Genomic DNA, 72,089 nt, shown 5'->3' on the forward strand with positions numbered 1-72,089 from the left:
ACTTTGATTATGCCATAGTCGCCGGCACTATTTCTGCTTTTCTGGTAATGAGTATGAGGTAACGCAGCTCTGTTTATCATATAACACATTTGAGTGAGTTTTAAATTATGTTATGACGTTACTCTGTGCGTTCACTCAGCGGCTGCTGTGACACTTGTTAACACTACAGTCGGAGTAAAGCGCATCAGCAGAATAAAACCAGAAACCGAGGGTTAAGAGATATGATGACATCGTTAGGCGACGCCCTCACACGTCCCGGTTCCTTGGTTAAAATAGCAATTTTCTCACGATTTACAAATAGTTGGAAACATTTGGGATATTGAAGGTTCTCAACTGAACAAAATATGTAGTATTGGCCTAGTGGTTTTGGGATATCTTACTGCAAATGTTACATAATGCTATTTTACAAATCTAGACGCACCCTAGCGGCAGCAAATCTAATTTGCCATGAGTTTAGTCTAGCAACTCTAAATACACTTCTGAGCTGTAAAAACCAAACTCTGGTCAGGCCAAACACATTGTGTGTAGAGCCAGTGGGCGGGGCTTAACATAATGACGGCAGAGAAGGCTCCGAGAAGGTTGGTTGTAGCGCTATCCTATCGCGTGCAGAGGTAGTTTGAAAGACAACCGTTTATCCCGCCCCTCGGATTGAGCCCTGTCAATGGTGAGTTCCCAGAGCTAACTTCCTGATGTGGCTCTGGCTTGTCAGGCTAACTTAATGCAGTTTTAAGTGAACATTTGGGGAGCAGTTGGGGAAATGATGTCTAACAATATATTAGATCTGTGAATTAGGTCTTTATATTTATGTTAATGAAACAATAAAAGAAAAAAGGTAATCACTCACTGTTCTTAACTGAACTACATTTGTAGCTTTAATAATGATCAATTCATTTGTAACAAACACACTAAAGACTAAACATTAGGGGTGTAACGGTTCACAAAATTCACGGTTCGGTTCGATACGATACACTTGTGTCACGGTTCGGTTCGGTATGTTTTAGATACAGCAAAAAGAAAAAATTGGCAGAAATTACCTTTTTTTATTATTATTTTATTAAAACTAACAAAGTATGATTTTTTGATGTTGTATGATTTTATCCATCTTCTATGTAGTTACAGGAATAAGACATTAGCTCTTTACATTAGCGTGTGCGGTGCGTGTTGCGTGTGCATTGCAGGAGCCCCACACCCTGTAGTGCTTTCACATATGCTGCGTTTGCAGTCCGCAACTGATCCGCTGTTGCATACCACAAACACAGCATTTATTCATTATTTTTTATTTAAAATCCAAAAGTTTTTACTGAACATGCCTGGTCAGAATTCCAATTTTCTTTGTTTACTCTTTAATAGAAGTCAGGTTACGTAGCCTACTACATTTAAACAACATTTTATTAAATTCATTTATTCATATTTATATACTTTAGATTTAGCTCACAAAAGTGGCAAAACATTTAAACATAGTTTATAGCCTTAAATCACAAACATTTTAAATTAGAAACTTACAATAGTATATTCAAAAACAGCCGACTCTAGTCTTTACTTTCGTTTTTACACCCTTTTAAAATAAATCCTGCAGGTCAAAAAGAACTTGCTTTTCACCTCCAAGAAAGTACGAGTGCTCTCCATTATGGCACTTTTTTTTTAACCTAAATGCCAGGTAAGGTGTCGTTTTGTTGCTTTACTTGAGAAAAAAAAAAAAAGCCATGTGTTGACTTTGAAACAAGAGTAAATTTTAAATGAGATGCATCTGTGGTGAAATTACTAGATTTTCGCGTCAGTACATGTTTATTTTAATGCGAACAATGTTCTACCACTTTAATGCAGCAACGCAGCGCAGCAAAAAATAGACTCGGTACGAAAACGATCCGTGCACTGCTGCAGACGGAGTATGTGTGAAAAGGGCGTTAGGTCTCATATCCGCGGCTATAAATGGACCACTCGCCGCGGTGATGTCTTTTGCCATTTGAATAAGTTGGAAATGTCTGTCTAAATGCTGCGGGGATAGTTTGTGGGATAGTTTTCTCCTTTTTATCGTCTTGTTGTCGGCGTAAAGACAACAAGATCGTCTTGTTGTCGGCATTCATTGACATGACATGAATTATTCCTGCTGCTGTACCATCAGCAAATGCGACATACCGTTGTTTTTTAATCCATCAATCTTGCCAACACCATCATAGCTTACCAAGAATCCAAAGTTCACCCAAACACCAGACCTGTTGGTTATTGGAGGATCTTCTATTTCTGGTTTGTTAAACGCAATAGCCATTTTGCCACAAGCATTCAGCGCGTAGCCTACTGAGTAAGCGAGCGCCTGACTGAGCAGCCTAAAACATATTTGGTGTTTTTTTTTCCTTTCACTTCGGCGGTGTCAGGGGCATTGCCTGTTATGTCGTTTTGGTTATTGGGCTACCTTGTTGAACGCATATTATTATATTTCACACACTTTTTTATTTTCCAAATCTAATTAATTAGTCCAAGAACCGTTCGGTACATAATGCGTACCGCGTACCGAACCGAAAGCCTCGTACCGAACGGTTCAATACGAATACGCGTATCGTTACACCCCTACTAAACATTGATTTTTATTTTATTTGATTATTTGTTTTTCTTCCCTAAAAAGTTTAGATAAGTAAAACACTACAATATCTATACAGCTCTGGGAGAGAAAAAAAAAATAAGAGACCACTGCAATTTTTTTCTTAAATCAGCATCTCTACAAGTATGGAAGCCTACAAGTATATTCTGGCTTTACTGGCATAGGGATACAGTGAGCGTCGGGTTGCTTCCATCCTTAAAATTTTAAAGACGGCGGTTCATAAGAACAAGGTCAAGCAGCAGACATTGGGGACAACAAAGTTACAGACTGGCAGAGGGCGAAAATAACTCTACACTGACTGGAATGACCACCAACTCATTCGAATGTCACTCAACAACCATAGGATGACCTCAGGTGACCTACAAAAAGAATGGCAAAAGGCAGCTGGGGTGAAGTTCACGGCGAGGACAGTTCGAAACAGGCTCCCAGTGGACAGGGCTGAAGTTGTGGAAAGCTAGAAAAAAGCCCTTCATCAATGAGAAGCAAAGAAGAGCCAGGCTGAGGTTTGCAAGAGACCATAAGGATTGGACTGTAGAGGACTGGAGTATGGTCATCTTCTCTGATGAGTCCAATTTTCAGCTTTGTCCAACACATGGTCTTCTGATGGTTAGACGGAGACCTGGAGAGGCCTACAAGCCACAGTGTCTCACACCCACTGTGAAACTTGGTGGAGGACCGGTGATGATCTGGGAGTGCTTCAGCAATGCTTGAATTGGGCAGACTTGTCTTTGTGAAGGACGGATGAATTAAACCACGTACAAGGTTGTCCTACAGTCTAAAAAATGCTGGGTTAATAACAACCCAAGTTGGGTTGAAATGGACAAACCCACACATTGAGTTGTTTGAAAAGGTCCATTCACTGGGTTCAAACAACCCAATTTCTGGGTTTGTCCATTTTCAACCCAACTTGGGTTGTTATTAACCCAGCGTGTTCAGAGTGTAGAAGAAAACATGCTTCCTTCTGCTCTGACAATGTTCCCCAACTCTGAGGACTAGTTTTTTTGCAGTGGTCTCTTAAATTTTTTCAGAGCTGTATATATATTAGGGATGCCACAATACTCAATATAATATTGAACCGTTAGGTACGCATTCATGGTTCAATATGCGCTGGTGAATTGTGTTTTTTTTCGGTTTTGCATTTAATTATTTATTTCCATTTCCCCCCGTTTGAAATATTCCCATAGACAGTAAAAGAAATGGACAGAGCTATCCCATTGACTTCAACGGCGGAAAAATGAGGCCAATCAGAGGCACTCACTTCCTGATGGCTGAGCGAACTGCGCAGACTCAGACTGAGCTTGAGGACGTAGATGTGACGTGAGCCTCCTGTCTGACTTCAACTGTAGGTCTTCTAGTAGTTGTGGAAAGTGAAAGCTGAATCACATTGTTTAAATATTTTCTCCCATTGCTTTTGGTTCTCTATGGGCTTCTCCCCATTCTTCTCCCTTGACTTTATCAGACTTTATGTCTCCACGTCCCCCCGACTGCCTCATATACAGTAAAGATTGCCTGCGAGCGTCTCCTCAGGTCTATACTGTAATTTCTCAACTGTGCGACAGAGTCGCGTTGGTTATGACGCAACCGTTAGCCTATTTTTACAAAAACAGCTTCTGCGGGGCGATAGTGTAAGATACAAGGTAATGGAGCCTTTTATGCATTGTCGAGTTTCTTTAGAAATAAACAATGGACAAATGGAGTCTTTAAACGCCTCTGATGTAAAGTTATTCACTGTCAAAGACGCAAAAATGAATGGGAGTCAATGGGACGCTAACAGCAGGTGATGGCTTGGTTAGCAATGGTCTGATCAAGTCAAGGGAGAAGAATGGGGAGAAGCCCATAGTGAGCCAAAAGCAACGGGAGAAAGTATTTAAACACCCTATGGGTGGAACGCTTTCCGAGCGCTAGATTCCCCCCTTGAATATTCCTCTTTATTTATTCTGCTCTTTTTTTAATGGTTTGCCTGAGTCTATGCGCTGATTTGAGCAAATATCCAATCATATGCACTAAAGTTAAGGGTGTTTACCCGCATTTACGTTTATACTCTACATTTATTCATTCAATTTCATACTTAAATGTAACTGTACATCTCTGAGCTGCCACTGTAAATCTTTATATTTATTTTATTTAATACAATACACTGGGAATGTGTATACATTTTTTTATGTAAAGTTTCAAGTTTAAGTAAGGGTTTTCAAGTCTTTTAAGTAAAATAAAGAAAGAGCATTGCAATAAAAACCATTTTCTCCTTTACTCTCCTTTATTACCTTTTTCTGTTCCTGTCACCTAAGAATAGAAGAGCACAAAAAAAAAACCCGAACCGAACTGGAAAACCGTGGTTAAAAACCAAAGTAAGGTTATGTATTGAACCATGGACTAACTGTATTGTTGCATCCCTAAAATATATATATATATATATACAGTTTCTATTACTGTTTTTAATTGCATATTTCTTCTAATTTTTATTAACAAAGATGAAATAGATGAAATAGACCTAACAAGTGAAGTGAAGTGTAGTCCCGGATTTACTCCAAATGATTACAAACAATTAGTAAAATAGACCGTGTAAATTACTTGCGTGTCCATTTTCGTTACTCCTTTTCTCTTCTCCCTCTGTCTCACTTGCAATTTGAAGCCATCTGTTGATGTGGGATTCTACAGCTTACTCGCTTGCTCTGTGATCCTGTTGTTTCTGTAATACAAGTAATACAACTAGTTAGTGCAGTTTAATGTCAAATTTATACATAGATGAATTTCAAATTATACATTATAATTATAACATTATAATTGGGAAAATACGTTGACCATACAGAACTGACTGCAGGTTGGTATACAGTGAATGAAAGTGAAATCATGCTGGTCTATGCTTTTTTTTCAGCAGAAGACAATGTGATTTTCAGTTCGAAGGACTTCTTTGTAACGTTAGTGATGGGAAGATCAGACCATTTTACTGACTTGGATCTTTAAATCATTTAGCAATCACCTCAAGTAGCGCAAACTTTGATAACAACTTCATATTTAAAATAAATAATAAAATAATGATAATAAAAACTATAACGTTACATATTGCAGGCAAAATAACAAATTATGAGAAACAGATGATTAATTTAGGTTATTCTGGTAACGTTAGGCCTTGTTCATACTTTTGTCACGTGAGAGCCGCATAGACTAACGTTAGTACAGCAATGAAACAGACAGATATTAATATTTTATCACCATTTATTTAGCAGTTAGTAATTATCAAAAATCACGTGACAAATGTATGAAAGAGAGGTGAACTAACGATAATCAACTTGAATTGCTATGTCACTTACAAAATCCTTCAGGCAATGGCAAAAGTTTTGAATTGACAAAATAACTAATGTTTGATAGCTAACAATTGTAGCTTTCATTAGCTAACGTTTTAATATCACATAACATGCAGTAAGTTACTCCAACTGAATATAACGAAGCAATCCCCAAAACGAAGCAATATTTTTTTTATTAAATCTATCTTACCTTAACTTTCTTTGCCGTTTTCCACCGTCAAATCTCCAAACAATAATCCTCCTCTGCAGACTGCAGCTCCGTCTTTTGGGCGCCTTTTCCGCGGCTATTTTTTAAATTTAAAGGGCCGGAAATAGGAACTCGAACCAGTTGATTTTATATATATATATATATATATATATATATATATATATATATATATATATATATATATATATATATATATATATATATATATATATATATATATATATATATATATATATATATATATATATATAAAATCAACTGGTTCGAGTTCCTATATATATATATATATTCTAGCAAGGGATGAAAAATGTTTTTTGTAATGAAAGCATAACAAAAAAAAAGGGTTGAAAAAAGTTGGTTTCAAAATAACAATAAAATGTTCTCATAGCAGGTTTTGCTGATTTGTCATTCATTTAGCCTACTCTTAAATGCATATCTCAATTAATATACTGACAGGTTATAGGACAGGACATATATGATACAGATAATATTCAATATTTAAGTCAATATTTAGCAAAAATGAAAGACAAATTGAGTATTTTATTTATAATAATTTAGAATATCAGGGTCACTTGAAGCGGTTTATAAGATGACACTGCCTTGCAGTTCCATACATTTACAGGTGAATGTGATTTCAACAAGACTGTTTCTGGATATTTATAACATTGTTAATCCTGCATTCCAATCAACAAATCATATTTCAGTGACAAGCTTAAAGTTTATGTCAAGTTTATGTTTAAATGCAGGGTTTGGTGCTAGTTATTTACCTATCATTTCCCTCTTTGGTAGGGTTAGGTTAGGGTTAGGGGGTTAGGACTATGTTTCATGACAGGAATTGTGTTCCAGGATAAATATATACATATGTTGACCCAGGAATATGTCCTACTTAAAATCATGACAAAGATTTTCACATACAGCAACTCAAAATGTATCTCAGCCAAATATTCAAGTCAGGACCATTAAAAACAGTTCACAAATTTGACCTGTTGCAAACAATTCATAATCAGACACACACACACACACGCACGCACGCACGCACGCACGCACACACACACACACACACACACACACACACACACACACACACACACACACACACACATATTTTCAACATACTGTAGCTGTCTGTGTGTACACAGTATACACACAAACATGATTTTTATACTGTAAAAACTGTATATTGTATCACCCTACACTAAACCTACCCCTAAAACGTCTACCCTTCACAGAGAAATCTAAACTTTTTTTTTAAATTTCAAAAAGCATAATTTTTAATTTAGTTTTCTTCATAGAGACCAAAAACATCCCCACATGGACAAGGATTTCAAATATTGCCATTTTTGTGTCCCCATAACATAGGGTTTACCTAGACCACACACACACACACACACACTGTTTTTTGTGTGAATTGTGGGGACTTTCCATAAGCGTAATGGATTTTACACTGTACATTATATCCCCCTACACTGCCCCTACCACTAATCACAGGAAACATGCTGCAGTTTTACATTTTTAAAAAACATAGTATGTTTATGAATCCGTTTACATTGTGGGGACCAATGGCTGGTGATCTCAGGTTTATATTACATTGTTTGGTCCCTACAATATAATATAAACAAGTACACACACACACACACACACACACACACACACACACACACACACACACACACACACACACACTGCCCCTAAACCTACCCATCACAGGAAACATTCTGCATTTTTATTTTCTCAACAAAAGAAAACTCATCCTGTATGATTTATAAGCATTTTGAAAAATGGGGTCATGAGTAATGTCCTCATATTTCACCCTCTCCCACATGTGTCATACCCATGTCATAATACACATTTAATCAGTGTCCTGATATTTAACAAAAACATGCCCACACAGACACACCTCACACACACACACACACACACACACACACAAAATTAAAGTTATGTACTTTTTTTATCACAAGGCAGGCCAATCCACAACTGATATAGTCTTTTTGTCCAGATTAAACTGTACAATTAAGAGTTGCATCCTATCAAACATAGCCCAATTTCGTTACAAAGTATTATGCCATATTTTCAAATGTGGGCATTTTTAGCTATACATCTAAATTAACTGTAATTATATTTATGGCATATTTTCCATGTCAGCTAGCCTAAAAATCTAGACACACCCTAGCGGCAGCAAATCTAATCTGCCACGAGTGTCGTCTAGCAACTCTCAATACCCTTCTGAGCTGTAAACGCCAAACTCTGGTCAGGCCAATCACATCGTGTATAGAGTTGGTGGTCGGGGCTTAAAATAATGACGCCAGAGTTGCGCTTGCGTGCTTCTAGTAAACACAGAAGCTGGCGAACGGCGGTCTTTCGAATCAGCTTTGACCGCGACTCTGGAAGACTTGGAGTTAAGCTTTTCTCTGAGAAAAGAACAAAGAACGGCACTGAAGTCATTCTTAAGAAGGGAAGATGTGTTCTGAGTTTAGCCGATCGGATACAGCGAATGTTTAATCTATCAACGAGCTCTGCTTCACCTTCGTTGCTCTGGTTGGTTGTAGCGCTATCCTATCGCGTGCAGAGGGAGTTTGACAGACAGCCATTTATCTGCCCCTCTGATTGAGCCGTCAATGATGAGTTTCCAGACCAAACATCTTGATGTGGGTCTGGCTTGTCAGGCTAAATGTCAACTGTACTGTATATTTGGCAAACATGGCTGTAAATGTTATTAACTATTAACAGGCTTACACCCTGGTTAGCCAGTGCTGACTTTGCTGTACATTTACCAAATGTGGCCCAAATTTGGTGTAATGTATTCGGGCCATATTTGCTATGCCATGTCTGGGCCACTTTAGGTTCACATTCAGATTTGCCAGTGATTACTGTCCCTCACCTTTGCCAAAACTGCCCCAGATATGTTTTAACATAATTGGGCCTCATTTGCTGCACTATTTATGGGCCAGTTTAGGTTTACAGCCTGGTTAGCCAGTGCTGACTTTGCCATATATTTGCCAAATGTGGCCTAAATTTGGTGTTATGTATTCGGGCCATATTTGCTATGCCATGTCTGGGCCACCATAGGTTCAAATTCAGATTCACCATTAATTACTGTCCCTCACCTTTGCCAAAACTGGCCCAGTTATGTTTTAACATAATTGGGCCACATTTGCAGCACTTAATGTGGGCCAGTTTAGGCTCACATCCTGGTTAGCCAGTGCTGATATTGCTGTACTTTTGCCAAATGTGGCCCAAATTTGGTGTAATGTATTCGGCCCATATTTGCTATGCCATGTCTGGGCCACCATAGGTTCACATTCAGATTTGTTAGTGATTACTGTCCCTTACCTTCTCCAAAACTGGCCCAGATATGTTTATAAGAAAACTGGGCCACATTTGCTGCATTATATGTGGGCCAGTTTAGGCTCACATCCTGGTTAGCCAGTGCTGATATTGCTGTACTTTTGCCAAATGTGGCCCAAATTTGGTGTAATATATTCAGGCCATATTTGCTATGCCATGTGTGGCCCACTTTAGGTTCATATTCAGATTTGCGAGTGATTTCTATCCCTCACCTTTGCCAAAACTGGCCCAGATATTTTTTTAATAAAAATGGACCACATTGCTGCATTATATGTGGGCCAGTTTAGGCTCACATCCTGGTTAGCCAGTGCTGACTTTGCTGTACTTTTGCCAAATGTGGCCCAAATTTGGTGTAATGTATTCGGGCCATATTTGCTATGCCATGTGTGGCCCACTTTAGGTTCATATTCAGATTTGCGAGTGATTTCTATCCCTCACCTTTGCCAAAACTGGCCCAGATATTTTTTTAAGAAAACTGGGCCACATTTGCTGCATTATATGTGGGCCAGTTTAGGCTCACATCCTGGTTAGCCAGTGCTGACTTTGCTGTACTTTTGCCAAATGTGGCCCAAATTTGGTGTAATGTATTCAGGCCATATTTGCTATGCCATGTGTGGCCCACTTTAGGTTCATATTCAGATTTGCGAGGGATTTCTATCCCTCACCTTTACCAAAACTGGCCCAGATATGTTTTAACATAATTGGGCCACCTTTGCAGCACTTAATGTGGGCCAGTTTAGGCTCACATCCTGGTTTGCCAGTGCTGACTTTGCTGTACTTTTGCCAAATGTGGCCCAAATTTGGTGTAATGTATTCAGGCCATATTTGCTATGCCATGTGTGGCCCACTTTAGGTTCATATTCAGATTTGCGAGTGATTACTATCCCTCACCTTTGCCAAAACTGGCCCAGATATGTTTTAACATAATTGGGCCACATTTGCAGCACTTAATGTGGGCCAGTTTAGGTTCAAGCCCTGGTTGGCCAGTGTTGACTTTGCCATATATTTTCCAAATGTGGCCCAAATTGGGTGTAATGTATTCGGGCCATATTTGCTATGCCATGTCTGGGCCACTTTAGGTTCATATTCAGATTTGCGAGTGATTTCTATCCCTCACCTTTGCCAAAACTGGCCCAGATATGTTTTAACATAATTGGGCCACATTTGCAGCACTTAATGTGGGCCAGTTTAGGTTCAAGCCCTGGTTGGCCAGTGTTGACTTTGCCATATATTTTCCAAATGTGGCCCAAATTTGGTGTAATGTATTCGGGCCATATTTGCTATGCCATGTCTGGGCCACTTTAGGTTCAAATTCAGATTCACCAGTAATTACTGTCCCTCACCTTTGCCAAAATTGGCCCAGATATGTTTTAACATAATTGGGCCACATTTGCAGCACTTAATGTGGGCCAGTTTAGGTTTACACCCTGGTTAGCCAGTGTTGACTTTGCCATATATTTTCCAAATCTGGCCCAAATTTGGTGTAATGTATTCGGCCCATATTTGCTATGCCATGTCTGGGCCACCATAGGTTCACATTCAGATTTGTTAGTGATTACTGTCCCTCACCTTCTCCAAAACTGGCCCAGATATGTTTTTAAGAAAACTGGGCCACATTTGCTGCATTATATGTGGGCCAGTTTAGGCTCACATCCTGGTTAGCCAGTGCTGACTTTGCTGTACTTTTGCCAAATGTGGCCCAAATTTGGTGTAATGTATTCGGCCCATATTTGCTATGCCATGTGTGGCCCACTTTAGGTTCATATTCAGATTTGCGAGTGATTTCTATCCCTCACCTTTGCCAAAACTGGCCTAGATATGTTTTTAAGAAAACTGGGCCACATTTGCTGCATTATATGTGGGCCAGTTTAGGCTCACATTCTGGTTAGCCAGTGTTGACTTTGCCATATATTTGCCAAATGTGGCCCAAATTTGATGTAATGTATTCAGGCCATATTTGCTATGCCATGTGTGGGCCACTGTAGGTTCACATTCAGATTGGTTAGTGATTACTGTCCCTCATCTTTGCCAAAACTGGCCCAGATATTTTTTAAGAAAACTGGTCCACATTTGTTGCATTATATGTGGGCCAGTTTAGGTTCACACCCTGGTTGGCCAGTGCTGACTTTGCCATAAATTTGCCAAATGTGGCCCAAATTTGGTGTAATGTGTTCGAGCCATATTTGCTATGCCATATGTGGCCCACTTTAGGTTCACATTCAGATTTGAAAGTGATTACTATCCCTCACCTTTGCCAAAACTGGCCCAGATAGGTTTTACCATAATCGGGCCTCATCTGCTGCACTCAATGTGGGCCAGTTACGGTGTACACCCTGGTTAGCCAGTGCTGGCTTTGCCATATATTTGCCAAATGTGGCCCAAATTTGATGTAATGTATTCGGGCCATATTTGCTATACCATGTGTGGGCCACCTTAGGTTCACATTCAGATTTGTTCATGATTACTGTCCCTCACCTTTGCCAAAACTGGCCCAGATATGTTTTAACATAATTGGGCCTCATTTGCTGCACTTAATGTGGGCCAGTTTAGGTTCACTCCCTGGTTAGCCAGTGCTGACTTTGCCATATATTTTCCAAATGTGGCCCAAATTTGCTGTGATGTATTCGGCCCATATTTGCTCTGCCATGTGTGGGCCACAATAGGTTCACATTCAGATTCGTCAGTGATCAATGTCCCTCATCTTTGCCAAAACTGGGCCAGGTGTTTTTTTACTTAATTGGGCCGCATTTGCTGCATTATATGTGGGCCAGTTTAGGTTTACACCCTGGTTAGCCAGTGCTGACTTTGCCATACATTTGCCAAATGTGGCCCAAATTTTGTATAATGTATCCAGGCCATATTTGCAAATTCCATGTGTGGCCCACTTTAGGTTCATATTCAGATTCGCCAGTGATTACTGTCCCTCACCTTTGCCAAAAATGGCCCAGATATGTTTTAACATAATTGGGCCTTATTTGCTGCACTATGTGTGGGCCAGTTTAGGCTCAAACCCTGGTTAGCCAGTGCTGACTTTTCCATATATTTGCCAAATGTGGCCCAAATTTGATGTAAAGTATTCGGGCCTTATTTTCTTTGCCAAGTGTGGGCCACTTTAGGTTCACATTCAGATTTGCCAGTGATTACTGTCCCTCATATGTGCCAAAACTGGCCCAGATATGTTATAACATAACTGGGCCACATTTGCTGCAACATATGCGGGCCATATTTGGTTTACACCCAGATTAGTCATTGTCGGTTTTGCCAGATTTTTCCCATAGGTGGCCCACATTTGGTTTGTGATATTTGGGCCATATTCATTAATTATCATATGGGCCACTTTAGGCTCATATTCAGATTACACATTGCCATGAGTGCCGCATCTTTGCCTAAAAAGGCCCACATGTGATTTAAAATATTTGGGCCATATTTGCCATTTTACTTGTGGGCCACATCAGGCTCACATACATTTTATCCGGGCCATAAGAAGGCCTGCAGTGCCGCATCATTGCCTGAAGTGGCCCACATCCGCTTGCTATCTGGGTTCTCTCTGGTCAAATGATTAAGCTATCAGATCAAGAGGATTTACCATATCCAATTTATATAATAATACTTATTATTATTATTAGTATTATTGTTGTTGTTATTATTGTTGTTGTTGTTGTTGCTGCTGTTGTTAGGTTATGCCTACTTTTATTGAACTGATAAACTGATGCCCGCAACAATTTTATAATGCATCAATGGATAACTGACACGCTGCATAAAAGATTAGATTAGTTTTCTCCTCATTAAAATTAAAATATTTAAAAACATTAAGGCAGATTAAATAATGAATTATAGGTCTACAATTAAAATAATTAGCAGTCTTTAATATGTCACAACATTGCAATAACAACTGTCTCAAATTGAAAGAGCAGCTTTATTTCAAAAACAACATGTTTAACACGAAATAGGGCTACTTCTCTTCTCGTTTTTTTACTATATAGCCTATGATTTATGGACCACGAGAAATATTTAGAAAATAATCTAAAACCTTTATATGTTTTCTGAATAGATGTTGAAGTTTATTTTTCATTGTCTCTGTGCAGCAAAAGCTTGTTAGATTTTTTTTTTTTTTTTTTTCACTTTCTGTAGTGAATAATAGACTGGTTTGAGACTTCACCGACATAATTCTGGCAGAAACTTCATGACTTAAAACGGAAAAATTATTTCCAATAGCCTATTGCGGTGTGACATTTTTCTTTATCACCAATTGTCAAATGATGGAGAACGTTTCACATTTCCTGTGATAATAAAATGAAGTAACTTATTAAATCATTTAGTAAACAAAGTGAAAAGTGAAACAAGTAAATGAATGATCAAGTAACTGAATTAAAAGAGGTGCTAGGCTACACGGTGGTTTAGAAGACCATTATCCACGTTACTACACAAACTGGAGGCTTGCAACAGTTCGCTAAATTTCTACTGTTGATAGCTGCCTACAGAAAGATCTCCACTTTTCGTTTTCTTTTCTTGCTCCATTAAAGATGAGATGACTTGAATTTTGCTTTGATGCATGCGCAAGGGAGGTAAAATAGAGCAATCAGTTCATGGCTCTGCTACAGCTGTGCGATAACCTCACAAGGGGCGAGCAGAATAACTGACACGCTAGAAATTCATCCGACCATCCGATTACCGTTCGTGAAAGGTTTATCGCCTCTCACTTCCCTCTGTACACTGCACGAACACCTCACGACAAATGATGCACGACAAAGCTGAAAATCGTCCCGACCCAAAACAGGAGTCAGAATTTGGCTTGAAATCGGACGAAAATCGCACAATGTATGTCCAGCTTTAGCTGTGGTCATGTGCTCAAATGAATAGGGTTGAAATGTAAAATGTTAATTCAGTATTAAAGGTCATGTGACCAAAGATAAAATAAGATACAATATGTGTCTCCCAAAAATAGATATAAATACACAAATGTGGGGAAAACAAGCCAAATCCATAATTTTTTTTAAAGAGTTGCTTGTGTCTAATGCTGCAAAATACTAAAGCTGTATTTGAATCTGCAACCCTTCTGTCTCGGAGCGGTTCGTTACACTTTGGGACGCCACCTTTTTGTTCGTCACAGAAGGGAAAGCACAGAATTGTGGGACATCAAAGGCGGGGAAGGATACATCGATGCTGCCTTCAAAAATCCATCAGATGAAGGTATCTCAGGAGACAGGAAGTGAAGCTAACATTAGATTTGGACATGCCTTGATGCCTTCCTACTTTGCAATGTGTCCTCCGGAGGCAGTATTTTCCATGTTTTGGATGCAGTCAACGAGTGACGGAGAAAGTACAACTTTATAGGAAGTCAAACAAGGTCAAACACAGATGAAAAGAACAAACTCATGACTCATGATGTGACTATGGTAACAGAGGAGTGGTGAGAAAATCAAACAAAGGAAGACACGACGAATGAAAACAAACTGAACAGACCTGTGCCAAATGTGTCTTTTATTTCCAAATAAAATGACATGAATGTGATGTTTGCATGTTTCATATAAATGAATGAATATGTTAATGTACCAGACATTTTTCTTTGAAGTTTGTCAACTGGATTCTACATCTTCTCTGGCCTTCTTTCTCTGGCTGAAGGGAATCAAACAAACTGAAAGTACAGGCAGGAAAATGAGCAGTGTGATCACGTGACTGTGCTATTCAAATGAGCCATGTCCCTACATTATTCAAATAAAGCAAGACATGCACACAAACACGCAGGTCCTATTATTTCTCTTTTAGTCGTTGTGGTGGATGAACTATGAATTGATTTCCCTTTAACTGTCACCCTTTTGAGAATAGACATGGAAATGCACTATCCAAACTTTGGAATATAGAGTTACATAATCTAGAGGAAGATATAAGTTTAGTCTTAGGCGGACTCGCCTCCAGACGCGCGTCAACGCGCCTTTCATTGACTTAACATGGAAATAATTCGCTCCAGACGCTCTATTCGCGTTTGGTGTGAACGTACCTTAACATTCATATTCCTGGGTCTATATATCACATAATCTAGGTCGCTTCAACCTGTGGACATGGAAAACAACCCGCAGAAAAAAGCAGACTTGGCAACACAGTGCAGTTGAGTTCTGTTGACATTTGACAACTAACGTAATGCGTCGCTTAGTTGCTCTGATTGGTTGTTGGTCTATCCAATTGAGGTCTTTCCTGGTTCGGTTGAAACACGCCCCATAATCACAGCCCAATGGAGCAGTTTCAGACTCATATTCTGACTAGAATTGAGCATGACCACGTCAGGCTAGGACTTTCCACCTCTGTTCACATTTCAAAGTCTCTGCTGCCCTGTGGTGGACAACTTGAGACACTGACAATCACAAGATCACATCAGAGGATTAAATGGGTTTGACCTGGGCTGTCTAACTGGGGCCCAGTCAGTTTTGTCCTCAGTTTTCATTGAGATCCCACATGGGTTAGCCCAGATTAAATAAAAACAAAGTATGCACACTACAAGCTGTTAAATTTAACACTGAAGCAGTGTTGGAGTTAATGAGATAATTAAGTGATTAATTGATGATTTAGCATTTGTGATGAACACCTGATGTTAAGAAGCAGAATCACAGAAGGAATGAGAAACACAAGAACTACAAATGACTTCAGCCACAACTATAGATGAAATCAACTGAAGATAAAAGAAGACATTTGAAGGGGGGAGTGGGCCGACACGCTTGCCTCTTCATCATATGCATCTTATCCTTTTGAATGATTTTTTAAAAAACCTCATGAATTAAATAATCAGTTATTATCCTTTCAAAATAATGAATTTTATGTGATCATAAATACATTTAACTATTATTTAATATGATTTTGACTCTGTCTACTGTATTGTGTTTCTAATTTGCTTTCCAGAGACAGTCTGACAAAGACAGTCTGACCCCTATCAATGTGCCCTGACATAGATAGCCTGACCTCTATCTCTGGGTCCTGACCAACAGGGCCTTGGAGAGAAGGTTAGAACTTCCAAGAGGTGAATCCTGCCTGTTGTTAGGAACCCCAGGACAGGAAGGGGTGGGACGATTTGAGTCTCCCAATTGTGATTTCTTCCCATTTTGATAGTGTGATTTTTCCCATTGATAGAAGTACATTTTTGTCTTTATATTTCTTTATAGAATGAGGTAGATGATATAAGTCATACTTTTCTTTCTGGAGATTCGTTTGTCATGTGGTGTTGATATCTTGTCCTGTTGATAAGCTCACAGGACGCACTAACCTTGGAGGAGAGATGCGCCCTAGAGTCTTGTGTGTGTGTGTTACATGTTCTGTGCAGGTCTTCCAACTGGATTGGACCGCTTTTCTCACACTTCTTGGCGTCTTTCTAGGGCTCCCCTGAAGTCAACACTACCCCAATCTTGGGATTGTCTGATGTATACATCCTGATTAACAACAACAACAACATCTCCTATCTATTCTCGTGTGACACATTGTTTAGACTTTATGCCAATCAGTAATATTCCACGTGTTTGTAATGATGTAAATCATGCCCTTGAAATTGGTATAACTGGTGTGGTAATTTTGTGTAGAGTAGAGTCTGGCCTGACACCGCCCTGAGAGACTCTAAAGCTGACTCTACTGATGAAACTGCAAACTATTCTTCAGTAAAATTCTCTCCGATGATTGAACATCCTGACTCCTGGTCTTCATTTCGCATATCTGGTCTATGGGTCAAAACTGTCAACACCTAACACATTAAATCTCTGAAGATCTCATCAGAGGATTAAACAACTCCACAAACAGCATTACCAGCTTCACACATTACTAACCAGACTGACTTTATTTCTGTCAGACGACTACAGAAGCTCTTATTGAGAATTAACAGAGGTTTAGATGCTGATGATTTATTGAAAATAATGAAGTCACCATTATGGTGATCAGTGTTTGCTTTAGTTAGGCTCTTGACCCTTGACTTTTTGCCATTATTTTTTGTCTGGCTGTTTGTTATGGCGTGAAAAGCAAGATAAAATGTGATCAGTTAATGTTGGCTCATTGATGATAAGAATATAGTCATTGTGTTGTGGTTTACTTCACTGAACTTATGCCTGACTTTTATATGGGTGACAGGCTATCATCATAAAATATCTTAAAACACTTTATATTGCGACAGGTCACCTTTTGTCATTTTATAATGACAAAGTTGGCAACCCTCACTATAGTCATGGATCTGCTCGTGAATAGTCTCACTTGACTCCAAACTGCCACCTACTGTTTTGGTGTGAACAGAAAAACATATTTGTGTGTCTATGAGTTGCCTTCTAATGAATGCACAGTATATGTATTTGTGGTGGTGTGTATGTTTGCATGACTGTGTCTCTTGTGTATATGTGTGTGTAGGCGCTTGCATAAGTGCGTGCCGTATTTATGTGTGTGTTAATGATGAGATGATATTGTCCGTCTCTCAGATGCTGATTTACTCCCACATGTGAGAACAAAGAGAGTGTTTCTACACACACAGATGAGAGTCCGACAACATCAGCGCGACACACAGACGCTCCTCAGACACTGTAAGTACTGAAGATACTCCACTTCATCTGATGAAATCGTTCAATATCATTTATTTGAATAGATACTTCTGACTGTTTTTTTGTACTTATGTTGCTTTTGATTTAGTAATGGAGTTCAAACCAAATAATTTAGTTTTTAAAAGGTGAAGAGATTTTAGTATCAATGAAAAATACTTCTAACAAATGTATTAATCTTAGTTCATGTCAATTTCAACATATACTAATGCACTATTCAATTCAGTTATGAATGTTAGCATACATTAATATATACTGCAGCAAATGTGCTGCTCATTGTTAGTTAATGCATTAACTAAAATTAACTAATGGACCTAACTGTTACTGAGATTAGATCATCTACTAGTCATAGTGAAATTAAGTGTAATAATGTTATGATCTTTGTCATTTTTAGAAATAATGTTTGTAGAATTAACCTTAATTGGAATCTATTTATAAAAAAGTATTTTTAATAAATATTTAGTAATGTCAAATCATGTTTATTATTAAATATAGTTTATGTAGACTTTTAAGTACAGTACAATGCGGTTTATACATATCTTTGTAGATCATTACATTATATATAACCGCTCCTACTTGACCCGTATGAATGTAAATATAACAAATGTAACCAATTCTACTACACTGTAAAAAAATTCAGGTCTCCAACTGAAAATTGCAACTGATCACATCTAAATTTTTCATTTGCAGGAATTGAATTTCTGTAAATTAAAATGCATCAATTCTGAAAAATTTAGATGTGATCAGTCGCTAGAAAATTTGTAATTGGAGACTTTTTTTTTTTTTTTTTTTACAGTGTAGACCCGCTCCGAGCTGGTTTCGAACCAGGGTCTCTGGCGTGGGAGGCGGGTGTACTAACAAAGGTGCTAAAGACCACAGGCATTGGTGACCGTTTGCTAGCCTGCCTCTTGAAGCCAGAGGAGTGAGGTTTGCTCACACAGCTCTTGCTTGCCTATGTCCATTGCACTCCTATCTGGGTCACGGCACCAAATGTAACCGATTCTACTAGACCCGCTCCGAGCGGGATTCGAAAAAGGGTCTCTAGCGTGGGAGGCGAGTGTACTAACAAGGGCACTAAAGACTGCAGCCGCGAGTGTCAGTCACTAGCATAGTATAACAATTACTTCTTAATCTTCTTAATACTTATCTTAATACTTCTTTTTTTAAACGGTTTTTTTCTTATATTTGTCCTTTATTCCACACCGCTGTCTCCACTGTCTTTTAAACGGCTCGTCTGCTTCCTGCTTCTATGAAGCCCATCCCTCTTAAAAAACACAATGGTCTTAGATTGGTTAGATGGCCAAATGTAGTTTCCTGTATTTTTATTGGCTGAAGTGCCAAGCACAGGTTGCCGGAAACGCCACGCCCCTTCCCATTATGGGCAGAAGTCACATCTGCGGAGACTAGCAAGGGTTTATGATGTCACCAACCCAGGAAGAAGCTCGTTGTAGTCCAAACCGGCCGTTTGGACTACACAATAAGGAAACATTTTCTTTGAAATAAATATCCTGTATTTTAAACTTCATTGTCTTTTGCAGAGTGAATCAATCCTCCGTTGACGTTCAGTCATGGCAAACACGAGTCTTCAGGTGATGGGTCTGGTGCTGGCCATCGCAGGCTGGGCTTTCGGGATCCTTGTCTGTGCCGCCCCCTGGTGGCGCGTGTCTGCGTTCGTGGGGGACGAGCTGATGGTGACGCAGGTGCTGTGGGAGGGGCTGTGGATGTCGTGCCTGTCGCAGTGGGGCCGCCTGCAGTGTAAAGTCTACGACTCCGGCCTCGCCCTCTCAGGCTCCGCCCAGATGTGCCGTGGGATGTGTGTGTTGTCGCTCTTCCTGTGTCTGCTGGCGGTCCCGCTCAGCGTAGCTGGGCTGAAATGCACACGCTGCCTCGGGGACGCTCACGAATCTAAAGCTCGGATGGCACAGATTGGCGCTGCGCTCTTCCTCCTAGCTGCGTTTTTCTTCCTCGTGCCGGTGTGTTGGACCGCGTACGCCGTGATACGGGATTTCTACGACCCGAATGTCGCCGCGCCGCTCAAACGTGAACTCGGCCCGGCGCTTTACCTGGGATGGGCCGTGACTGTGCTGATTCTGGTGGGCGGGGCTGTGTTATATTTAGGCTCCGTCTCCCCTGGAGTTCCAGCCGTGCCTGTTTTTGGAAGAGGAGGAAAAGCGAACCCTCCCTCCACGGCAGAGAGCAAACCGGATAAGGTCTTCGTGTAAAAGGAGCAAAAAGGACATCAACCTGGAAAAACTGTGTCCTAGTGGTCGCATAGAGGAACTTAATCTTCAGAAATTCAGGAATATCATTCTTTACTCACTGTCATGTCATTGAAAACTGTATACGGTTGTTTTGTGAGGAACACAAAGGAGAGTTTTGCATCAGCTTCATGAGGCTCCTTTGACTCTTTATTAGCCATCCATTTTGTAATATAAAAACATAAAAAAGACATTCAAGAACTCACCATCAAATAAAACAGCAAAACCTGATAAAACAACCATAACAAGTCTAAATATCTCATCTACTGAAGCAATATAAGAGCTTTGAACAGACCCAAATTTAGGTTTCCCAAAACAATTGTGCAAGTTTATGAGGAATGAAGAATACTATTCAAGAGCTGCAGCATTTTCAGAGATTTTTTCCATGATTAATAACCAAATGTTGGGTCTGTTCATCACAAACAGCTATGATATGGTTTCAGTAGATTTGAAACATGTCTTAAAGGCAGCTTTAAAGGGTTAGTTCACCCAAAAATGACATTTCTGTCATCATTTACTCTCCCTCAAGTTGTTCCAAACCGGCAAGAATTTATTTCTTCTGCTGAACACAAAGGACGATATTTGGAAGAATGTTTGGACATAAGCAGATTTTGAGCCCTATTGATTACCATAGTATTTTTTCCCCTACTATGGTAGTCCATGGGGCTCAAAATCTGCTTATGTCCAAACATTCTTCTAAATATCTTCCTTTGTGTTCAGCAGAAGAAAGACATTCGTAATGGATGTTTTTTTGACAGCTTGTCATATTTCTCATATGTATACTTTTTTTTGTTTAGCACAAAAAACAACATGATTTATTTAGATATCTGACTCTATCCTTAATAGACATTTCCAATTCATATAAAGACTTCTAATGAGTCTTTTGTGCTAGATATGGAGGTCAGTTTAAGTAAGTTTCCTCTTTTGTTTGTCTCTATGCTCTGTATTATTAATGATTACATGTCATGTAATGTATTTATTGATGTGCTAGTGTGCCTTCTTTGTCTAATAAACCTAATGTAATAATATATACTGACTGTGTGCACGGACACATGTTGGTGTGTGTTGACTGCATGCGTTGGCAGGAACACACAATGGCAGAATACAGGACAGGGACAATAAACACAGTGTCCACTGCGAGTCTGTTGATGTCATCGTAATGGACTATGAGCTTGTGTTCCTCCTTCAGAAACTACCGCCATGAGAGGAGGAGGAATTCATGAACACCAAAAATGACCGAAACATTTTACAATTTGTTTTTATTTATTTTTTTGCTTCTTCGGAATGGGGTGACACTTGGTGACTTTTGTCACAGTAGCTTCATGAACACACCAATATATATATATATATATATATATATATATATATATATATATATATATATATATATATATATATATCATGGAGATGTTTCAGTTATGTTAAAGGGTTCGGGAAAAAAACAGTCACACTTGTCTCCTTCACAGTAAAAAATGACCAACATGGGAAATTAATGGGAAATAAGCAAAAATACAAAACCTCAGTGAATCTTTTGGTGATACAAACCACAAATCAGCCACGATCCAGAAAAAAAAAAAAAAAAAACATTGCACATCAATGTAAGGGTGAGACTCTAAAATATCAAGAGTGTAAAATAGACACAACCATCCCCCCTAAAGGATTTTGAATGCCTCGTCTCTATTTTAACGTGGAATAATGTTTTAACTGAAAAATTATTTAAAAATATATAACCATTTTTTGAAAGTATTTTCAATGGGGAAACATAGCTAATATATATATATATATTTATTTTTATTTTTTAATTTTTTTTTACAAATATTGCATAGTATCAAAAAATACCCTTACAATTCTAAATAATCAAAAATATTATTGAAAAAATAAAATTACATTGGTTTTCTAGGGGTAGGGGTGTGGGGTCTACATTTAAAGGGTTAGTTCACCCAAAAATGAAATGCCTGTCATTAACTCCTCTCGCTAATGTCGTTCCACACCCGTAAGACCTCCGTTCATCTTCACACACAGCTTAAGATATTTTATATTTAGTCAGAGAGCGTATGCAAGTGTATGCATACTATACTGTCCATGTCCAGAAAGGGAATAAAAACATCATCACAGTAGTCCATATGAGACATCAGTGGGTTAATCAGAGTCTCTTGAAGCATCAGAAATACATTTGGGTCCAAAAATAACAAAAACTACGACTTTATTCAGCATCGTCTTCTCTTCCGGGTTTGTTTTCAATCTTCAAATAAAGATTTGAACGGTTATGAATCAGCGTATTGATTTATGATTCGGATCGCGTGACATTGGCGATTCATGTGAACGATTCACTGATTCATAACCGTTTGAATCTTTATTTGAGGTTTGAAAACAAACCCGGAAGAGAAGACAATGCTGAATAAAGTCGTAGATTTTGTTATTTTTGGACCCAAATGTATTTCTGATGCTTCAAGAGACTCTGATTAACCCACTGATGTCACATATGGACTACTGTGATGATGTTTTTATTCCCTTTCTGGACATGGACAGCGCATACGCTCTCAGACTAAATATAAAATATCTTAAACTGTGTGTGAAGATGAACAGAGGTCTTACGGGTGTGGAGCGACATTAGGGAGAGGAGTTAATGACAGACATTTCATTTTTGGGTGAACTAACCCTTTAAAGGCGTTGGTTACTTTTGACCACGAAGAGGACCAGAGGGTTAAAACAGCCAACAGCGTTTAGTTTATATCACAGCTCAGATCCGCTGAGCCCGTTAAAGCTGCACAGTTTCCTCCCAATCAGTTTCTTCTCCTAATGTCCTACATATCACATAAAAATATCCTTCTGTGCAGAATTCAAACGGGTCTATTTCATCACATGATCCGCTCTGTGTTATCGTGTCTCTGGACCAGAGCTGCAGTGGATCACAGGACACTAATGTGAAATCAGACTTCCTTCACCCCAAAGGAAAGCATAATTACACTGTCTGAATCGTTCCCTATCCCCTAGTGCTCTATGTGCCATTCCCAAGGCGTTTCTCAATGTCAAGGAAGGATCCTCGGACGCCAGAATTCCAAGCATGCCACGTCATCAACATCCGACGAAGGACTGTTCCAATGTCGAGGATCCTCTGTATTTCAGCCAAGGACTGAGTCCTTCATTCGATAAATATGTCATATACAGGAAATGATGCATATGAGTAGCCTTCGCGCTCTTCGCGTTCTCAAATCACCCACAATCCTATGCGTTCAGCTTTGCTATCTTCAGACGTTCCCGGAGTCGGAGCGTGAACGGGGCAAATATGCTTGTATCGGAGTTTGTAGATGGAAAGGAAGGAGGCGGGAACCGGCGAACGTTCAACAACTTTATAATAAATAATAAACAAAACGAAAGAAACGCGGGGGAAACCCTCACGGGTTTAACGTTAAGTTTAACGTTTAAATACCGGTACAATTTACTACTGTATTGATATAAAAAAAAAAAAAAATACAAATAACGTTACACATAACGTTCTTGATGGCCAACAGACCTTTTTACTGACGTAATGATGCAATGACGTGCACTTGCTAGCCTGTTCCATTTACGTGTTCTCCGAATGCTAAAGAGGAGCCTCGCCTCGCCTCTGAAGGAAGCGACTTGGAAGGATCAGTCCTTCCAAGGAAGCATCCTTGACATTGAGAAACACCTACTGTGTAGAAAACAATAGATGTGAACAAATAATCGATTTCAGCCGCAGCTTCAGCATCGGTTAATGAAGGGGGCGGGGCTTCAGATTCTAGAGAACATTTGATTGGACAGGACATCTGATGAGAAGCTGAAGTGCAGTGATGTCATCAGATTCATTGACCCTTATTGACTGTAAGTAACACTATATCTTCTAAAAGCAAAATCTGTAGTGTTTTTTTTAAGCGCACTAGCTTATACAGCAAGACATATACTAAAACTGATTTCATGGGGACTTTATGGATATTTCATATGTTCGGCATCACCTCCTCAAAGCAAAGGTTGGGTTCTGATGGCAACAAACTCCTTAAGCAAAATAAAGAAATGTTTTTTTAAGGGACTGGCTAATGATAAAAATACTTTTTTTAGACTGATATAAGATTGTATATGGTAATAGGCCTATATTATAAATGGACATTTTATAGAGAGATACTAATGCATTCGGTCAGTCTGACAGCAATAGAAAGGCTGCATGCAAGCATAAAGGCATGTCTCCAGAACAAACCTTTACTGACCCACTAAACATTGTACACATCAGTACTGCAACTCTCGTGGCACTGCAGTGGCTCCACCCCGCCTCTGAGAATCGCGTGAGAATGAGGAAGTGTCTCGCCTTAAAGCGACAGTGCTGTAATTCAGCGCGCTTTCCGCGTTATCTCAGCGCGTACTGTCTCTTTAAGAATCCTGCGCTCAATCTCAATGAACACCGAGCACGCGGATGCATGTTTTTTTAACTCACTCGTTTTGTGCGATTTGTAATGTGTGTGTGCCGGTAGGAGGTGGACCTGGCGCACCGGGAGGCCGTTCCAGATTCCGCGCGAGCAATTGGCTGCTCGTGAACTTTGCGACGGTTGTTTTGTCCGGTTACGCACGCCACGCACTCGGGATGTCTCGTGCACATCGGACTCCTCATCACCGGTCAGCTCTCGACCTCGCGAAAGACTAGAGAGAACAATCCTCACACACACACACACACACACACACACTACCAAAGGCAGGGCAGGTCAGGACAGGGAGAAAACAAGGGAGAAGTTAACGGGAACCGCAGAGATGGCGGAGAAACGGATGTCGCGCTGGTATTTCGGTGGGATCGCGTCGTGCGGAGCCGCCTGCTGCACGCACCCGCTAGACCTGATCAAGGTGAGGTGTGTGTGTGTGTAGTTCAGGTTGAGTCATCTTCATCTCCAGAGGAAGAAAACATCCCCTTGAGTACGTGTGTGTGTGTGTGTGTGTGTGTGTGTGTGTGTGTGTGTGTTCAGTTCAGGTAGGTTCATCATCCCCAGAGGAAGAAAACAACACCTTGAGTACACGGCGTGTGTGTGTGTGTGCGTGCGTGCGATGGCTTTGAAGTAAAGTTCCTCATTTGATAAACGAGAGACCGTGACATATAAACCAGATAATATTTGGCCATCTTTTTTTCTTTTTTTTTTACAATCTCAACATAAATAGTTGAGGAAACATTTTGTCTCTTGTCGTGAATATTTTACATCTGATACATTTGATAATATTTCGCTCATTTTAAATACGTTTGTCTTTTACAAAATCTGACACCCTCGTCAAATTGCAGTAGGCCTACATGTATATAAATATCTGATAATTGGCACTATTTGGCCATTTTAACACTCTATGGACACAATGCTTGTAGTTTGTTGCGAAGTTTACATGCGGCCCTTTAATGAACATTTTACATCCAATAACTCAGATATTCATATTTGATCAGTTTTAGCGATGTTATAATGCTTGTAGTTCATCCACAAATCTACTGACAGCCTTGTTGAATTGTAATATTTGGCCTTTTTTCCAATCTTAACATAGATATTATTGATGGAAAGTGTCTCCTCCAACTGACAGACTTGTCAAATTGTAACAAATATTTTATAAATCTGTTAATGTATAAAATCTGTTAATATTTGTCTATCATCATAATGCTACTCGCAGTGTATTCATCCCTACCGACAACCTGAGAAGGTTATATCGGATAATATTTGGCCATTTTCACCAATATGAACATAATAGTGCTTTGAATTTGGTCTGCTCCAAAATCTATGGACAGCCTCGTCAAATTACATTTTCAATCTAGTTTTGAGCAAAATATTGTGTGAAATAAGTGTTGAAAAGCATTTAAATTAAACTATTGCCTGTCATTCATCCTGTAAAAACAAGCAGCACTCAGTAGTTTGAGACCTGATTTGGGATCAGTGTATTAGCCTCATGTGATGTCCTATGTAACTAATCCGAGTGTGTGTGTGTGTGTGTGTGATCTCATGATAACAGGACGGAGGTCAGGTCCACTCTCTAAAGTTTTCTGACACCCCATATAAAAGGACATTTAAAGGGACAGCTCACCCACAAATGACAATTCTGCTGTCATTGTTATTCTCAACCTGTGTGAATTTCTTACAAAGTAGGAAACAAAAAAAACTGTGTAAGTCATTGGGGTTACACCGTTCTTTAAAAAATCTTCTTTTCTGTTCAGCAGAACAACTTTGGAATAACGTTAGTGAGTAAATGGGTGGACTGTCCCTTTAATTACGGCGTTGTCAATCATAGAAACCCACAATTTCTCTGTTATATACAGCGCTAGTTTGTTCTTGTAATAGATGTGATGCCTATAATAGAGTTGGATGGGTGTTTTAATTGATTTCCAGAACTGTACTTAAGTATTTCACATGCATAGTGGGAATGAAAGGCTGTAGATGTTCTGAATGCTGTGCTTTTATATTAAAGGCCAGGGGTATTTTAGGATCAGCTGTCAATGTGCTGAGTAATGCTCCTTCAGCTGCTTTTTGGGGACAGGAAATACAGTTTACTATCTCTATCAACATCAGTATACACGTATGTGTGTGTGTGTGTGTGTGTGTGTGAGAGAGTTCATGCATGCTTTAGTCCAGATTCCTCAATGATCAGCACATGTGTGCCATCTGTTTGTCCGCATGTCCAGTTGAGTCCGGTTTGGACTTTCATTATCTTGAGTCTTGTTTGTCCTTGAGTTCACTTCTGCTCTGTGAGACTGTAGTTTTTCTGTTTTTCCCCAGAGAGTGCCACAAAGAAAAGTATCAGGTGTCCGGAAAGCCCAATGAATGAATGAATGAATTGAAAGAATGAGAGCGAGTTTATTGAGCAATCCTTCCTCTGAGAGCTGAGAGACTTTTGTCCTCGTACTTTCTGTCGTCTCTAATCCTCTGAGTGCTCTCGTGTGTTTTGGGAGATAACGGACTGAGTGATATGTCTGCTCTCCACAAAAACCAAAACAAAAGCCACAGATAAGTGTCGTTCAACCACACACACACACACAGACTGAAGCCCAAAAACAGTGAGCTGTGACTTCTGAAGTGGTGCTTGACCCGGTTACCCTTCAGACTGTTTGTTTAAAGAGACCCTCGTGAGTCCAATCTGAGCGCGTGACCTTCTGACCACTTTAAATGATCTGGAGACGCTTCACAATCAGGTTATGTTTGTTAACATTTGTTTACTACATAGTAAACATGAAAACATTACTAAAATCAGCTGTATTTTATATGAACTGACATGAACAGAGATGAGTAGATGCTGTCATAAATACTCCTCATTGTTATTTAAAGCTAGTTTGGGACTCTTTCTATAAAGTGTTACCAATGGTCTTTGAATATGGTAGAAACCAGTTTATGTAAATACTCTTCTTGATATTGTAATCTTTCTCTGTTCTGCACAGGCCTGTAAAAGTCCTTCTGAGTTAGTTATTATTATATTATAACAGTGAATCTTCTTTGAACAGTGATATGTGGAGTTATTGTTGGCCTAAATTGTTGGCATGCTGCTGAGAGCGACCGTTGGCCTCTATTCAAAGTCCAGACCATTCCACAATGCATTACTGTGTGTGTGTGTGTGTGTGTGTGTGTGTGTGATTTACTTCTGCTTATGCGTTGTATTGTGGTGTTTGTGAGGTTTTGTTACAGCATGTTGTGGCAGGTCTTTATGTAATAATTAAACAGGCAAGTTGTTGCATATTCCTCTCTAATCACTTTTTACACACTTGAGCTCAACTAGTTTAAGTATCTGTCTATTTTGATAGATAATATTTAGTGTGTCACACACTACACACGATATATGTTGATTTTATCCCAAAAGATATCAGTACTTTTATTTAGCAAGGATGCGTTAAATGGGCCGAACGGGACAGGACAGGCGTTTATAATGTTACATAAGATTTCTGTTTTAAATAAATGCTGATTTCTTGAACTTTTCCTTTGTTTAACGATCACGCCACTATTTTTGAAAATATGCTAATTTGCCAACTTTCCTAGAGTTAAACAGTTTTACCGTTTTTGAATCCATCCAGCCGATCTCCGGGTCTGGCGCTAGCACTTTTAGCATAGCTTAGCATAGATCATTGATTCTGAGAAGACTGTTAGCATCTCGCTCAAAGATGAGCAAAGAGTTTTGATATTTTTGTTTCTATATAAAACTTGACTTTGCAGTTACATCATGAACTAAGACTGACGGAAAATGACAAGTTGTGATTTTTCTAGGCCGATATGGCTAGGAAGTATTTTCTCATTCCTGTGTAATATTAAGGAAACTTTGGTGTTGTATCGTGGGGGCATGAGGTTTTTTTTGAGAAAGTAAAAGTGCAGTATGCTTTCTGTGATGGGTAGGTTTAGGGGCAGGGGTGGTGTGTGTGTGTGTGTGTGTGTGTGTGTGTGTGTGTGTGTGTGTGTGTGTGTGTGTGTGTGTGTGTGTGTGTGTGTGTGTGTGTGTGTGTGTGTGTGTGTGTGTGTGTGTGTGTGTGTGTGTGTGTGTGTGTGTGTGTGTGTGTGTGTGTGTGTGTGTGTGTGTGTGTGTGTGTGTGTGTGTGTGTGTGTGTGTGTGTGTGTGTATGAAAGAGATGCGTAGGTTTAGGACAGGGCTATTCAACTCTTACCCTGGAGGGCCAATGCACTGCAGAGTTTAGCTCCAACCCTGATCAAACACACCTGAACATACTCATCAATGTCTCCAGGATCATTAGAAAACCACAGGTGGGTGTGTGTGATCAGGGTTGGAGCTGAATTCTGCAGTGCATTGGCCCTCCAGAGTTGAATAGGGGCATGGGCAGCGTGTGTGTGTGATGTGTAGGTTTAGGGGTAGTGTGTGTGTTTCTGTTTTTTGTATTGAACCTTGTATCTATTTTGTTGTTGTGCTGTTGCGATGATGATGATGATGATGATGATGATGATGTCTTTGAACAGGTGCACCTGCAGACGCAGCAGGAGGTGAAGATGAGGATGGTTGGCATGGCGATGCATGTGGTGAAGAGCGACGGTGTTCTGGCGCTCTATAACGGCCTCAGCGCTTCTCTCTGCAGACAGGTCAGATCCTGAACTCGGATACGTTAGAGATCCGTCTGGGAAAACCGAGCTTAGAGGCTCTGCTCAACGCTGCCTGTAAAACTGCAGACAGGACACTCTACGAAATACTTCACAAGCCACTTTCACACATACAGCCTATGCCTTGAATTGAATGTTTTTTTTTACATTATTCAGTCATTTAAAGGGATACTTCACCGCTTTTTCATATTAAACTGTTATTCCCGTATCTAAGACGAGTTGATACACACCTCTCTCGTCTCAGTGTGCTCTTAATCCGAAAAATCCTCTCATTTCCGTCAATAGGAGGAGAGGATGTTTCAGCCGGGACTTTTACTACGCCGAGTCGAAGTACTCTCAGATGTGCTAATCCGCCATACATTATAGTTCTCCTTTTTAATCCACTTAGAGAAGTGCCACGTTTTATTTTGTCACCATACTTTTTTTTTTATTTTTATTTTTTTTATTAGAAGTGCAAAACTTACAACAGAGTAAACACAGAACACACACAAAAAAAAGTAATAGTAACAGCAATAAAACAAAAATAAGCAGAACTGACAAATAATAGTAGAAGTATTTAAATAGTAATAGCATGTGTATATATATATGGGTCAATGACGAATAAGGTTTTCAAGATCATTTTTTATTTTTTTTAAGCAAAACGGTTTTAAAATGCATTTTTATGTCCATACAAATGTTTGATGTTGCTTCATATTGGTTTTACAGCTTTTTAGGCAGCATTAATTCATTATTAAACAAGATTTCTGATTTTAGCACCCAGAAAATGTCAGGTGGTGCGACCATATATTAATTTAAATAAATATACATTTAATGTACTTAGCACTACTGAGAACTTGTAAATATCAGTCCTTGTAGTGTCTTAAATGCATATTGCATTATAAATTCCCCTTTCATTTCTTTATTTATTGTCTTTTTTATTCCAATTCATATAAATGGCTACTTTTCTATGTGTTCAAACACCAATTTTTCGATAAGGAGTTTTTATTTTTGTTTTTAATTGTAAAAATGATTTCTATATGTTATATAAAGTTTTACAGTTATATTTCTTACTTTATTTTGCAATTGCAGTGGAAATTGATAAATTTAAAAGAAAATATGCTGGTTGCACCACCTGACCATGACCGGTCGCACCACCTGACGTTGTGATCAATAATGATTGATATTCACAAGATAAAAGTAAAAATGTCAATGCATTTTATTCTGGTTTCAATTGCCTTTATTTTAATCATCAGACCAATTTATGTAACATAGTAATATAATAATATTTCATTAACAAGAAGTGCAAAACAATACAGACAAAACCTCAAGGAACAAGTTAAATAAATGAAAACATCTTTTATATGGAACTAGTGCAAATATTGGGCCCAGAATCTATCAATCTATTGTTCATTCAAATAGACTCATTAGTAACAGTAAGTCAAGATAAAAATAAATAAATAAAAACATTTGATTATCGATTCTTTAGAACGTCTCGGTTACTTATGCAACCCTCATTCCCTGAAGGAGGGAATGGAGACGTACGTCGAACGTGACCGACTGAAAGGGAACTAGAAATTTAAAACATTTCTATTATTAACATGTAATAACTGTGTAATTACCACAAAACATAACATCTTAACTTTAGTTGTAATTTATCTAGATATACACAAAACCTTGCTTTTCTTTTGGCAAGGTACTCTGCCCTTGCAACTGGATCACTTTTTAAAGGTGTCATGAACTGGCTTTTTTGTTTTTATATATACTGTTGTCTGAGGTCAACTAATGATGTTCGTGTGGTTTTTACATTCAAAAACATCATAACTAATAAGCGATAGTCTATTTTCTACACTGGTTTTGAGGCTCTCTCCTGAACGCTGGGTTTTGATTGGTGTGTCACGGGAGACTTAGAAGTAAACGCTGTCAGTTCATTGGAGGGAGGGATTGTTTTGAAAGCGGCAACCAGAATGATTCTCGCGACCACAGGGCTCGGGAACGTCTTTATCAAACAAACACAATGATTTATTTCTCATCCACCCGCGATTGATTGAAATATTATTTTTGTATTGCTTGGCCTGCCCGATCGGTGGATAGAAGCACAAACTGCACACACACACATGGACGTGCTTATTATTCTGAGGCGTGTTTCGTCAGTCGATGATGTCAGGATGAAGCACAAGACCGACGGCCTGGTGTTTATAAAGCTTTTCTTTGACTAACAAGGACATTTGCAGCTCGGAAACTATATATATATATATATATAGATTGCACCGTTAAACAACTTAATATCTTACAAAAAGCTTTATACATTTATTAAAATGTATTTAATATATTCAAAAACATGAATTAACATGACTTTTTTTCTGGTCGCGACACCTGACATATTGGTCGCACCACCTGACATTTCAAACTCAATTCAAATCTAACAGGCATTAATTTGGACACCTATAAAAATGTTTGACCATGTGCTCAAGGTTATAGATATTTTTTTTAATCAAAAACACATTTTAATAATAACAACACATTTTCAAAGTTTTCCAGGGGTCATACCGCCTGACATGATAAGATGAATCAACCTCATCATTACTCAAAAATGTCAAATTATCTAATATTTATGGGAGGGTGACTAACCTTGTTACTGCATCAAATGGGTCCTCTGGGGTCTTTTGTGTGATGTCATATGCTGTCACATGGTTTTCTTAAAGGAACATTGCATAAAATTGCATTTTTATGTCGGTCGCCCTCCCTGACATTTGGAGAAGTCAATTTTTCGGACAAAAGTTTTTTAAGTATTAAAATAGTTTTGAAATAGGACTGATACACCATTTTCCCTCATTTATAATGACTTTAACATAAAATCATGCCAAACTATTCAATTAAGAATTTTAATGACAAAATTAACCTTTTTATTGCAGTTTTGTTCTCTGGTTGCAGGTTCAGACGGTCGCACCGCCTGACATTTTTGGTCTTTCAAACACCAAAACTCAAAAACATCAATTGAATTTCAATAAAATAAAAAAGGTTTCTTATAAAGGAGATATTGTAGATCAGTTTGATATATGACATGTATTTATTAAAATTATGTTTAGAAAAATAAATCATTTGGACACAAAAAATACATGTCATGTCATTGACCCATATATATACATACACATACATATATAAAAGTCAATATTTATATATAAAAATAAAGATGGTGATCAGTTGTGCAATAGTAATAGCAATAATAGATAATATTAATAATAATAATGATAATAATAACAGTAGTGGTAAAAAAAAAAAATATATAATAATAATAATAATAAAAAAAAATAATAATAAAAAAAAACAGCAGTAACAGCAATAAAACAAATATAAGCAGAACTGACAAATAATAAAAGTATTTAAATGGTAATAGCATGTATATTAATAATGATGATAATTTTAAACAATTGTCAATATTTATATATAACAATAATAAAGATGGTGATCAGTTGTGCTGACGGCAATAGTAATATCAATAGTATATAACATTAATAATAATGATAATAATAACAGTAGTGGTATACAAAAAGAGTGATAATGATAATTATGTTGACAGAGAAAAGAAAAAAGAAAGAAAAAACAAGAAAAAAATGTAATCCATAATAATAATACTAATAATAGTAATACTAGATATGGCGATGATGATAATATTTTGTACTGACAGTACAATTGCAATAGTAGTATCAATAATAATAATAATAATGATAATAATAACAACAATATAAAAACGTCAATAACAACAATAACAATTAAATAATGACACATACTTAACACATACCACACCTCTCTTAGTTTCTGTGTCAGTGTGCAAAGTTTTTTATTTTTTTTATTTTGTCACCACACTTGATCGTTCAGCTATTGGTGTAACTGTATTTAAATAGGGGAAATGTGGAGGTGTTTGGTCGCTTCTAACTTGATCTCTGTTTGGCACCATAGTGAATGAACTGGGCTTAGTGGGCTAAGCTAAATGCTATCAGATCGTCACTGTGGGTCAGTAGGTCACACTGAGATGAGAGAGGTGTGTATCAACTCGTCTTAGTTAAGGGAATAACAGTTTAATATGAAAAAGTGGTGAAGTATCCCTTTAACAGCAATTTAACACATTTATAGTGTGAACGTGGCTATAATGACTGGATTACACACATTTTTATATAATCAAAAACTGAATCTGAAACTCTTCCACATTATTTCCCATCTGTGATCTTGTAGAGAAGCGAGTGTGTGTTTATTCATGAAACTCCAGATCTTCAGTCCATCTCTCGGGGTTAAGTGTGAGATTAAGGGCTTTAAGAGGATCAGTGTTAACAGGCTAAACATTGTTAAGGGTCAAACACAGAAGATGATGATAATGAATCTGTCTCTCTGCAGATGTCTTATTCTCTCACGCGCTTCGCCATCTATGAGACGGTCAGAGACATGATGGGCAGCGGCAGTCAGGGTCCAATGCCTTTCTATCAGAAAGTCCTGCTGGGCGCGTTTGGAGGTTAATGATACACACAATACACCAGCCATGACCATCACACCTTACGACAAAACACACTGCTGTTTTCTCAAACCTCTGTAAGTGGTCATAAAGTTATGCCTGATTGTTGTGTATATGAAACGTTCAGGCATAACATTATGACCAAGTGAATAACACTGATGATCTCTTCATCACGGCTCCTGTTAGTGGGTGGGATATATTAGGCAGCATGTGAACATTTTGTCCTAATAGTTGATGTTTTAGAAGAAGGAAAAATGGGCAAGCGTGAGGATTTGAGCGAGTTTGACAAGGGCCAAATAGGCTGAAAAATGGGGGGTCGTCTTATATTCACGATATAGACAAACGGGGGAAAAGGGAGAAAGCAGGGGTAATATCAGATTTGTTTGATTATCATCTATCTTCACAGTACCACAATTACATACATAGGCCTTCATAATTATTGTATTTTTGTGAAAAGGTTATTCATTTTTGTCACTCATTCATTCATTTCTGAACATATTAAATGAATGTTTAATTAATGTTTTTTTTTTTTTTAAATCAGTAGAATTTTCTTTTATTATTTTCTGTTGAAAACCAGATTTTTTCCACGAAAATCTTTTTTTTTTTTCTCCCAAAAATAAGTCTGGAAAATGAGGGGTTCGTCTTATATTCGGGTATATAAGGTATTTGCGTGTATATAGTAAATACTTATTTTATTTCATTTCAAAGAATGAAGTTAGCGATAATATCCCTGACGCCAGGGCTGGACTGGTAATCTGGCATACCGGGCATTTGTATTATTATAAAAAAAAAAAAAAAATAGTGTTTTGTAAAAAAAAAAAAAAGTGTTTTTTTTTTTTAACCACTGACAACGTTCAGCGACAGCGGCCCATTGGTTTGCCTTCTGAATTGACAAGCTGCCGCGAGAGAGACCTCCCCTCCATATTAGGCGCTATTTTTCTATTTATTTCTTTAGTAGTAGGCCTATTTTACTCAACTTTAAAACTTTAAAATTACTCAACTTTACTTTAGGACAAGTTCATCTCCCTCTGCTGACCTCACACCATCCACTTTGATCACTTGCCTGGATGAGATAAAGGCGTGGATGAAGCAAAACTTTCTGCAGCTAAACAGCTCCAAGACTGAAGCTATCCTAGTCGGCACTCCACTTCAGGTCCAGAAGTCCGTTATCTCCAGCATTGCTTTCTCTGATCAGGTCATTCCACTTTCCACTTCAGTCACCAATCTGGGGGTCAGAATGGAATCACAGCTTACTTTTGAAGCGCACATCAAACACCTGTGTAAGACCTCCTTCTTCCACCTCAGAAACATTGCCAAACTTCGTCCCATTCTATCACTGGCTGATGCGGAGAAGCTTGTCCATGCCTTTATCTCCTCCAGGCTGGACTACTGCAATGCGCTCCTTATTGGCATCCCTAGCAAAAATCTCCAGAGGCTGCAGTGTATTCAGAACAGCGCTGCTAGGATCCTCATGAGGGTGCGCAAATACGACCATATCACCCCCATTCTCAAATCACTCCACTGGCTTCCTGTGTCGTTCAGGATCGAGTACAAGATCTCTCTCCTTACCCACCAGTGCATCCATGGTGATGCTCCCTCCTATCTCAAGGAACTCCTCACCACACAAACAGCCACTCGTAACCTCCGCTCTGTTTCGCTGTATCGCCTCAAAACTCCCACAGCCAATCTCTGTACTATGGGGGATCGGGCCTTCTGCTCTGCAGCCCCCAGTCTGTGGAACGCTCTCCCTGACCACCTGCGGACTCCACAGACTATAGATACTTTTAAGCGTGGTCTTAAAACCCACCTTTTTAGCAGAGCTTTTAATTGACTTGTTACTTCTTTATTTTATTTTATTTTTCAGTTTTATTTATTTTATTAATTTACTTATTTATTTATTGTTGTTGATTGTTTTTTTTTTGTGTTTTTTTTTTAAATTCTGTAGCACTGAGATTTTGTTTAATATAAAGTGCATTCTAAATAAAATGTATTATTATTATTATTTATTATTTGAGCGCATGGAACTGCAAAAGGCGAATATCCGCACAGCACAGCCGCTGATGAACGTGCGCTGCGTTTAAATGCTGCTCTTTGAACGGCACGTTGACTCCGACTTTAGTTTTATATAATCGTATGATATGGGAATATAACAGGTTCTGTGTTAAATCAGCTGAAAACAGCCGCGAGCATGTGTTCATGACGAGGTAAAGTGGAAAACGGCAACACACAAACGTTTCACTTAAGCAGAACCACAATTTACCTTGCAGCTAACAGCGAAGAAATATGGTGTTTTGGAAGAAACATTGATAAAAATGTTGCTATATTACTTAAATTAATATTGCAGAATATAAATCACTTTTATAGAGGCTGTTTTCGTATTTTCTACAAGTGTTTACATTTTTTTACTTACAAATATAATAGTTTATTATATATGTTTTATATAGTTTTAGAAATATAATGAGGAGCATGGTTTTTGCAGTCTGTATTTTTTACCCTGTGACTACCGTGATCTTACATTTAAATGAAACTGGCCTACAGTTAAACATATAATCAATAAAACAGTTTTAAAGTCTGGATCCCATGAATTAAGGACAAAGCTTTTTTCCTCTTTAAAAGTTTAATTAACTTTTTAAAATAGATTTAATGGAATGTAATATCCTCATGAAAGATAGATATCAGTGTCTTGCTTAAATGATGTGTTAACTCTTGAAAAATATGATTGTTCAACCCAAAAATGTGATCATTTACTCACTCTAATGTCATTCCAAACCTAAATGAATTTATTTCTGTGTAGCATTAAATAAAATAATTTGAGTCTGTTTTTTTTTGTTCATACAATATTCAAATGGTAGCCTAACCAAAATGGCTGGGTTGCCATCATTCTTCAAAACATCTTATTCTGTGTTTCACAGAAGTCATGCAGGTTTGAAAGGACACGAGAGTGAGTGAATGATGACAGCATTTAAAAGAAGTAAATTTACTTTTCTGCATCCTAGCTCAAAATCATCAGTGCTTTACTGCCAAGGGCAATTCTGTGTGACAAAAAAAGCAATATTAAGTGTATCTGCATTTGCAGCAAATTCGATAATATCTATGATTATTTGTCCTTGTCCTAGTTTTATTAATATACTCCAATTTAAGGCCCCAACCCCAGTAAAAACATTCATGGGGAACTCATGGGCCGGATGGGCTGGGTATGCCAGAGCCGAATTTTAGCCCCAGTCCAGCCCTGCCTGACGCATATACTGAAATATCCTCACCGTCTGTGTTTCTCTGCAGGCTTCACCGGCGGTTTCATCGGGACTCCAGCAGACATGGTTAACGTTCGGTGTGTATCCTGGGGGTTGTGTTTGTTTGTCTAGCTCATCTGTGTCTCATCTGGCCATCTGTGAGTGCTTCATGCTGTTTATTTCCACAGGATGCAGAACGATATGAAGCTACCTGCAGAGCAGAGGAGGAAGTGAGTGTGTCTAAATCTAAAAACAGTCTTCACGCTCCAGACTGTAATAAAGTGATTTATCTAAATCGTGTGTGTGTCTCTCGCAGCTATAAACACGCGCTGGACGGGCTCTTCAGGGTCTGGCGGGAAGGTAAAGCACATTTCTGGATCTCTTTTAGGGTCATGAACATCAGCAAATGTTTGAATGTCTCTCTCTAAACACACATTTCTCTCAGAGGGAACCAGGAGGCTTTTCTCAGGAGCCACTATGGCGTCCAGCAGAGGAGCTCTGGTCACTGTCGGACAGGTGAGGAAGCAGCGCATGATGGGAATATATTACATATCTGATCATCCTTTAAACATTTAATACGTAGTGTAGAATTGAAATTTACCTGAAAATAAGTGCACACAAAGTCTTTCAGGGCTGGGGCCTATTGCACAAAACTAGGATATTAAGCCGGGATATCTTGGTGATCTTGTCATCTGTATGCCAAATTTAGTACACCGCTGTCGTTAAACGTACCCTGAAGGCACACTCACACCAAGAACGATAATGAAAGATAACTGTATATTAGTGGATAAATTGAGTCAGGATCACCAAGATATACCCCGACTTAATCCCTTATCCTAGTTTTGTGCAATAGGCCCACAGTGGTTTGATTCCCACACAGATGGATAAATAAAACTCTGACCTGCTTTGGATTAAAGCTTCTGCCAAACGAACTGTTTATGATGTAATGATGCTGAACGTCTCTCTGTGTGTGTGTGTGTGTGTCAGCTGGCGTGTTATGATCAGGCCAAGCAGCTGGTTTTGGGCACAGGACTCATGGGAGACAACATACTCACACACTTCCTGTCCAGCTTCATCGCTGTGAGTACTGAAGCCTCTGATTAATCAAACATAGGTTATCTTGAAAACTGGTTATTTGATTAGTATTTGGCCCTGACTCGTCTGCGGCTATGCCGCCCCATACCCAACAAACTGAGCTGCTCTGTGTATTCTGACAGCTTTCTATCAGAACCAGCATTAACTTCTGGAGCAGTCTGAGCTCTAGTAGCTCGTCTGTTTGATCGGACCCCACGGGCCAGCCTTCGCTCCTCACGTGCATCAATGAGCCTTGGCCGCCCATGACCCTGTGGCCGGTTCTCCACTGTTCCTCTTGGAGCACTTTTGATAGACACTGACCACTGCAGACCGGGATCAGCCCACAAGAGCTGCAGTTTTGGAGATGCTATTACCCAGTCGTCTGGCCATCACAATCTGGCCCTTGTCAAACTCGCTCAAATCCTTACGCTTGCCCATTTTTCCTGCTTCTAACTCATCAACTTTGAGGACACAATGTTCACTTGCTGCCTAATATATCCCACCCACTAACAGGAGCCGTGAAGAGATCATCAGTGTTATTCACTTCACCTGTCGGTGGTCATAATGTTATGCCTGATGTGTTACATTTTCTGACATGCCTTTCTTTCTCTTCAGGGAGGTTGTGCGACGTTCCTCTGCCAGCCGCTGGACGTCATAAAGACGAGATTAATGAACTCTAAAGGAGAATACAGAGTGAGTTTTCTCTCTCTCTCTCTCTCTCTCTCTCTCTCTCTCTCTCTCTCTCTCTCTCTCTCTCTCTCTCTCTCGTTTTTGTGTCATTTATGCTAATTTGTCAAATGTGTGTCTGTACATTAGGGTGTGATGCACTGCCTGACTGAAACCGCCAAACTGGGACCACTGGCCTTCTACAAGGTACCAGTTTGGCTTTTATTGTGCTTTATTTTAACATAAAAATACTGTAATCTTTTTCATTGCCGATCACCGTCTCCGTCCAATCCTATGACAGGGTTTAGTTCCGGCCGGGATCCGCTTGATTCCTCACACCGTCCTGACGTTCGTCTTTCTGGAGCAGCTGAAGAAGTACTTCGGCATCCTGGTGATCAGCTGAACGTTGAGCTCTTGAAGCTGCTCTCACCGCTGTGTTCTGTCTGGGCAGTCTCTCTCTCTCTCACACACACTACACAGCCGTAATAAACGTCACACTTAATGAAGGCCGGCGATCCCAGTCCCAAACTGGGAGGAGGAGCGATGGACCGGATCTCCTGGGAATAAACGACAGGACTCATCTCTTCAGGGTGAGATCTGGAGTAGAGATGTCTGTAGATTATGAATAAATGATGATTCCAATGGTTATTTTTTTAAAGGCTGTCCGTAAATCCGCCTATTGCAGTGTGATGAGACGTTTTAAAGGAAATATTGACCCTATGCTAAACATTACGTTTTCCACATAATGTGTAAATGCAGCTCTTTTCCATTTAATTATGAATTGTTTCATTAGGGTGAGTAAATTATGACTTATGACAGAAAAAACGGTCCATATTTACGGTTTTAAAGGTTGAATATAATCTGTATGAATTGTTTTAATGATGCAAATTCTGTATTTTCAAAAATCTGTATATGACTGATGTTAGTTAGGGTCAGAGGTCACAGACAGCCTTCAAGAGGACAGAAATAAACCAAACTTTTACTTCAGAGGAAAAGAAAACAAGACTGACTGATGCAATGTGAGAGACAAAGAGTCAAACTTCTGTACTCGATGCTGTGATTTCATTTTTCATCATCTCTAATCTGTTCATCTCTGTTTGTAATATTTCTGTTGGGAAATGTCCAGTGGACACGGATCCATCAGATATGAGCTGCTGTAATTCCTGCTAATGAGCTTATAGTTTTTTGATTTCAGGGTAATGGGCATTTAGTGAATAAGTTGCACATGTAGTAATTCAGGTCCACGGTTTACTTCTAAATGTCGTGATTTATCTTAGTGTTTTACTTGAACTAAGCTTATAATAACAGACATTTATCACAGATTTACTTAACTTAAGCTTAATATTTTAGATTAAGTCAGTATGCTACCATATTGGTATATGCAAACGAGCAGTTTGATGATTTGGAAAGAGATCTGAACACTGGAGAAGCTCTATGTACTCGTGGCCAGCAGAGGGCGCTGTCATGCAGTGTGTGTGTGTGAGAGTGTGTGAAAGCGCAGAGCTGGTTGAGCGCATTGAGGATTTGGAAGCGAGTCTTTAGGCTGGGTACGAACTTTCTTTGGGTGCGTCTCAATCAGCTCCCTAGTTCAGTTGTTAGGGCATTGGTCAGGGAGTCAGCCCAGTGACTTATGTCCTGATCAGTGCCCTGACTAGTGAACTAGGGAGCTGATTGAGACGCAGGGTTTGTCTACAAACTCCTTCTATTGTGAAAAAATAAATAAATAATTGTATATATATATGATGAAACTCTAAATTGAAATTTTGTCACAAAAAAAGGAAATAAAAGTATTAACACAAAACAAATGTCATTGTTTTTCCTCACTAAAACCATGTTTTTGTTCTATAAAAGTAATCGTAACACTAAGACTACTGGTTTAGTTGCTCTAATTACTGAATTTGATTTTTTTAATTTCATGTAAATTTGGACTCATGAATTCGTCTTGCTCTATTTTAAATACTTCCACGAACTGCCATAGTTTTATGTGACACCCTTGGAACCAGTAATGTTGGTGAGACCCCATTTTTTAAGAAGGAAGACGCTGCTAAAAAAGTTATTTAGCCTACACCCGCCTTAAACTGGAAACTCGGTAATAGACTTCATGGATCCATATCTCACACCTTTTTTTCCCCATAACGCGGCCGAAGCTACATGAAATGCCCCTCCTTATGCATAAACAGTGCAACAAGTCTACTTTCAGTTTCACTTAGTGCGTGGACAGGGGAAGAGGATCGATCTTAACACGGTAATCCATTCTTGTATTAATGGTCATAGTCTGTATATGATGCTAGGTGATTTGTTCATTTCTGTTCATTAATGACAAGTGTTGTGTTAAGAGATTAGATCGATAGACACGTCACACCCCGCAGTGTGTCAAGTCTCTTTTGGTCGGAGCAAGATGGCGGTGTACCTTCTTTTAATGAATTTCTCGAAGATACAGCAAGGTTTATGAACTCTGCTTATAGAAAATGAAAGAATAAATAATGTGTATCAGGTGACCTACTTTAAAAAGAAAAGAAAAAAACTTTTTTAATCTATAAAGCACTAAACTGTAGCCTATCGCTATAGATTAGCTTCCCAGCTAACAATTTTAGGTTATAGGAACGTTTCCCTAACGTTCCCATTAAGTTATAAAAACGTTTTTGAATGTTCTAGGAACGTTGAAATGTCTAGTTTGTGAAACGTCATTAGGTTTGATAGTGGCCTTCAGCTCTTCTGCATGATATGGCTCTTCACAATACCATCGATTTGTTATGGGGTTAAAGTCCTTGTGAAATCAAAATCTTATTTACTTTGTCAGCACACATTACAGCTCTTGGGGTGAACAATTAATCCGTGCAAGTTAATACACAGAAAAAAATATGGTTTGCTGTGGTAATCTTTAATCAAAATCTGAAAAGTTACTTCTGTTCTGGAAATGGCATTCCTTCTCAGCTGATGTCATAGACAGTAAAAGAAATGGACGGAGGGATCCCATTGCCTTCTACGGCGTTAAGTGATGTCAGTATAGGAGCACTCACTTCCTGTTGGCTGAGCGAACTGCGCCGGCTCAGACTGAGCTTGAGGACGTAGATGTGACGTGAGCCTCCTGTCTGACAGCTGTAGGTCTTCTAGTAGATGTGGAAAGTGAAATCTGAATCACGTTGTTTAAATATTTTCTCCCGTTGCTTTTGGCTCACTATGGGCTTCTCCCCATTCTTCTGCCTTGACTTTATCAGACTTTATGTCTCCACGTCCCCCCGACTGTCTCATAGATGTTGAAAGATTGCTTCTGAGCGTCTCCTCCTGTCAATACGGTAATTTCTCAACTGTGCGACAGAGTCGCGTTGGTTATGACGCAATCGATAGCCTATTTTTACAAAAACAGCTTCTGCGGGGCGATAGTGTAAGATACAAGGTAACGGAGCCTTTTATACATTGTCGTGTTTCTTTAGAAATAAACAATGGACAAATGGAGTCTTTAAACGCCTCAGATGTAAAGTTTTTCACTGTCAAAGTGACTCAAAAATGAATGGGAGTCAATGGGATGCTAACAGCAGGTGATGGCTTGGTTAGCAATGGCCGCCCCTATGGGAGGAACGCTTTCCGAGAGCTAGATTACCCCCTTGGCTGATGTCAGTTTGACGGCTTAGGTTTAAAATACTTAACCACTCCCCTCCAGCTGTCAGTTTTATTTTCATTTTATCTTTTTAATGAAAACTGCTGCCCGATCACAACACCGTCAGTGCTCTGTCGGTAGGCTACATACAGTCACCTGAGGGTGGCGCTATTCTGGGATCATATTTCATTAATAACGCATCATATGCTGTAATGCAGGATTTTGAGAATAGAGTTTAAATGCAAATTCATTGCATTGAGTTGGCACGTGGACCTTTTATTAAAACATATAAGATCATTATTTACAGGAGTAGGCTATTAATGAAAACTGCTCCATCTCAACCTCATATTTCTGTTGCAACTGTTCGGCAGCAGAACTGTTTCTCTGTCAGGTTCAACACTATTCAACCGCGTGTGTGTGTGTGCGTGTGCGCGCACGCTAGTGTTGTCACGATACCAAAATTATGACTTCGATACGATATCAGACTAAAATATCGATATATCGATACTAAATCGATACCACAGTAAAATAAATAAATACATAAATAAATAAGATAAGATGCTTAATATGACAACAGAACTTGTTATTATTCATTGTTATTTTTTACTAAAAATTCATGTGGCCAGCATGTTCCTTAGGGTTGGGCATCGTTTTGATTTGAACAATTATTGATCAATTGATCAATTACTATTAAAATTATCTCACAAATTTTTGCTATCTCAATGTATTTTTTACAATGGGGTAATTCTGTTGCAATAGCTTACACACAGCACAAGAAAGCTTGATTTCGAATGGTAAATTAAATTTAAAAAGACGAGTAAACAGTAATAAAATAAGAACAAATAAACAGATTACAAACAATAGCACAAATAAATGCAATAGAATAGAAGATACAAATTAAACAGACTGCTTTATTTTTTCAGGTAGGTCTAACATTAAGATAAGAAACTGAATTAAAAAAATGCATAGTAATTACATTTAAAACAACACTGGATAATGTTCTTTGTAAAAAATTCAATAGCGTACAGATGAAACTATTAAAGTTACACAAGTTGATCAGTCAAGAGCAGTTGATCGTGTCTTTTTGTAGTTTGAATAACAAATGACTGCGGTCCCTTTAAGACTAACGGACGCACGGATCCTAAACACTGTTCCTGTTACTCGTTCTTCCTGAACTGTTTGCGACTGTGTTTACGTTAATACTCTTCCAGATGTGCACTGATAATTCTTTGAGTGTATTTGACCAATAATAAGCTGGAAAAGGAAGCAAATGTTTGCACTTGTATCATGTCAGAGGCGGCTTTATTACAGTAGGCTATGTGTGTGCGCTTCAGATGTGAGCACAAAATCTGCGGGGATTAGTAGAATTAATTTATGTGCAATCCCGCGCGAAATTCAGACCGATCACTCACTAACACTAACACACTGTCATGAGGAAAGAGTCCAGCAGAACGCGCGTTCGCCGTGCTCAGAGGTTAACCGGGCTGAGTGAGAATATGCCGGTGTGTGTCAACTCGCTGACGGTCAGAGAGGAGAGCGCAGCTGATATCGATACTGTAAAAACTGAGAATCGTATCGTTTCAGATATTCCATTATCGATATATATCGAAATATCGATATTTTTGACAACACTAGCGCACGCGCACCCATGCATCAATATAACCTTGACATTGAGGTTTGAACTGAAATGACAGAACCAGCCTTTTAGAATTAATTTATTTCAAATATTATCAAAACCGAGCATATGGAGGTCAATAAAATTCATTCTCAAACGAAATCCTGCATTACAGAATATTCTAATGCGTTATTTATGAAATATGATCCCAGCAGCGCCACGCTCAGGTGACTGTATGTATAGCAACATGTCATATGCCCAACTGGACGTGTCATTACTGAACATACTCGTTCTCTAAGGAAATCGTGAATTACAGCACATTCTGAGAGGGTGGTGATGTTCTGGGGATTATATTTCCATAATAACACATCAGAATATGAACGTTATCACCTCACATCCGTTCTGTTTCAGTGCCAAAAGCTTGCATTTAAAATCCCCTCAAGAGCGCGTTTGCTCAGAGATATTAATGCCTCTCAGGTAATAAGACAATAATTCCATCATTATCAGCTAAAACTACAGTTAAAATACTTATTATAATGTGTTCACGACACAACTCGTGTCAGGACGCGGCAGATCAATGACTTTATAACTCGCAATTGTGAGAAAAAAAGTGAATTCTGAGATAAAAAGTCAATACTTTAAGATTCTCAAAATATCTCACAAAGGACTGGTAACAATTCTATGAGAGCAAAACAGAAATCAAGCCGTATTTAGCTGTATAATAGGCCAGACTCCTGCTCCAGAAACATCTCCAAAACCATGCCATTTCCTCCTCCACCTTCCACTGACTTCTTTGGGCACTTTGGGTTCAATCTTTCCCCAGTTTTATGCCGAACATAATGTTTCCCATCAGACACAAATAAATTAAACTTGCATTTATCACTAAAATTGACTTTGGACCAGTTCTCCTCTGTTCACACAACATGCTCCTCAGCAAAGCTTAGTCTAGCCGTTTGATTCTTTCTGCTGATGAGAGGCTTGGTCACTGCAGAGTGAGCTTTCAGTCTCAATTCTCTTAAATGACAAGATGCTGTATGGCAAAACAGATCCTTACTGTGTTCAGCTCTGAACTGGCGGTAATTCCAGCTGCAGTGTTGAACCGATTCCACATTGTCCTGTCCTCTTGTGCACTGGTCTTGCATACCTTTTTTGTCTACTTGAATGAATTAGTGTCTTTGTAACGCTTCAATTTTCTAGAAATTACAATTTTGGAATGACCAACTTCTTTTGCAATAGCTGAAGGGGTCATCCCTTTGGCCTTCATCTGGACAACCTGGTGTCGTGGGGTTTCAGTCACCTTAGAGTGGCTTGCCATCTTGCAAAGTCAGTAAAAATCGGAAAGTTTGCTTCAAGTTAAATAGGGTTTACCAGATTATTACGGAAATTAACACCAAGTGCCAGATTAACACCCAAAGCTTGAAGGTATCTGAAAGTGTTCTCTAATTTTGACCAGCGGGGTTGTTTTTTTTTTTTTTTCAATTGTCTTATTTAAGTTGCTGTACTTCAGAATACATTTAACTTGTGAAATATGCTTAAAAAACTGCCCTTCTGCTCCTGTTAGGATCATTTCAAAAAGGAATTTAGGAAATTGTATGTGGTTCTCTAATTTTAAACTCTACTGTGTATATATTTCTATATATATATATAGAATTAGGTGTGTTAGATGAGGGACCATATATATCTTTCAACTATCAAAGTATGTTTCCTTATAATAGGGGGAGAGAAAGATTCAGTCCACTCACACCCAAGCTGTGGAGGAACAGCGTGTCTCAACCTCCTGAAAGTAAGTACTGAGTAACAGTTAATATGGTTGGATATTGGTAGCACTTTATTTTACATTCATGTTCCCCGTGTACATAGTACTTATTTTAGTAATTGCAAGGGCTGTTGTGGCCATACCTGCAAACCATCATGTTGTCCCACAATGGCCAATCAGTGCAAGCTACTCCATCTTTACTGAGCGAATGGCGTTCATCTTTGTCAGAGTTCCTTGGCCAATCACAATCATTATGGTTAGAGAGTCGGACTTGAAACCCAAAGCTTGTGAGTTTGAGTCCCACTTCTCTCTCTTTGTGTGTGTGTGTGTGTGTGTGTGCGTGTGTGTGTGTGTGTGTGTGTGCGTGTGTGCGTGTGCGTGTGCGTGTGCGTGCGTGTGTGTGTGTGTTTAGTACACACTCGTGTGTGTGCACTTGGATGGATGAAATAGCCTACAGGCAATTCCATAGCCTAGAAATCTAGACGCACCCTAGCGGCAGCTAATCTAATCTGCCACGAGTGTCGTCTAGCAACTCTCAATACACGTCTGAGCTGTAAACGCCAAACTCTGGTCGGGCCAATCACATTGTGTCTAGAGTCGGTGGGCGGGGCTTAACATAATGACGTCCGAGTTGTGCTTTATTTATTTATTTATTTATTTGACAGGGACAGTGTACCTCAAATTGACATTGCTTTCAATGCACCAGAGTTAGCCAAAAGGCTATTTTTCATCCGTTGTCCCTGGACAGATCCTTTAAGGGATCCCCTGGTGTTGAGACTTGTATGGCTTAATATAACATAAATGATGTCTCTTACTGAATTATGTAGTAGAAAACCCATGAAAGATCTACATTATTTAAAAAATCGATTTTATATTTGGACCATGGGCGGCGCCATTTTGTTTGCGTTCTAGGTTGATGACGTAGAATGGTTGAACTCCTCAATCAGCTGGCGTTACCCGTAGCTATTTTTACCACAAAGCAACTCGTATGTGTGGACAACTCGCACAACTCGTTATTGCGGTGAACGTGAGACTGAATGACTGCACTCGAACATGTCCATGGTGTCGGACAACACTACAAATGGCCGTCCCTTCAAATAATGCCCTATTTCAGGGTATAGGGGGTCGATTTCAGATTCAGCCCCTGTCGTGGAGACTGAGCAGCCCAACATCTCGATTGAGACAACGCAGTCTGTCAGGTGTGTGTGGCCGGCCGCCGATCTGTTTGTGTAGGTGAGTTTGTGTGCACATGTATGTTTGAGTGTGTTTTAAGTACAATTACAAAGCAATTCATTGGTTTTGTTTAACTCTGAAACAATTTTCGAGTTGCGTTGTGGTAAAAATAGCTACGGGTAACGCCAGCTGATTGAGGAGTTCAACCACTCTACGTCATCAACCTAGAACGCAAACAAAATGGCGCCGCCCATGGTCCAAATATAAAATCGATTTTTTAAATAATGTAGATCTTTCATGGGTTTTCTACTACATAATTCAGTAAGAGACATCCTTTATGTTATATTAAGCCATACAAGTCTCAACACCAGGGGATCCCTTTAAATTGTCTACCTAAAAACACAATAAAAAAATATTACAGAGAACAATACAAATATAAAAAGCAGTAAAACTTTTATAAGTCTTCAAATTCTGTTGCTAAATACGGTGTACAAATTTAATAAATAAAAAAAAACATGTTAAAAAAAAATATAAGAGAGGGAAAAAAAATAAAATAAATATATATATATATATATATATATATATATATATATATATATATATATATATATATATATATATATATATATATATATATTATACACATTGACACAGCAGAGACCAGTGGCAGCAGGTTGGGGTAAGGGAAGATACATATTTGTATTAATGCTGACATGTCTGATGTGTTATGAGCCAGTTTTTTAGCTGCTTTTTGCACAGAGTGTATGTGGTGAGTTCTCTGATGTTATGTGGGAGGGAGTTCCACTTCTGTACTGCTCTGTCTGAACAGGCACTCTGACTAAAAGCACTTTTCCTCAGAGGAACAACACAGTCTCCTCGGGCTGACCATCGTGTTACTCGTTGCGTTTGCGTGCTTCTAGTAAACACAGAAACTGGCGAACGGCGGCGGTCTTTCGAATCAGCTTTGACCGCGACTCTGGAAGACTTGGAGTTAAGCTTTTCTCTGAGAAAAGAACAAAGAACGGCACTGAAGTCATTCTTAAAAAGGGAAGATGTGTTCAGAGTTTTGCCGACCGGATACGGCGAATGTTTAATCTATCACTGAGCTCTGCTTCACCTTCGTTGCTCTGGTTGGTTGTAGCGCTATCCTATCGCGTGCAGAGGGAGTTTGAAAGACAACCGTTTATCCCGCCCCTCGGATTGAGCTGTCAATGGTGAGTTTCCAGACCAAACATCTTGATGTGGGTCTGGCTGGCCAGGCTATAAATTCCAAGTATGGGACAATTAATTTGGTCACATCAATTTATTTGTCACTTTTCAATAACTGGGTAACTAGGCACTATAGATCTAACAGTATCCCATGTTAGTTACCTTATATTACCCTATACTTTTTAGGTAAGTACACTGTGCACTACTGTAAAATAAAGTGCAACCCAACCATCTATCTATTCATCCATCTAATAATGTCCATTCATCTGTCTGTATTATTTACAGTGTCAGATTTGTATATAATGCTGTTGGGTCTGACTGGATCAGGAAAGAGCGCGTCAGGAAACACCATCATGGGAGTTAAAGATACATTTATAGAAGATTTTTCTCCTGAGGCTGTGACCAGAGTCTGTAAATCAGCATATCAAGACAGACAAAGAAACACTGTGATCGATACTGTAGGACTCTCTGATACATCAGTGAAGATAACAGATGCTCAAACTCAAATAGAGAAGATGTTTCAGGAAACATTTACTATTGATGTGTTTCTGCTGGTGATCAAACTGGGTCAGACATTCAAAGAGGAGAACAGTAAAGTCGTGAAATGGATCCAGCATAATTTTGGAGCAGAGGCATTAAAACACACAATAGTGCTCTTTACTCACGGAGATCAGTTGCATGGGCCAATAGAGAAATATCTGAGTAAATGTGAAGCACTGCGGTCAGTAGTTGAACTGTGTTCAGGACGTTATCATGTCTTTAACAACAAAGATAAAGGTCCATCTCAGGTCACTGAGCTTCTGGACAAGATGAACAAAATGGTGATGATGAACAGAAACAACAGCTACAATGTGGACAACTATAAGAAGATTCAGGAAAATCTTCTATTCAAGAAACGTGTTGCTCAAACAGCTGGAGGAGCAGTTGCGTGTTGGATGGCATCAGCTGCATTAGCTGAAGGACAAGCAGTAGCAGCAATAATAGCAGCAGCAGGTGGTGTAGTTCTGGCAGCAGGAGCAGTTGCTACTGTAGTGTGCTTTTTGGCAAGAAGACTGTTAATATATATATTTGACTGAAAGACCCAAAAGCATCATTACAAAAATCTATATAACACGAGTAAAACAAATACATCTGAAATATATTTCCATCATTGTGTTTGTAATTTAGATATTTCTTTTATAATACTGTGATTTCTTAATTAACGTTTTCAAATCTCGTTTTACTGTTTTGTAATAAGATCGGGACAATTATGTGTCAATTGATATTTTGGTCCATACCCAGCAGGCACAGGATGTGGACTCTAATGTAAGTTAGATTTTAGGTATTGGGTTGAAAATGAAAATGGGTTTGATGTCTAAATCCAACATTTGTTTCATATCAAGCTCCAGTGTTGAGCAGACGTTGAATGAAGTCAAACTACCAAACTAAAGCAAACACTGATCACCATAATGGTAAAGTCAAACTAAACTATTATTTTCAATAAATCATCATCATCTAAACCTCTGTTCATTCTCAATAAGAGCTTCTGTAGTCGTCTGACAGAAATAAAGTCAGTCTGGTTAGTAATGTGTGAAGCTGGTAATGCTGTTTGTGGAGTTGTTTAATCCTCTGATGAGATCTTCAGAGATTTAATGTTCTGCCACACATTTCACCCTTTTTAAAGATTTTTTTTTTTTTACAGTGTTTATTCCAACCAAAATCCAGCATCTGTCTGACGTTGGAGCTTGATGTCAAACAAACGTTGGGTTTAGACGTCAACTCGATTTTCATTTTCTATCAAAAATTGACATCTGACATTGTTTAAAGTTGTTTAATCCTCTGCATTCTCATTGATCTTATTACAAAACAGTAAAACGAGTTTTGAAAACGCTAATTAAGACGTACTGGGTATTGTCATGATAGCATCCCGCAGTGTCTGCAAATTTTGTCGGCTACACATCCATGATACGAATCACCCATTCCTCCACATCTGAATGCTGCTCTACTGGATTGAGATCAGGTGACTGGAGGACATTTGAGTTCAGTGAACTCAGTCATGTTGAAGAAACCAGTTTGAGATGATTTGAGCTTTCTGACATGCGGCATTATCCTGCTGGAAGTAGCCATCAGAAGATCATACAGAGATGGACATTCTCAGCAACAATACTCAGGTAGACTGTGGTGTTAAACGAATATATCCAATGCATCTACACCAGCAGACAAAACCTCTGATACAAGGCAGGATGGATCCCTGCTTTCATGTTGTTCACACTAAATTCTGACCCTGCAAGACTGGAATCAGGTCCCATGACATGTTTGATAAACACTGATCTTGACCAAGTCTATATAATGATTCTAATAAAATAAAACATGCAAATGCTGTTCATAAATACTTCTATTCTAGCATGATTTGTTGTTTTAAAGAAATAAACATTATCTCATTTTTTACTTGCCTGCATGTTTTTTTTATGCTAAACATCTCTTTTTGTTTTCAAGATAATAGTGTAAACTTTTTCAGTTGAATAAATATGAATTGTTTTGATAGAGTGAGTAAATTGACAGAAGATTTCAAAAAATCTGTATATGACTGATTGATTGACTGATGTTAGTTAGGGTCAGAGGTCACAGACAGCCTTCAAGAGGACAGAAATAAACCAAACTTTTACTTCAGAGGAAAAGAAAACAAGACTGACTGATGCAATGTGAGAGACAAAGAGTCAAACTTCTGTACTCGATGCTGTGATTTCATTTTTCATCATCTCTAATCTGTTCATCTCTGTTTGTAATATTTCTGTTGGGAAATGTCCAGTGGACACGGATCCATCAGATATGAGCTGCTGTAATTCCTGCTAATGAGCTTATAGTTTTTTGATTTCAGGGTAATGGGGCATTTAGTGAATAAGTTGCACATGTAGTAATTCAGGTTCACGGTTTACTTCTAAATGTCTAGATTTATCTTAGTGTTTTACTTGAACTAAGCTTATAACAACAGACATTTATCACAGATTTACTTAATGTTTAAACTTAATATTTTAGATTAAGTCAGTATGCTACCATATTGGTATATGCAAACGAGCAGTTTGATGATTTGGAAAGAGATCTGAACACTGGAGAAGCTTTATGTACTCGTGGCCAGCAGAGGGCGCTGTCATGCAGTGTGTGTGTGTGTGTGTGAGTGTGTGAAAGCGCAGAGCTCGTTGAGTGCATTGAGGATTTGCAAGCGAGGACTTCTTGGTTTACCTGGGTACGAACTTTCTACGAATGTAGTTATGGTTTGGACATGGAGTGGTTTGTTGCTTAAAAAATGTAATTTAGCTGATCCCTCCATCAAAAAACAAAACAAAAGATATATGCGATGAAACTGTCTAAGCTGAAATTGTCACACACACACAAAAACAAATGAATTAAAAGTACTAACATGAGACACGTGATTGTTTTTTCCTCTTTTCTGTAGTGTGAAATGATAAACATATTTATAATTCGTAGTCAACGCTTGAATTGTTAAGGGAGTAACAGAAAATTGCAATGCATAACTTTTCATATAGTAGGCTAACTTTACCGTCCGAATAGCTTCAGCCAACTCCTTCATCACTAACGAATCGTTCTGGAAAATCAATCTTTTCCCGAGTTTACCCTGTTGGAGAGCCACCAACAAACCCCAGCAAAGACTGTTATTGCTCCGGCTTTAACTTCTGGATATTCAACAGCGGTGCCACAATGCAATGAAGGGTTTAGTTTGCATCTTTCTCCGCCGCCATTACTGAACTACATCTCAAAATAGCGTTCGACATCAACGTCATCGTTCTCAGCCACTCCCTCTGTTCGCTGATTGGACCGGTAAAAATTTGTTCGGAGAAAACCTAAGACACAGCAGTCCCAGACGTAGTACTGAAGGAAAATGAAAATTGAGCAGAAGTACGTAGGAGGGCAGAGCCAGGCTAACTTTCCCCAACATGTGGAGATTAAAGGTCTGCAGCTTTGGGAAGAAACGAAAGTTGTGAATATTCACCTGCCGATGCTCTTCGTCATTCAATACTAATGAATATGCATGTTTAATCCAAAGTCCATAATGCGACCAAAAATGAGGAAATGACATTTCCCTACTTATAACAATGTAAACTAACCAGTTTCCATTCACACCCTTTTGAGTCGACAGGTGAAGAGGAGATTGATCTTAACAGGTGAGAATATACTGTCCATTGAGGTGTTCATAATGGTCTTAAATTATGCTGGTTGATCTTATCAGATAAGTTTATGTTGCCGTGTTGCGTTGGTGATTATAGCGATTATAGGTCTGGACATGTCACACAATACTCCAAATGTGTAGGCTGACACCTAGCCAAACAAGCACTGGAAGTTATTTAAATATGAAGCATATACAAAGAAATAAACAGTAAAATGGTGTATTCAAGTCATCCTTGTGAGTTTGTATTTACGTTAAGTCTGTTTGTTAGGTCATGTGAGTTCATGTGAGTCCCTTTCGTTGGAGTAGGAAACCTCTCTTAATTAATTACACAAAAATACAGCAGTGTCTTCAAACTCTAAACCCAGAAAATTACATCAGGAGTATTTTGCTTTTTAATGGCTATTGTATTGTATTACAATGCCATTTTGTGCAGAAAACTTGCTTGTTTTGTGATATATAAATAAAAAAAAGACAATTACTGCTAAACAGGACGAAAGTTTAGTATGTGTCCCTACCATAGACTGTAGAACAATAAGTAGACTATTGTCCATGACGTCACCCATAGGGTTTTTAAGAGCAGTTTTAAAGCAAACAAGGAACAGGAAAGGCAGGATATTAAAAAGAAGACAAACTTGTGGAAATGTACATTACATGTTTACTACTTTTGTGCATTTAATTAAAAAGAAAAACAGAGAAAAGCAATAGCCATTATATTAAACAGATCACTTCTAGCATGCCTGATTAGATTCACTTTTTTATTTTTTTAAAGGTCATATAATGCCATTTTTGAACAAGTTAATATGATTCTTTAGTGTCTAAATTAAAACTTTGTAACATACTTTAATTCAATTCTCACTAGTTTTGTAAGAAAACACTAATTTTACGTGGTCAAAAACATCGCTGTTTTCACCAAGCCATTTCAGTGCATGTGACTTTAAATGCTAATGAGCTTTGCTCACCCCACCCCTCTGTTATGTGAGGCGTTTTGACCAAGCGGCAACCTCCCGCGATCTCTCTGGAAGCCAATACGGAAGTAATGTAAACTGCAATTCCTCAACTGGCCACTAGGGACAGGCTCCAGAAGGGAGCAGAATCTCATTGAGCCCCATGTTAAAATTCTCAACTTTAAAGCAGAAAAAAAGCATGTTTACAGCCTGGTACAAATTGTAGTTTTGGTTTATAAGGCTAATTTTGATCTTTATGACAACTCTGAGGGGGGTGAATTTTTTTATAACTCATTCGTTTACGTTATATAAAGCCTTAAGGTTCTGCATAATTAAGGGCGTGGTTACAAGTGGATAGCCATTTATCTGCCGTCTATAGTTATTGCGTCACCTCAGCTCCGCGCACATCCCGCCTTTTTGCCCATTTTCTGTTATCCGGGAGTGACACGCGATGACTCGCTCACAAGATGGCAACGCCCAGCTCGCCCATACTTTAAGCTTCAGAACGGCTTATCGGAATCCTATGGGTGACGTCACGGACACTACGTCCATATTTTTTTACAGTCTATGGTTTTGACACACACACACACACACACACACACACACACACACACACACACGTGGAGAATTGCCTTGACAACAGTTGAGGGTAAAGAATGGCGACGGGAGTCTCTGAGGATGCATCTGTGCAACCGAATCATGTCTAATTGGAGTCGGACCTGGAGCAAGATGACAGCTCCAAAGAAATTTGACAATTAATGCTCAAACAGGACATTTTTGAACACGAAGATGATGGTTCGTTTAGGCGTAGACATACACGCGTAGATGATGGTTCGTTTAAGCGTAGACATACACGCGGAGATGATGGTTCGTTTAGACGTAGACATACACGCGGAGATGATGGTTCGTTTAGGCGTAGACATACACGCGGAGATGATGGTTCGTTTAGACGTAGACATACACGCGGAGATGATGGCTCGTTTAGGCGTAGACATACACGCGGAGATGATGGTTCGTTTAGGCGTAGACATACACGCGGAGATGATGGTTCGTTTAGGTGTAGACATACACGCGGAGATGATGGTTCGTTTAGGTGTAGACATACACGCGGAGATGATGGTTCGTTTAGGTGTAGACATACACGCGGAGATGATGGTTCGTTTAGGTGTAGACATACACGCGGAGATGATGGTTCGTCTAGGCGTAGACATACACGCGGAGATGATGGTTCGTTTAGGTGTAGACATACACACGGAGATGATGGTTCGTTTAGGCGTAGACATACACGCGGAGATGATGGTTCGTTTAGGTGTAGACATACACGCGGAGATGATGGTTCGTCTAGGCGTAGACATACACGCGGAGATGATGGTTTGTTTAGGGGTAGACATACACGCGGAGATGATGGTTCGTTTAGGCGCAGACATACACGCGGAGATGATGGTTCGTTTAGGCGTAGACATACACGCGTAGATGATGGTTCGTTTAGGCGTAGACATTCACGCGTAGATGATGGTTCGTTTAGGCGTAGACATACACGCGTAGATGATGGTTCGTTTAGGCGTAGACATACACGCGGAGATGATGGTTCGTTTAGGCGTAGACATACACGCGGAGATGATGGTTCGTTTAGGCGTAGACATACACGCGTAGATGATGGTTCGTTTAGGCGTAGACATACACGCGGAGATGATGGTTCGTTTAGGCGTAGACATACACGCGGAGATGATGGTTCGTTTAGGCGTAGACATACACGCGTAGATGATGGTTCGTTTAGGTGTAGACATACACGCGGAGATGATGGTTCGTTTAGGCGTAGACATACACGCGTAGATGATGGTTCGTTTAGGCGTAGACATACACGCGGAGATGATGGTTCGTTTAGGCGTAGACATACACGCGGAGATGATGGTTCGTTTAGGTGTAGACATACACGCGTAGATGATGGTTCGTTTAGGCGTAGACATACACGCGGAGATGATGGTTCGTTTAGGCGTAGACATACACGCAGAGATGAAGGTTCCTTTAGGCGTAGACATACACGCGGAGATGATGGTTCGTTTAGGCGTAGACATACACGCGGAGATGATGGTTCGTTTAGGCGTAGACATACACGCGGAGATGATGGTTCGTTTAGGCGTAGACCAAGCCTGCAGTCTCCCTCTCATTTACTGAAGCTTTCGGGCCTCGATCGCCCCCCGGTGACCGGTCCCAGTATAGCCGCCCCTCTGTGTTTTCTAATGGACGCGAGGCAAAGTAAATAATAAAATTACACTTCAAAAAATGTTCCCCAAAGTGAGTTTATGTCACTGAAGGCAGTTATCATCACGATGATTTCATTTCAGGTGATCGTTTTAAAAATAAGTTTACTTTGAGTTAGTTATTTGATGCTTTAAAAACGGGGGGTGTGACGTCATGATTGACAGCTGAGACTGACGGCTTCTCTGAGTGAAGTTGTCACTGAGGCACTAACGGACTTTTTTCGAAATTTTTGGGAGCAGATTAGAGCTTTAGCTTTAATTTCTACATTTCCATAACTGTTTATTTCACACCAACATAATTAATTGTTCTGCATCTGCGAGAGTGTGGGCGGGCTTTTGATATCGCGGCTGTACTTCCTGCGCTCTACTGCGCAACTCCGGTCCCGAAATCGCTACTGCGCAGACTCGGTCCCAAGATGTCAGCGCCGTGCACCCCCGCCTGAAAGCTTCAAATATGGCAAGCGGAAACGGATGATGTCGAGTCGTCCATATTTTTTTACGGTCTATGGCGTAGACATACACGCGGAGATGATGGTTCGTTTAGGCGTAGACATACACGCGGAGATGATGGTTCGTTTAGGGGTAGACATACACGCGGAGATGATGGTTCGTTTAGGCGTAGACATACACGCGGAGATGATGGTTCGTTTAGGCGTAGACATACACGCGGAATCACACGTCATAGACATACACGCGGATAGCTCAAAATGTGTATAGATAACACACCACTTGCCTTTAGAAAGTGGCGTGTATGTTTACGCGATGTCATGATGTCATGTTGCACCCTCAAGCCATCCTAGGTATGTATGACATTATTCTTTCAGATTAATCCAATAAATAATAAAAACGAGTCTTCAAATTTTGGGCTACCATTCACTGCCATTATAAAGCTTGAAAGACCCTGGACATTTGTATTGTAACTCTGATTAGAATGTCATATACACTTAGGATGACTTGAGGGTGAGTAAAATATGGGATAATTTTCATTTTTGGGAGAACTATCCCTTTAATTCCCTCCAGCATAATCCATATTGGGTCTGTCTGTTGGGTTTTCACCATCAATGGGTTGCTGAATAGATCCTCAAAGTAGTGGTCTAGGAGACATTGCCGCAGTGTTTCTGGATTTAGTCTGTCTCAGTTTATCTGTTCCTTTTTGCAGGTAAAGTTAAATTGTGTAAACATGCAAGTTTTTATTATTTAATTAACAAATTATTTTTCCATATAATAGAGACCGAGAGAAATCCCACTCAGAAAGGTGCAGAGGAACAGCATGGAAGAACCTTTGATTGTGAATATTATGCTGCTGGGCTCGACTAGAGCGGGAAAGAGTTCTTCAGGAAACACCATTATTGGCGTTAGAGATACATTTAAAGAAGATTTTTCTCCTGAGGCTGTGACCAGAGTCTGTAAATCAGCACTGATAGAGGTGGACGGACAAACAGTCACTGTGATCGACACTGTAGGACTCTCTGATATATCAGAGAAGATCACAGATGCTCAAATAAAGGAGATGCTTACACTTCATAGTGTTGATGTGTTTCTGCTGGTGATCAAACTGGGTGAGTTTTTCCGAAAGGAGAGCTGGAATACTGTGAAATGGATCCAGGATAATTTTGGAGAAAAGCTCTCAAAACACACATTAGTGCTCTTTACACACGGAGATCAGTTACATGGGCCAATAGAGAAATATCTGAGTAAATGTAAAGCACTGCGGTCAGTAGTTGGTCAGTTTTCAGGAGGATTGCATGTCTTCAACAACAGAGATGAAGATCGATCTCAGGTCACTGAGCTTCTGAAAAAGATAAACACACTGAGAGAGAAGAATGGATACAGCAGATACACTGATCAGGATTATAAAGAGACTCAAAACGATCTTCTACACAAGAAATGTGATGAGACAGCAGCATTTAAAGCAGGAGCAGTTGGAGTAGCAGCATCTGTAGGAATAGTAGTTGTACTGGGAGTAACAGCAGTAGGAGCAGTAGTAGGAGGAACAATAGGAGGAGCAGCAGCATTAGTGGAAGCATTAGTAGGAGAAACAGCAGAAGCCGGAGCTGCAATGACTGTTGGGAAAGCAGCAATAATGGGAGCAGCAAAAGGTGTAGCTCTGACAGCTGTAACAGCAGTGGGTGCTGGAGTGTTTTGGTTGTATGCTAAATAAATCTCATTATAATTCCCACTCCAGAGGCCTGTTGCATGAAGCTAGTTGAACAAACTCTGAGTTTTAGAGTAGGTTTAGAGTTGACAAATCCAGATAAATCCAACCTGGTTTAGATCAAGTTCAACCGTTTCTCAAACTGTCTCTGTCAACTCAGGTTTAATCCAGAGTTAGCAATTAACTCTGAAGCGCTTGCACCTGAAAGTGCTTTATTGCATCTTTACTTGAAGCTGATTGGTCCGGTTTGGGTTTGTGATCATTAACCCAGAATAAAACCTTCTCCAGAGCAGGTTAGCCGTGTAGTGTAAGTTACCATGGTGAGGAACACTGATTAAAACCAATCCACCTTCTTGAGCCTGAATAACCAGAGTTTGCTCAAACTAATCTCAAACTTACCTGGGTAACAACTGAAACCAGCTTTGTGCAACAGGCCACAGAGAGTGTTAATTAGATCAGTAAAAGATTAATCAATTGATGATTGAGCATTAGTGATGAACACCTGCTGTTAACAATCAGCATCACTGAAGGACAGAGAGGACTGTGAACCAACAGCTTTAAAAGAAATCAACTGAAGATAAAAGAAGACATTAAATCTCTGAAGATCTCAGCAGAGGATTAAACAACTCCACAAACAGCATTACCAGCTTCACACATTACTAACCAGACTGACTTTATTTCTGTCAGACGTCTACAGAAGCTCTTATTGAGAATTAACAGAGGTTAAGATGTTGTATTGAACATGTTTGGTCACCTTTATGGTGATCAGTGTTTGCTTTAGTTGTGCAGTTTGACTGTTGTTTTTTTAATGTGACTTTGTGGTTTACGTAAGAGTGTTTACTGAAACACACACTATGTCACAAAAAAGCCAGAAACAAAAGTGATCATAATGTTATATCATATGATAGGATGATTCATTACCACATCTCATCACTGACCAAAAGTAATAAATCATAATTAAAAGATAACTTTCACCTTTTTTGACACAAATTAGACATTCTGATTTGTAAATACATTGCATTCTGTTTTTAGGCACACAGGAATTAGCATATTAATCTCAATAATGGTGACATGCTTCATGCTGGAATGCATGCTGGGAGCCATGAGTTGTATACTATGGTGGCTCCCAGAATGCATTGCGGCATGGAGAATTGATGAGATCACCAACAATTTCCCCCATCTGATCCAATGTTACTTTAACACCCTGTGATGTGGGACCATATGTGCTCTCAGCAGTTTTGTTTTAACTCTGGGGATTTTGATGTGTAGTTATGATTTATTATTTATCTGGATTTTATCATGGATTTTTGACAGGTTTAAATGTGATCTATATGATCTATCTATTTTAACCAAAATGCTTGTTACAAATACTTTGGGTTCTATAATAAGCATTATTGTTTCTAATTAATGTGTTATATTGTTGCTGCAAATGGATGTGTGATTGCATATATGTGCATGTGTGTGTCATTACGTACATTTTTAGAGGGAGTTCTCACGATAGGCTTCATGAAGTGGTGAAGACGCTTCGCTTGAACATGTATTCATTTAATATTATCGCTTACAGGTATAAAATGAACAAATGCACACCATCATTGTCCGGGTCAAGTGGTGAGAAAGACTGTTTACTATAGTAATTGTTTTCTGCAGTGAGTGTTATGCTTGTAAACTCTGTATTTAGCTTTAAGGCACATGGTTAGCATAAATGTGTCGTGATTAACGTGCGTGCTGGTGATGCTGAGAGGAGTTATGTAGTGTTGTATGCATTTTATGTTTTCCTTTATTTTATTCTGTGTTATGGGTTTATTTGGTACTGATTTACTGATAGTATGAGGATGGAAATGACATCAGGAAATACATTCATGTGTGTAACTTGTGTACATACATGGCATGAATAAAATTGTAGTGATTGTATGACCAGCATGTAATTCAAAGCTGTTGAAAAGACTATGCACTTATAGTTACACATATAATTTGTACTCATTCACAATAAAGCAATGGTAAAGAAGCATTGCTTGAATGTGTGTTGATTTAAAGGGTAAACCATTGTGACATAATCACTCCCACAGTTAGATTTCAGTTTCTCCAGTAGATATATAAAGAGCCTCAAGATGATCTGAGAGCCAGTGCACAAGAACTGAAGAAGTTCATCTGACAAACACCAACATCTACACCATCGGTCAGGTCCAGAGGTGGAAACGCGGGCTAGTTTTTTATATTTATTAAACATTTTTTAATAAAAAATGTCAGATTGTTTAAGGTTCTTTTGCTGCTGCAGATGTGTTTTACAAACACACTTTTACAGCAGCCAAACACAGACAAAAGTATAATAAGAGTAAAGAGCCCAACTAATGGAAACACTGATCACCGTTATGGTGACTTCAAATGAAACACATTAGAGTTAAACCTCTGTTAATTCTCAATAAGAGCTTCTGTAGTCGTCTGACAGAAATAAAGTCAGTCTGGTTAGTAATGTGTGAAGCTGGTAATGCTGTTTGTGGAGTTGTTTAATCCTCTGCTGAGATCTTCAGAGATTTAATGTCTTCTTTTATCTTCAGTTGATTTCATCTAAAGCTGTGGCTGAAGTCAGTTGTAGTTTTTGTGTTTCTGCTCGTCTCTTTTCCAGTTCTCGTCTTTCTTTCAGTAATTCTGCTTGTTAACAGGCTTATTAAGTCTGCGATGACTCCATATTTATTATACACAGATTTTGTGACTCAGATAAGGTCCAGTTCTGGTTTATTTCTTTGCTCTTGGCTGACATGTGGCATTGTTATGGCCTGCTTGTGGCCCAGATCTGGCAAACAGGAGTGGGCCACTCAAGGGCCGTCATTCATTGCAGCATGTGGGCCAGATCCGTATTCCACATGTGCCAGATGAAGGCCAGATCTGGGCCGACACAATGTTGCTATGTGAGACATACCATGTGTGAGAGTGCCACTAGGACACATTCTGGCTACAGAATGTTCCCAAATGGCAGCTCTGCTACCCTTCCTTTAATACTCAGACCAGAACAAAGGATTGTAAATATTTGCAACACAACACCTGGTTTAGGTGGAGAGGTTTTAGATATCTTTGAAGAGACCTGAGAAGGAGAAGCCCAGAATTCTCAAACGTTGACCTTGACCAAAAGACCTTTAAAGGGATAGTTCACTTAGACATTAAATTTTGATAATTTTGGCTTACCTCATGGGCATCCAAGATGTAGGAGTATTTGTTTCCCCAGTAGTTCCTCTTGTACACCACTACGTCCGACTGATCCGAGGGCGTGCGTGCGTGTTTCCTGTGGTGTACAAGAGGTAAAAACGATATAAATACTGTTCGTTTTCTCACACAAACCGCTTGTTTCGTCTCTTAGGCCATCAGTGTGTACTTACGATAGGGGATTGTTTAATTTGGACTTCTCTGTGTATGCTCTTTGAGGTGGTGACCATAGACCTGCATTATGTGAGGCACAGACAAGAACGGTTTGACCTAAAATGATCAAAATTGAAACTACCGGGGAAACAAATACTCCTACATCTGGGATGCCCATGAGGTAAGCTAAAACATATCAACATTTAATTTCAAAGTGAACTATCCCTTTAAAAAGACACCAAACATGAAATGAATAAAATAACAGATTCACAAAATACATCATCTTTAGTATATTTGCATTCTGTAACTTGAAATTGGGGGAGGGGAGAGGGGAAAGGGGAGATGAGAGAGGGGCAGGGCAGTCAAACTCTTTCTGTGAGATCTCTCCAGATTAGTGAGTTTAACTGAAGGGCATTGGAGCTTACCTTTTGTCTTAGCAGTAAAACCCATTCTTACAGGTACAACTCAGCTTGATCGATGTTGCTCGAGGGTGTAACAATATCTTGTTAGTGATCATGCCTGAGTTGCACACACATTTCAATGTTCAGCAAAACACAACAATGGTAGCTATACTAAGTCAAAAGTAAATCTAAAGTAAATTGTCAAGAACTCTCTACAGTTATAAGTCACTAGAACACTTGTGTAAGTGAACTATACTAACTAGTTAGGGTGGCTTAGAAAGCACATGACAAAGGAGATGGTGATAGATCCACAGTCTTTAATCTAAATAATAAAGGCAGAAGGTTCACACAAACAATTAATGTCAAAGGCCTGAACAGAAAAGGGATTTTAAATACACATGGCAACTGAGTACACTAAACAGGCACGGCTGGACAGATGAAACTGAACATACACGTGACACTATTTCACTTTACTTAGTTTAAGGCAATAGATTAGCATGTTTTTTAAATAAGTCAAGAAAGTTAAATAATATATTTTTTCGCAAGAAGAGCATGTTTATTAAAAGAGAATTTAACTGGTAATTTATTATGCATATAATTACATCTAAGAAAAAAGGAAATCATGAGATTGTAAGATATCAATCCTGTTCATGAAGCAATACAGCAATAAAACTCTTTAGTGACTGCAGGTCCCTGTCAATCATCAGTGGCTCCGCCCAGGATTTGTTCCTTTGTGCTCCGCCTCTTATCGAGCCTCTTCCTGTTGATCTGAACACACAATAAGATGAAGAAACACTGACTGAAGTTCATCAACAACATTATAAACCCTTTCACAAGAATCATAAAGCAATCACACTAGTACTGAAGAGAGTTTTATTGATTATATTGGGATGAGCTGCAGGTTCTGACACTTACTGATGGATTCTCATATTCAGAAAAGCTCTGAGGATCAAGAGTCGTGCAGGAGTCTTCAGGAGGTCTGGGATCAACGGTCTGTGTGAAAGAGAGCGAGAGATCGGTCATGTGATCATCTGTGATGGAGGATCTGACGCTGGCGTCTCACTTACTGTGAGTGTGTCGTACAGGTCAGAGGTCGTGGACTTGAGCTCGAGAGCTGTATATGTGTCTTCAGTGGGGTCAGAGGTCTACAGGAGAGACAGAAGGACACAGACATTGTGAGTTCATGTTTTAAATGTTGACTGTAATGTTTAGATGATCTTGTTCAGTTTCACTGGATCTAGAACTGAAGAATCAGGTGTTTGGACACGAGACTCGTGTGTCTTATACTCTTAATATCTCTGTACGGCTCATAGCGGCTTTAGGAAACATCTCTGCATGAAGGAAAACACTGAATAACTGTGATCATCTCACCTCCTTCACAGCAGATCTTCTTTTCATTCTTTTAAGACTGTGAAAAAAAAGATAAACAGCCCATTTAAATTTGTTTATATAATGTGTAATAAAATCACACTTAATACAGCATTTTTGAAAGGAGCATCTTACCAAATGTTCATGACAAAAGCTCCTGATGCTCCACCGATTAAAACACCAACACCAGCAGCAACAGCTACATATGAGAAAAAACTGACGGCTGAAATACACACAAACACACACCAAATGTTTAACAGGACTAGATCAGACAAAATATACTAACAACTATAGAATCAATCACCTATTTTTTTAATGATCAAATTAATCTGTGAACACACATACTCATACTCACTCACGACATTGAGATGAACATCAGGCGATGTGTGAGTGTGTCCGTGTACAGCACAGCTATATCTGCCTGCATCCTCTCTTCTGACTGACTGCAGCAGGAGTTCATTGTTTCCGTCTCTTCTCTCAGTTAATGGCTGTGAGTTTCTGGACCAGATGAATGTTGCTCTGTCAGTCAGAGTGCAGCTGCTTTTACATGTCAGACGGACTGAATCTCCCTCTGTCACTCTCTCAGGAGACTCCACCTGAAGATCTGAACACAACACACACATTATATCTAGTGCTGCTGTCATACACTGATTATTATTCAACAGAATGCACAGAAGAAGAGATAAACCTCACCAAAGTCATCTGTGACAGTAAGAGTCACTCCTGGATCACCAGTCCATTTTTCTTTATCAGTGATGAATCTGAAATAGTACTCGTGTGAATCCGTCAGTGTCACATGACTCAGTCTGACGGTGCAGCTCTGCTGTTTATCTCCCAGATACTGAAGCCTCTGACTGTATTCAGGGTCCTCAGACAGATCTGGAGGCTCTTCACCCTTTATAGACTCTTTGGTCCAGAACACTTTCATGATCTGATATCCAGTAGGGTATGTATAAGAGCATCTCATTATCACTGTTGAGTCCTTTAGTGCACAGATGTGTGAAGGACTGTAACTCACACCCCAATCAGCACTAGAAACCCCTGAAACACAGAAGTCTTGAACTGTAAGTCAGTTATTTGTACTCAAGACTCAGACTCGGACTTGTCTCGAGACCAAATTTGAATGGTCTGAGTCTTGTCATGTACTCATGTGCATTTGGACTCGGTCTTGACTCGTACACTGAAATATTAGGACTCTGACTCATTTCAGAGTCCACTCGAGCCCCATTAAAAATATTTATGATTATTACTCTGTTAATATTTTTTTTTATTGATGTTTGACACGTCCAATGATGTGTGATTTTCTTACGCACAACTGCGCATGACTAACGTTAGAGCAAAGGTAGCAGGAAGAATGTCATGTGGAGCGAGCCCCTAGACAGGACCGGATTCGACCACTGATCTCATGGTCGAATCTTCTCGGGTGTTATGAAACGAGGATCATACCATTTTGGCAATATGGGGGTGCTCAATATTAGTGTTGTAAAGACGTGTCGTGGCGCTGAGCGATCGCCCCTTTAAGGGCACTGAGCTTGGCACCGGATGCGCCGCGCCTTTAAAATTCGAACACATATACACCGACGGCAGCATTCGACGCCTGTCCGCGGCAATTAAATGTATATTTCCCTCAAATCGTGAATGTACATGCTGGTTTCACCCTGTGCTACAAGATACAATCATCGTGCAGCTCTTCTATCAGAAGTTGATTCAAAATTGAGCTCGCGCGTATATAATGTTCACGTCTGCCTGGTGTGAGATCCCTGAGACACGGCGCAGAGCTTCAGTCCGGTGTGCGACCCCCTTCAGGCACAATCGGCTTAAGAACGTGCATATAAACGCACTCAAAGTGTTCTTTTCCTCTCTAGGCTGTGTTTCGATCACGGCTTTTAAATGTTATGAGAGAACGGTTCATTTACGAATGTGTAGTGTAGCCTAGTTTTGATCACTTTATTAAAAGTGGTGGCTGTGTACCGTGTGTAAAGTAAAATAAAAATAGTCTTAGCCTCCTGCTGACCAGTGTCCTGCCCTTCCCAACCCGTTTATACAGTTTATTTTTTTCCGGTCTATGGTTTACACACACACATAGATGATTCTACTATCGGTCGACCATAGAGAGATTCGAAAATTCTGATTCGAATGTGTAAATCCATAGTCGGGGACACTCCTAGTGATGTGTAAATTCTGTGGTACATCAATTACCGAAGCAAAGGGAACGTCTCAGGTTACGTATCTAACCCTAGTTCCCTGAGGGAACGAGACGCTGCGTCGAAACGCTGTGAGAACGCCTCTGCGTTAATGCGTCGTGAAGCGCCTGTAGAACCATTCCATCGGAAAAAAGATTGATCGTCGGCGTGATGACGTCATCGACCGGAAGCTATAAAGCGTCCGTGAAAACAAACAGGAACTAACTTCTGATAAAGCCTGAAGTAAGTGATCACGGACACGCCGGGAGTATGGCAGAGCGACGCAGCGTCTCGTTCCCTCAGGGAACTAGGGTTACATACGTAACCTGAGACGTTCCCTTTCGGGGAACTCGAGCTGCGTCGAAACGCTGTGAGAACGCTTATACCCACATCGCCATAGGACCAAGTGTCTCGTATGTGTGAAGCCGAAGCGCACACGGTTACGAGAGTACCTGCGCCCCAACAGTAGATGCCAGGTCTAGTTCATAGAACCTGACGAAGGTTAATGGAGACGACCATCCGGCCGCGTTGCAAATATCGTGGAGGGAAGCCCCCGACAAGAGTGCTTTCGAAGCAGCCATACCCCTGGTAGAATGCGCCCGGACAGCCAGTGGAGACGGCTGCCCGGCCGCTTCATAAGCAAGTGAGATGGCCTCGACCACCCACTTGCTCATCCTCTGCTTGGATACTGGAGCCCCCTTCTTAGGGGGTCCGAAACAGACAAATAACTGGTCAGATTTTCTCCACAGGGCAGCTCTGTGGACGTATGTATCCAGTGCCCTCACAGGACACAGCAGATTCAATCTTTCCTGGTCTGACGTCTTAAACGGAGGAGGACAGAAGGCTTGGAGAGTAATGGGGCCCCGTGGGCTCGTAGGAACCTTGGGGACATAACCCGGCCTGGGATGCAGAAATGCTTTCACCATCCCAGGCGCAAACTCTAAACATGAGGGCCCTACCGACAGGGACTGAATATCTCCTATTCTTTTGAGAGATGAAATGGCCAAAAGAAAGATGGTTTTTAGGGTGAGGAACTTGTCCGAAACCTGCTCCAAAGGTTCGAACGGTGGCCCAGACAAGCCCCTCAAGACAATGGCCAAGTCCCATGCTGGGACCCTCGAGTGCATAGCCGGCCTCAACCTCAAAGTGCCACGGAGGAAGCGTGTAATTAGAGGGTGTCTTCCCAAAGACACTCCACCGAAAGGGACGTGGAAGGCACCCAAGGCCGCCACGTACACCTTTATTGTGGAGGGGGTCAACCCTGCCGAGAACCTTGCCTGCAGGAACTCCAGCACTGTACCAACCGGGCAGTTAACTGGGTCCCACTGGCGTTCTCTGCACCATGCTGAGAAAAGTCTCCATTTCAGAGCGTACAGCTTCCTCGTGGATGGAGCTCTGGAGTGCAGGATGGTCTCTACGACCTCGGCTGAAAGACCTTCCTCTATGAGCCTAGCCCCCTCAGAGGCCAGGCCCACAGTTTCCACATCTCCGGGCGTGGGTGCAGGAATCTCCCGCCCGCCTGAGAGAGTAGATCCCTCCTGGTTGGAATCTCCATCGGAGAGCCTTCCAGGAGAGATATCAGGTCCGAAAACCATACTCGGGTCGGCCAGTACGGAGCCACTAGAAGTACCTGGGCCCCGTCCCGGCGTACCCTCTCCAGAACTCCTGGAAGCAAGACAATCGGGGGGAAGGCGTACAGAGGTAGCCTCGGCCACTCCTGTACCATGGCATCCAACCCCAGCGGGGCTGGATGGGTCAGAGAAAACCACTGCGGGCAGTGAGAATTCTCCGCCGAAGCAAATAGGTCTATTTCTGCTCTCCCATATACCTTCCATAGGAGCTCCATCACCTCTGGGTGGAGTCTCCATTCCCCGGGCCTCGGCCCCTGCCTCGACAGGCTGTCTGCTTCCTGATTCAGGGCCCCCGGGATATATACTGCCCTGATTGACAGCAATTTCCCTTGGGCCCACAGGAGGATCCGATGTGCCAATTTGTCCAAAAGACGAGACCTCAGACCCCCCTGGTGATTTATATAGGCGACCACCAACGTGTTGTCTGTCCTGACTAGCACGTGGTGGCCCCTGAGGTCGGGCAGGAACTATTTCAATGCAAGAAACACTGCGAGCATCTCTAGCCGATTTATGTGCCAGTGCCGCTGATGTTCCTGCCATAGACCCTGGGATGAGCGACCACTCATGGTCGCCCCCCAGCCCGTGAGAGAGGCATCTGTCGTTAGCGTTACGCGACGAACATGAGCCCCCAACACGGGACCCTGAGATAAAAACCCCGGGTTTTTCCACATGACCAGAGCACGTAGGCATCGCCGCGTGATTTTGATCGTGCGGAGCGGATTTCCCCTTGGGGAGAACCCTTTTGTTTTGAGCCACCACTGCAGTGGCCTCATGTACAGTAGGCCAAAAGGTATCACGTTGGACGCTGCTGCCATGAGACCTAACAGTTTCTGGAACTGTTTCACAGTGACGGCCCGGCCTAGCTTCTGTTCTTTGACGGCTGCCAGGATCGATGCTATGCGTGTTGGCGATAATTGCGCCCGCATAATTACCGAATCCCAGTTCACACCTAGAAAAGTGGTTCTCTGAGCCGGAGAAAGCACACTCTTCTTGGCGTTCAGCCTCAACCCCAGCTTCGACATATGGGCGAGAACAGCCTCTCGATGCTGAACCGCCATCTGCTCTGTATTCGCTAGAATCAGCCAGTCGTCGATATAGTTCAGAATGCGGATGCCCTGCAGACGCAGCGGCGCCAGAGCTGCATCCACACACTTGGTGAACGTGCGGGGTGACAGTGCTAGACCGAAGGGAAGTACCCGATATTGGTATGCCTCTCCCCCGAAGGCAAACCTCAGGAACTTCCTGTGATGTGGAAGGATGGAGACATGAAAATACGCATCTTTGAGGTCTATGGTGACAAACCAATCCTCCGACTTGATCTGCGATACAATCTGTCTGAGTGTAAGCATCTTGAATTTGAGCTTGGCCACCGAGCGATTCAATAGCCGCAGATCTAATATCGGGCGTAAGCCCCCATCCTTCTTCGGCACGATGAAGTAACGGCTGTAAAAGCCAGACTCCCTGCTGGGAGGGGGAACCCTCTCTATAGCCCCTTTTTGCAGGAGTGTCTCTACTTCCTGTGCCATTACCAGAGCCTGCTCCGGGCCCACCTCTGTAGGTAGGACACCGCTGAAAGGAGGTGGCCGACTTCTGAATTGAATGGCGTACCCCTTTTCTATTATCTGCAGGACCCAATGAGATATATTTGATAGACGTTTCCACTCGTCTAGAAAATATACTAAGGGAACCAGCCTCTCGAGGCTGGCCTCTGGTGTATTTTTAGCAACAAGCACAGTGCCCTGAAGCGGCGGACCGGCAGGGAACAACTGACTTGACTGCTCGGGGGCCCCCCGAAGGGGGTGCGGACCACCCTCGGGTGGCCCGCGGAGACCGACTGCGCCCCGGCATTGCGGCGGGGTTGGCAGCGCGGCCCCCCGAGGGTGCCGTAGGGAAACGGGTACCGTTGGCAGGGGTAAACACCGTTTCCCTACGGGGGGAACCACCCTCAGCGTCCTGACGCGTCTGGCGTCAGGAACGCTTCGACGAGGCCTTCTTGGCGATCAGGACTGTCCGCAGATCAGCCCTGCCCCTCGAAGGCCTCGTCTGAGAGCGCCGCCCCTCGTCCCCGCGCTGAGGGGGAGCTCGGGCAGCGACGCTCTGTTTTTGTTGAGCCCTATGTGAGGAGCTCGTACTCGGTTTGGGCTGCTTGATGGTATCGGCAGCAGCCCCAGGGACCTGGACCCGGAGAGGGAGGAACTGCTTGAGCGCCGCAGCTTGCTTTTTCGACTCCTGGAACCTCTCGGTGACAGTGTGGACTGCGTCACCGAAGAGGCCTCCAGGAGAAAGCGGCGCATCAAGCAGGAAAGCTTTCTCCCTCTCCTTGATTTCTGTGGGGTTCAACCAAAGGTGTCTCTCCGTGGCCACCAATGCTGCCATGGAGCGGCCAACACATCTGGCCGTCTCCTTGGTGGCCCGGAGAGCTAGATCAGCTGACGTTCTTAATTCAGCGACAATATCTCCCCCCACAACATCACTACCATCCAGATCCCTCAGCAGGTCAGCCTGGTATGCCTGCACCTGGTATGCCGCCTGACCCGCTGCCGAGTACGCTTTACCCACCAACGCCGACGTTGTTTTTAGAGGTCTGGTGGGTAAAGTCGGGGCCTTAAGGGACGATGCCGAGGAAGGCGAGAGATGGCTCGCAAGCGTCTCTTCAACCTTTGGCATCGCCCCATAACCATACTGTTTCAGCCCGGCGATGTTGCTGTAGACCGAGGTCTGCGGGCTGAAAACTCGATATGATGCCGGTCTCCTCCATGATCTTGCCACCTCGGTGTGCAAGTCATGGAAGAACGGCAGGCCCCGCCGCTGAGGCTCTGAAGCGCGAGAGGGCAGGAATCGTTCGTCTAATTTGCTGTGACGCTTTCTTCCTGCCTCAGTTCTCTCAGTGGGCCAGTCGATGTTTAATCTGGCCACTGCTCGCGTCAGAACCTCAACTAGCTCCTCACTAGCAGGGGACTGAAGTGGCGAGTCTTCAGTCTCGATACTTTCAACGTCCACCTCCTCAGAGCTGGACAGATGAAGCACCGGCGACTCTCTCGGGGGGGAAGAAACCGCCATGCGTGCTTCCATGCCCCGAGAAGAGCCGCTGGATGGAGCAGGTGAGGGCAGAGATAAGGCAGCGCCCGTCTCTAACCCCTCTGCAACATCCAATTGTGATCCCCACGACTGCAGCCTCCGCTTCGCCTCGGCGGCAGCGGGACCAGAGCCGCGGGGAACACGAACCGAGGCACCCTCCTCGAAGAGTGCCCGGCGGGAGCGCAGCGTTCTCAGTGGTAATCGCTCACAATGCTCGCAAGCAGCCCCCTCGAGGGCTGCCTGGGCATGCTGCGCTCCCAAGCATGCAACACAGAGAAGGTGTGTGTCCCCGCCCGTGATGTAGCGTGGGCAGGGAGGAACACACTTCCTGAAATTACAGCTCTCACTCGCCATCTCTATCTGTCTTATTTTCTCTTTATTTTTGTTAAACTAGTGATATTTAACAAAAAGGGTGGAAAATCTCTGAATATAGACAGACAAAAACACCAAATAGACAGACAGGTTCACACAGATCGCTTGCTGAAGGCTCAGAAGCTAGTTCCTCTTTGTTTTCACGGACGCTTTATAGCTTCCGGTCGATGACGTCATCACGCCGACGATCGATCTTTTTTCCGATGGAATGGTTCTACAGGCGCTTCACGACGCATTAACGCAGAGGCGTTCTCACAGCGTTTCGACGCAGCTCGAGTTCCCCGAAAGGGAACAACTTCCAATTTTCATCAGAAGCAAAAGCACAAAGATTAAGAACTAATAATTTCTGTATATGTATAAAATCTCAGCAATTTGACAGCTAATGCTTAGTAGTTTGTTCATTGTAGAAGTCTCCAAGTGACTTTTTAGGCCTGTGCTCATGCTCTCGCTTCTATTTTACGCTGTGTCCACCTGGCATCTGCCTAGTGATTGCGTTTTCCAGAAAGTCACATTGCTGCTACAATATGTGTCAACTATTTTAATATATTTACTGTTTATTTAAGTAGGACAAGTGGCACTGAGAAATCCAAACCTTGTTTATTTAATAATAAAAAGAGCACCTTCCCCAAAAATGTCTAACAGAAGGCCACCCGGCCTCTCTTACTCCGGCACAGACATACGAATCCATATTAAACCCTGAGGCTCGTGATGACACACTGATGTCTTAAGACACGAAACGATCGGTTTCTGCAATCAGTGTGCTGTTAACTGAATAACTCTGGGTTGTTGGTTTATTTCAGAGGGAGAGTCAGACACATCAAAAAGTGAATCACTTTAGAAATGTGTGGATCAGTGCTTACTAGAGATGCGAACTGTTCGGTTCAGTCCGATTTGGGGAACTGGTTCACTAAAAAGAACCCGTTCAAACAAATGATTCGTTCGCGAACCAGTCGTCACTAAAGTTCACACATGACAAATCAAACATTATCCTTCCTGAGTGTGTGCGGAAACAACGCGAATGTACTGAAATGTACATGAATGCTCCGTGAGATCAGAGATCGAGAGTGCGCGCGCATTCGCTGTGCATCAATATAACTGACTCTCAGACGCTTACCCCGGTTTCACACCGTAACTACACCGTGACTGCAGCTGCAGACGCGCGAGAGGATTCACACTGGAAGCGTTGGTGCAGCGTCACAGCAGCGGCTCCCACAATGATAGAGCCTATTCCTGTCTGAGTATTACACACTAAACTAAAATAATTGATATTATATTTTCTGGCTAGCTTACTTTACTTTTTATAATACTTTCACCCAAACTGAATAATTAAAAAAGTTTAAATGGGTAAATCTTCTACAGATGATTTTTATTCTTCGTTTTCTTTAATGATATCCAGTTATTGTTAAAACACACCACACGTGCTTCTTGTGTGCATTTTGAGCGTTTTTTTGTGATATTATATTTGTTTTGTCCATCAAAAGTGTGCTTTCGCTTTAATTGAGCGTCAGCAGCGACGCAAAAATAGGCTCGCCGCCGAAACCCCGCTTCAGTGCTGCTCACGCGACGCTCCTGCTTGACGCTCACGCGCTGCTCCTGCTCCCGCTGTGAAGGCACTCATTGATTAACATGCCAAAAAAAATACGCGCTGCTCACGCTTGTGGTGTGAAACGGCCGTTACTGTATGACACCAAACTGCGCTCTTCAGAAACAATTGCAGAATACGACAGAGCTGGTGTTTTAAAGCCAAGCACACTGAAATGTTCAATTCACTAAAAACGTGCTGCGAGTCTCTATTCTCTCTGTGTCTAATGGAGCCTAACCAGCCCGTCCTTCTTTATATTAGCACTGTTTTGGACTCTTTTTTGAATCAATTAGATTACTGAATCATTGAACACTTTCCCAGAGTTTAACGGCTTTAAAGGGGGGGTGAAATGCTGTTTCATGCATACTGATCTTTTTACACTGTTAAAGACATGTAATCCCATACTAAACATGGACAAAGTTTCAAAAGTTAAGGTGGACGTTTGATGGGAGTTTTTCTTTGTCAAAAATA

The 72,089-nt window shown here is 40.5% G+C and overlaps 2 protein-coding genes and 2 long non-coding RNA genes across 5 annotated transcripts in view; 3 read left to right on the top strand and 1 right to left on the bottom strand.

Moving 5' to 3' along the window:
* LOC137072756 (uncharacterized) overlaps window positions 1-6,185 on the bottom strand; it is an 8,402-nt gene extending 2,217 nt beyond the window's left edge. The window contains exons 1-2 of the long non-coding RNA XR_010904674.1: window positions 6,092-6,185; window positions 5,168-5,285 (exon numbers count right to left, since the gene is read on the bottom strand). This is a non-coding gene — a long non-coding RNA (uncharacterized lncRNA). The remainder of the gene's footprint in view (window positions 1-5,167; window positions 5,286-6,091) is intronic.
* An 11,686-nt stretch (window positions 6,186-17,871) lies between these two features.
* Window positions 17,872-20,234, top strand: cldn31 (claudin 31). 2 transcript variants are annotated; one of them, XM_067442555.1, is made up of 3 exons: window positions 17,884-17,997; window positions 18,809-18,939; window positions 19,551-20,234. In XM_067442555.1, the coding sequence occupies exon 3, from the start codon at window positions 19,581-19,583 to the stop codon at window positions 20,232-20,234; it is 654 nt and encodes a 217-aa protein (XP_067298656.1). In that variant the 5' UTR covers window positions 17,884-17,997; window positions 18,809-18,939; window positions 19,551-19,580. The 2 variants fall into 2 exon arrangements, with proteins under 2 accessions (XP_067298655.1, XP_067298656.1); XM_067442554.1 differs by lacking the exon at window positions 18,809-18,939 and having other exon boundaries at window positions 17,872-17,997.
* Window positions 20,235-24,670: 4,436 nt separating this feature from the next.
* On the top strand, window positions 24,671-40,514 carry slc25a10b (solute carrier family 25 member 10b). Its single transcript, XM_067440675.1, has 11 exons — window positions 24,671-25,118; window positions 29,186-29,305; window positions 33,692-33,806; window positions 37,086-37,134; window positions 37,225-37,266; window positions 37,353-37,396; window positions 37,482-37,552; window positions 38,024-38,116; window positions 38,726-38,803; window positions 38,927-38,983; window positions 39,078-40,514. Exons 1-11 carry the CDS (start codon window positions 25,029-25,031, stop codon window positions 39,177-39,179), a joined length of 861 nt encoding a protein of 286 aa, XP_067296776.1. The 5' UTR covers window positions 24,671-25,028; the 3' UTR covers window positions 39,180-40,514.
* Window positions 40,515-45,703: 5,189 nt separating this feature from the next.
* On the top strand, window positions 45,704-51,528 carry LOC137072753 (uncharacterized). Its single transcript, XR_010904673.1, has 2 exons — window positions 45,704-45,772; window positions 48,413-51,528. It is a non-coding gene; the product is annotated as an uncharacterized lncRNA (long non-coding RNA).
* The last annotated feature ends 20,561 nt before the right edge of the window (window positions 51,529-72,089 follow it).

This window comes from Pseudorasbora parva, chromosome 4 (genome assembly GCF_024679245.1).
Source record: "Pseudorasbora parva isolate DD20220531a chromosome 4, ASM2467924v1, whole genome shotgun sequence".
Lineage (NCBI taxonomy): Eukaryota > Metazoa > Chordata > Actinopteri > Cypriniformes > Gobionidae > Pseudorasbora > Pseudorasbora parva.

Excerpts from the sequence above, each read along its gene's own strand:
- cldn31 (XM_067442554.1), top strand. The coding sequence starts at position 19,581 with ATGGCAAACACGAGTCTTCAGGTGATGGGTCTGGTGCTGGCCATCGCA.
- slc25a10b (XM_067440675.1), top strand. The coding sequence starts at position 25,029 with ATGGCGGAGAAACGGATGTCGCGCTGGTATTTCGGTGGGATCGCGTCG. Across the intron at positions 33,807-37,085 it reads CCTGCTGGGCGCGTTTGGAG|GCTTCACCGGCGGTTTCATC; the intron begins GTTAATGATACA and ends GTTTCTCTGCAG. Across the intron at positions 38,117-38,725 it reads TCCTGTCCAGCTTCATCGCT|GGAGGTTGTGCGACGTTCCT; the intron begins GTGAGTACTGAA and ends CTTTCTCTTCAG.